This window comes from Sebastes fasciatus, chromosome 12 (assembly GCF_043250625.1).
Source record: "Sebastes fasciatus isolate fSebFas1 chromosome 12, fSebFas1.pri, whole genome shotgun sequence".
Classification (NCBI taxonomy): Eukaryota; Metazoa; Chordata; class Actinopteri; order Perciformes; family Sebastidae; genus Sebastes; species Sebastes fasciatus.
In genome coordinates, this window is record NC_133806.1 from 31,899,329 (window position 1) to 31,960,596 (window position 61,268).

A 61,268-nucleotide genomic window follows, 5' to 3' on the forward strand; every position below is an offset into this window, starting at 1 on the left:
CTTTAAAAAATGCATGACATAAACTTAGACTACTGAAACATATATGCATGTCTATTGCATTAAAATCATGTCTCATCCATTAAATATCAAGATCTGATTTGTAGTGTCTTGCGTATATGACTCCATATAATCACTTTTGAAATTGTTGCGACCTTCACCGTTCTCTATAATTGTATCACTCTGTCCTTCACTTCTTCTTGGCTTAAATCGCTGCTTTTCTTGGATTACCAGAAAGATTAAAGACAAGCTTCAGAGGTGATTATTATTTTTCCTCCCACACTGTGGTGTTCAAATACCTCAATATCTCACGTAACCATGAAGGAGTGAATGTCGAGATAAAGGCAGTTATTGCAACATGTGGTGCATCAATATCTGAAGATAGCATCCTTTCACTATCCCGCTGACAATTGGATTGATAACATTTTGATTGACAGATGAGATTTGACGTTATTATTGGCTCCTGGCCTTTTTCCACAAAAAAATCAAAGCCCTTTTTCCAGTCATACTCAGAGTATTGAGCTAGTAGTGATGTTGAAGTGGTAAAAGCCCAGACTATCATCTGAATCAGAGGCAGATCTGGACGGGGGGGCTCCTTCACTCTTGCTCTCGAAGTCCATTTTGGTGCATTTATGAACTGGTGGAGTGTCCTGAGAGGAAATGAACTGCGGACTTCAGCACACTTTAAACCACATCTCACATCTGATAGCTTATTGGCATTTTCAAATTGCTTATGAAGAGTTTGTGATCATGAGTAACAATTCTGCTAACTAACGATATTATATATAACTAACTACAAATATCTTACAAATGTCTGAATTTAATAAAAGGTAATCATACATCTGAAGCTTAATATTTTGGGAGGATAACAAAGCATAAATTGTTTTGCTCGATCCACGCACACCATTTATTAGCGCGCTCTTGCACCCTTGTGGTTTGATGTATGTAGAGGTCCGGACCTGGCTATTCTGAGGCAACCTAACTTCCCTGCAGTAGTATCAGCATGCATTACTGTCTGTTGGATGACTGTTTTGCCACTGGGAGGCACCACATTTGAAAATGTTATAGTGGCTTTAAGATAAAGATAAAATCAATGGATCTCATGCAAGAACATTTTCCTATTCGTATCCTAAACTTCCACCCTTTTTTTCTTTGAGTCTTTCTTGTACACGTGTTCAAGTTGGATTCACCAAACTCTCTGGGCTGCACAAACTTGTCGTAAGTAGCTTCAGCCTGATGAATGCCACCTGTTCATGACGAGGTGTGCGTTCGTGAGATTTGATCATTAGCATAACATAACGTAGCGTTACGTAAGGCTACCTGTTCCGCTCTGTGTGTGGAAGTTTCATTCAGAAAAATGTTACCAAAGAATATAAAGAATTACTCGCTGCAGGGCTTCAAGTCCTGCTGTTGGAAATCAGCAGACATAAAGATTAGTTTAGCAGTATCAGCCATGTATTAGAGGACCCGTGAACTGTCACATCTGTTTGACGAGTGGTTTTTGCAAGAGGCCCAATGTTTCCACTGATTGTGCCGTATGTAAATACGTATGTGAAAAGCTCATTTACTGAGACATTGGCTCATGCCTAAAATACACTTTTGCTTTATTAGTTTGTCATTATGCTTTACATTTAGGGTCATGCTGAGAGCTGTTGGTCCTGGTGTTTTCAAAGCACTAGTTGATATAGTGTGAAGCTTACTAGCCGAACTAAGTATTAGTATTGTGGTGTCTACTACAGTATCCTATTCCATGGGAGGGATAGATACAGCATTTGTCATTTCTCACGACACCACTTCGTAGTTAATGTTTTGTCAATCAGATCTATATTTGTTTAATTGAAATGTTCAAATTAAATCTGAGCCACAATCTTGCAAAGCCTGCTCTTTAGACAGGAAACATTACAGGTTCGTAGTTTCATGTCTGACAGCAGAATAAAGTGAGTCAGTATTTGAGTGCTGTTCTCCAGCAGTGGAGAATGATATTTTGATAACAGCAGGAATTAACTTCATTAATTTGCACATTTGGGAGTCAGGTAGACACTTGCTGATTAGTTAAAGAGAAATCATTGATATTTCATCATAGAGCATTGATTAAAATGAGGGCATGTGTGGAGCAGCGACCTTTTGAGCGTGCGGTGTAGATGTGTATTTGTGCTGTATTTGCTATATGACCTCATACTGCACAGTATTGGAGGCGATGAGTGCAATGGTTAGAAAAATAAGAGCTTATCCTGTAGTTGTGGTAATTTACTATCTGCTATATAATAAATCAATGAGATTATTTGTTTTCACTATGATATAATATAAAGGCGGAGATGTGTTGGCCATGGTACCACAGTAGAGGAATGATATGAATCATATCAATCTTTGTGCAGGTAATTGGCTGAGCTGGATAATGTGAGGATTTCAGCTAACTTACTTGTGAAGCAGTGTTAAATTGACTTTTTGAACTTAGTCTATTTCTCTGCCTGTACTCAAAGAGACAAAAGGCACTAAAAACAAATGAACAGAAAGCTCAGTAGAAGGTGTCAAGTCAAGGAGTCCTCCCGCAGAAAAGTGGTGGTTTTAAAAGCAACATAATGACATGTTAATGTTAACGCGGAGCCACTCTTGTATTCCACACTGTCACATAGTTGTATGAGTTTCCCCCTGCTAAATCTGGATGCAAGGTGCTTCTCAACAATTATTCTGGTGAGTACAATGTTATCATAACTGATAGCAACAATGGTGATTAAGAACCAAGTTGGTGATCAGTGGAATAGTGTGAAACTGGCATCTGAATGTGCATAATATAAGCTAAATGAGATATTAAGTTTGGGTCCTCGCCTAAGTAAATTTGAAGGTTTTTGACTTAAAACTATGCAATTTTACATCATTTTGGACCAATATTATTACTTAATAAATTATTATTTCTATTATTTATCACAGCCTCCGACTGAACATTCTTCTAGAAATGTTCTCCCTGTAAAATAATATTCTATAGCCTAAATCAACAGAGCAGATTCAGAAACTTTTATATGTTTCATTAATTATATTTGTTGGCAAATAAAAAAAGTGATGAAGAACAGTTCATGTGAATTTATAAATTACAGCAAATTAAACCCTCGTTCTACCCCGTGCCGTGCGTCGGCTCGTCGAGATTCTCTCCACATTATGTTCATACAGCTTTTGAGGTGCGGCGCAAATATGCTGGTGCTGTGCTGTTATGAGTCACAAATATGAATCTCCCAGAGAACCTGATATGGAGAGGGCAGAGAAGAGCTTGGGAGAAGTTCCGGTACGCAAGAAAAAGTCACGGTACGCCAAGGAGTCAAATGAAGAAGTGCCGGTACTGTACTACCGGTAAGTACCTGCCCACTTCGAGCACTGCTCACCAGAGCTCCTTCTTTTTATTTGATTTCTCTCTGCTTTCCGCATCGCTTTTTAATCCATTCAGTGCCAATTTCTAAATGGAAATACCATAAAGAAAATATACACAACATCAAGTAACCTCTTTAGAACACATTACATATAAAACAGGGGGTTGTGTTTGGCCACTTGGGGGCAGTGGAAGCAAGTTGTGAACATAACATTGACATAGTGTATCATCACCCTTTGAGTCATCTTTTGATATATGCTAAACTTTGTTAGCAAACAGCTGTTTATTTACAGATCCATACATTAGTATTAATTTGAGTCGTGTTTGTGGAAACCTGATGAATGCAAGTCCAATATTCACTCTCTTTCAGCTCTGTTTTTGGTGTTCTTTTTGGTTCTTCAGCTGATAAATGCTTCACTATGTTCACCGGCTAGTCGCTAACTGTGTCTGTGTCTGGTGCTGAGGATATAGTGTACATGTTTTTTTTTGCATGGTGTGGCTGAAAACGACACTATGAGAGCGATGAGAGTGAACCAAAACAGTAAAGTTGTGGGCCGGACAGGTAAACGAGCTGAAACTCACTATAAAGCTCCGTGAATATGAGGGGAGCTGCAGATTCAGGTGATAATTCTCTGTAGTTTCATCACAACAACCCCTTACACATTGCCGCATTGTTTTCACATATAAGAATGCATTATTTATAAAATGTCTCTATGACATATGTGTAGTTATTTTATCGCTATGCCAAAATTCCTATGACATTTTTGTCCCTACAGTACAGGTGATCTTCCTTTGGTGCATTTTGTATTTGATCTGGACATCTTTTGAGCTGCCAACTTTGCAGTCAGCTTTTGCCATTGCACCGGCTGTCTTTATGTGTACTGCTTGTTTAAACAGTCTGCCTAAAAAAAAGCCAAAGCCTTCTTGCGATCACAACATAGCAGGAGATCAAATCAGATCAGTATTTTCTTTAAATCTGTTCTTTGAAATGAAGTCTCTGATCGATCTGTAGAATTTCAAATAGACTGATAACAATGTCGTGACCTTGCAGTTTAACATCACACAAAGCACACAGAGCAGCAGCTGTTTTTCATTATGGGTTCATGTCAGATAGTTCTCTCGCTGCCCTCGTACCATGCCTCCTCCTACATGGTTCATGTCATCTCTCCCCACAGGAGCACTCAAGACAAGTACATGCTGTGCCACAAAGGTACAACTCTGTTTTTCCTGATTTCTCTGCAGTATGGCCTCCCTCGAGTCCCACTGTCAATCAAGCTGACAATCACATTGGAAAGTAACAAGTCTGAGAGTAAGGATGTCTCTCGCTGAACAGGAACATTATATGTTTACCTGCAAAACACAAGGCTGGACATCTTGCAAGCAGTGCACCTTTTGCTTTTTTTTTTGCAAAGTTGGCAAAATCCTGAATGTTTGTTTGGACTATAAGTTTTATCACATCAGAGGTTGCCATAGACTAGGATGCACAAACCCGAATAGGCAGCCAACAATTGAGAAAATTGTGATTTGACCCAAGAGGGAAAATAGTGTTCAGCAACAGTTTTGTACCAATGTTAACATTCGTACAATTCAAGGAATAGTTCGACTATTTGGGAAATTTGCTTGTTCAATTTCTTGCAGAGAGTTAGATGAGAAGATGGATACCACACTGCATGTCTGTAAGGTGAGTATGAAGCTTGAGCTAGTAGCCAGTTAGTTTAGCTTAGCACAAAGACTTGAAACAGGGGGAAACAGCTAGCCTGGCTCTATCCAAGGTAATAAAATGCAACCAGAACATCTGTCTTGTTTGTTTAATCCGTACAATGACCGAAGTGTAAAAATGGACGGTCTTACAAGCTTTTCTTGGCTGTGCGCGGTAACTTCCTGTAGTCTTGACGTCACCATGATGTTGCCTGACAAGAAATAGTCTGGCACATAATCCCCTGTGAAACCATGATGGATTTTGTTACCTTTGGACAGAGCTAGGTCTCTTTCCCTGTTTACAGTCTTTGATCTAAGCCAAGCTAACCGGCTGCTAACGGTAGCTTCCATATTTACCATACAAACATGACACTGGTATTGATCTTCTCATCCAGCTCTCAACGAAAAATCCAATAAGCATAGGCTACTTTCCAAAATGTCAAACAGTTTGCATACTTTTCAACATTGGGATTTGAAAATAAGGGGAATTTTACAGCGCCCGCCCCGTACCGTCCCGCCACCCCTGTCCGATGTCCACAATCTTGGGCACACTTATGCTTGGCAGATTTGTCATGCCGGCTCGCGTCGCTTTTCCCTCCACGTGACACACTGAAATCTGTGTGGCACGAGTTACAAAAAGCATGACTTAGGGTTGACAGATATGAGTTTTGTGGGGCTGACATTACAATTCAAGGGCTCATATAATGCCCCCACACATTGTTCTGGGTTTGTATTGACCAGTAGAGTTTGTTGTCGTAGTTATTTGTGCCATAATCCAATGTGTGCATTCATAGCCACCCTCAGATGTCAAGAGAATGATATGCTAACCTGCTAGCGGTGGTACTGGAGGACATACAATATGCCATTATCAATCCAAAAAATACCCCCATCTAACAGGCAGCACCAGCCACCTATAGCAGCCTCTCATTAACTCGGTATATCTAACAATGACCTGCCGTTATCAAGACTGTTCAGAGGGTGAAAAGAAGGAGCCTCCGTACCTCCTCACCTCTGCCCTTTAATGAGGCATGACAACAGGATGCACAGGTGGTGAATGTGATCAGCATCGGCTGCCTCTGATAATCAGGCTGGTGGTGACTCACCTTCAACAAGTCCCCAGTAACGTTCAAGCAACACAATGGAGCTGTCTCTGCTCTCACTTTTGCTTTTCTGATCATTGTGTTACTGCATCTAGATGTGTGGCAGTCACTGGTTGTCTTGATTTGCTTCCACCACACCAACCTCTTATTTCCATGCCTGGTGAGGCCATCTCTTGGCTTTTGCATTATCCATACCTCTTCAATATGTGTCGGGTGGAGCTGTGCAGCCCTTGTGGGATGTAAAGTTCTCCCTGCTTAATCTCTCATCTCCACTTGGATTAAATAGGGAGCGCCCCCAAAGAACAGGGCCCTCTCTGCAAAATAAGTGTATAATAATTTTCTGCAAAAAAAAAACCCCCTCTGACACGTTTCTGATTGAGCTATTTCATCTTTTTTTCTCTCCAAACCGTCACAGGTTTTCAGTTTATTGGAACGTTGACTGTTTGCTGCAATTGTTTACAGCTCTGACTTGAAGCGAAACCTTTGGATCAATACCAGTACGATGACAAATAGCCTGCACTGTGAATGCCAACCCAAGTAAAACTGCAGTGTCTGACTGACATTAAAGACTTATAGTCTGTTGATCAGTGTCAAAAAAGCCACATTAAATTAACTGTGATTCAATGTTGTAAGACAATAAAACTTCCAAGGGGTGTGAATGTATTTTATATCAAGCTTTTGGTGTTGTTATAAAGATGCATTTGTAACCAAGTCTAAATATGCCTCTAACAATAACTAAAAAAATCTCAAGGTCTGGGATTACCAAAGTAAATCTTAAAGTGATATCCTGGTTCGAGGATAAAGACAATGTATTTACACTGAATATCTAATTGGTCTTTGGCTGTAGATAATGATTGACTTCACTCAGAGAAATAATACACAGACACACAATAATTATTTTTCCGTACCAATATTATTGAAAATTTCAACAATCAACCCCCACATTAACTCAGAATGAAAAATAATAACAAATGAATAAAAAAATTGAAATAAAAAATCTGGCTAGAAAATGTTTAAGTTTTGCTGCAGCTTCAGTCTCTTCATTTAGTTGTGCACAACTACAGTCCTTATTTTAGTTTAGTCCAAAAGTCATTTTAGAGGAGGTCTTCCCAATCCCAAATGATGGAAAGATCTTACTGGTGTAATAGTAGGAATGAAAGCCAAGTCCTGCTCAGGCCTGGAGTCCAGAATCCAGATCTGCAATCCACCAGCCACGGTCGCTCCTGGCTTTAGGAATCTATGTAGAGTGGAACGGCTCCTCTCCTCCTTCACACCACCTCTCTCAATGTCCGGGCTATTTCAACAGAATAACGTTTTCAGACTCCACGTTGTAATATCCCCAGGTCTGGATCTTATTTTCCTTTTCTTACAGAGAGCTAACTTATCGTCTTCTCCCTCTACAGCAAGCAGCGAAAAGAAAACACACTACGCAGCTCTTAGCTACAAACAGGCTAGACTCAAACACATTACACCTTCATACATGTTAGCTAAAAGTCAAAGTTAACCACGATAAAATCATTAAACACTGGCCACAGAACTATAAAATCTTAACTAATAGTATGCTGCAACAGTTAGCATAAATGTCATACATTGAAAGACAACACACACACACACACTATCTCCAAGACCAGCGGTGCGGCTAATCTGAACGTTTGTATTCACTACAATTGTACGGTAACATTTAGTTTTAAACTCCAAAAATGACAGTTAAACAAAATATATGAGCTTACCTATTTCAACAGAATAAAGTTTTCAGACACCACGTTGTAATATCCCCAGGTCTGGATCTTATTTTCCTTTTCTTAGGAGAGCTAACTTAGCGTCTTCTCCCTCTACAACAGGGGTTCTCAACCTTTTGCAACACTTGTGATTGTCAAAACATTTCCGAGGACCACCTTCCCAAATAAATGAGTAAAAAACCTAACATGTTTATACAACAAATAATAAACTGGGCTGTAGATATGTGTTATGCCACTGTCAGCTGTAATGACCAAAATACATATTCTGCTTACCCTCAGTGAGACACTTGGGCTTGCCTCTGGGAAATAATGAGATCAAGTCGTGGTGGGATGGGTGAGAGGCTGACACGCAGAGTAGCATTCAAAGTTGCTTTCAGTTTGTTCCTTGCCTTTGATTTTGTGACAGTCACAATGGAAAACCCTGACTCACATAAATAGGTGGTGGTGAAAGGCAACAGAAATTTGATTGCCCGTTTTGACAGAGAGGGATATTGACTGGCAGCCAGTATCCAGAATGAAGCAAGGTCTACTTGTGTGAGCTGAAGCTTCAGGCTGCTGTCTGCTGATAGTTCCATCAGTTCATTTTCCAACACAGTGGAGAGAGCTATGTCTTCTGAAGCAGGATCCACAGAGAAAGGGTCCAAAATCCAAAGGTTTCCATCTCGTGCATCTTCTGGGAAGTAGCCTGCAAACTTTCCCGACAACTGAGTCAAATGCTGGGTTATAACACTGGATATGTTGACATGAGGAGTGGCTTCCAAAGTTTCACTTAGGAGTGAAAACACGTCAAATCGTCCCTCCTTGACTCTTCTGTTCCACAGAATAAGTTTTTTCTTGAAGCCCTCAATTTTGTCTGAAACCAAAAACACTGTGCTGTTTCTGCCTTGCATTGATATATTGAGCTGATTTAACTGGTCAAATATATCTGATAAGTAGGCCAGTTTTGCACAAAAGTTACCATCAGTGTAATGCTCAGCAAGAGGGGAGTGCTGCTCTTCCAGAAATGTGTGCACTTCTCATATTTCCTCACCACACGCTTCGGAGCTTTTACTGGCGCAGGGTTGTCTCCCACATCACTTTTTCGCTTTAAAAACCGATCCATTTTGTCTCACTGCATCCGAGAACGTTAGCTAGCTAACAGTGGCAAACACGTTTGTCTCTACCTGATGATGTTTGGTGTTTTTACACAAGGCCTATTGAAGGAGGTTGGGTCACACTTAATCAACGCGCCTTCGGGGTACCGCACATGCGCAGTAATATCTGCTCTGCACTCGCCGAAATTGAGCCGATCGCAACGCACGACCGCAGCTCCAGTTACACTGCGCATGTGTTATACCCAATACAAGACCCGTGTCCGCCCGTGTCTTAGCCTCCTTCAATAGGCTTTGGTTTTACAGCAGCTGGCATTTTACCTCCTTTAGGTTTTACCTGTTCACTTTGCTAAATAATAATAAAAAAAATAATCTAGTACCACTGCCTCCGCGGCACACTAGATGGCGCTCTACAACATGCATCGAAAAGAAAACACACCGCGCTGCGCAGCTGCCACCTAGTGGTCATTACCACCAAGCGTTTGCCAACTGCTGCAAAATGTTGAAAACAAATGACTCAAGCAAACCAAAGTGGCTTAGCCTGGTCTATCTGTGTCTGATTAAGCAGTGAAATAGAAAACTCAGAAATCAATTGAACACCTTTTTTTCCAAACTTAAATTCAAGTGAGCTTGTAAAATTAAACTACATGTCACATTATGATAATTATGATTATGATGATAATGTTGATGAAGATTTTGGGTGGGTTTTACATACATTTAGCACAATTCAATTGTGCATTTGAGGTGTTGGCAGAAATATGATAAGCATCATATATCGCAATCCGGTCTTGGCTCGCATAAATTATGATCCGATGATGTGTGAGTTATTGGTCATGAAAATTGTCCTTCTATTCTTGCTCTGGCACCCAATTTCTTCTTTTCTTCTGCTGCTTTGATCCTCCGTCTTGTTAGCGAAGCCTTCAGTAGCTGTACTCTCGTCCTCTCCTCGTTATCGCCGTGACCTTTCACTTAAAAAGTCAAGGATGAGATGAGATGTGAGGCAACGGAAAGGAAAGAGACATATTTTATCAAATGAAATGCAACGAGACTGTCCCTGGGTGTATCAAAGCGGGTACCTTTTTATCAGAGATGTTTCATTTAGTTAGGCTCATGTCACCTCCAAATGGCTCGACAGTTGATGTTGGGCATCCAAAACATTGCTAAAGTCTTTATACCAGCAGCACCCTGGATCTCCGGCTTACGTAGTTCCAAATGTATTCCCGATGACTGAGCCAGCGAGGGCAGCTACAGACACGGCTTTTAATATCCCTGACATCCCGTTGTTGACCTTTAGCTGTTAAGTGTTCCCAGACTTCTGTGTTTATTTTACTCATGCATATTTCAGCCTTGGCTTGACTGGGCTGCAATCAAGCAACGCCTACGCCTGCCTTTAATACGGAACAGGAATACAGAGAATAGTTTATATTACAATAAAGGTAATAGCATAGTTTAAATCAGTGGTTCCCAACTTTTTTCCTAAAGGGACCCCTCTTTCTATCATTGAATAAACTGACGACCCCTGACTAAGTGACATATTTTATGGATAGTTCATATTATATTCAATGCATAACAATAACATTATAGAACAGCTGATAAACTGTACAATCAACCCAAATAGTGAACGCAATAACTGCAGGAAGTTTGTGTAAAATAAGTGATTTGGATTCATTTTGAGCAGATTATTTGAATACTGCATCAGAGATGAGTTCTCCTATTATTTTTAGGAAATTTTAACACAATTCTGTCTGTATTGTGTATTTCTTTGAATTTTTGACAATTATACATACTTAATAGGCTTCTTTTTTGACGAGTTCAGTGTTTGGCCATTGTTCTGTTAGCTCTTTGTTTTGTTTTTAACTGTATGCTTTTCTAATGCAGGACGAGGCTGTTTAGCAGAAAGGGAATGATCTGTTAATAATAACTTGAGTTCAGGTCTTCACTGTGCCCTTATCCTGTTTATATCTTAAATAATAATCAAATTTTTGAAAATAATTAGTTTTCTTTACAGAAATGAACAAAATGCTGAGATAAAGGCCAACTGTATATTGTAAAAAAAACATTGTCTTACACCCCCTAAAATCAAGAAAGCCTCGTGACCCCCCCATGAATCTTTGGCGACCCCTAATGTGGGTCGGGACCCGCGGTTTGAATTATATGGGCTGAATTATTATGGACTCATTGCAATTCCGAAGGAGTCAGAGGTATTTCTCATGAATTTTAATAGAGCGCTGTCACTGTCAGAGTTCATTTCAAGGTGCCAGCCCATCAGCTCTGTCTCGGTCAATCTGAGATGTGAGTGTTAACGCAGCTCTGCCTCGACCCTGCTGATCAGGTGTCTGTCTCTGCCCCAGTGCTGCAGCACACATAAAGGGGAGAAAAGGGAACTCCTATTGTTGCAGGTTAGATAAAAGCAGTGTGCCTCTTTGTCGCTATAGGCATCAACACACTGTTGAGGTGTTCTGGTATCACAGCAAATATATTAGAGGGACATAAAAAACATCTAATGGCATATCTGCAGCTCTGATGGATTAGTTCTGAATCACTGCAGAGCCATAGCATTGTAGAAATTCAACTTGGGAAAGGTGACAGTCTTGCACATTGTAGGTTGTGTTTGGATGGGCTTTGAAAGGTCATGGGCATCCACTTTAAAGTGGCCTCATTATAGGCTCTCCACCTGCCTACACGCTCTCCCTCTTATCCATGCAGAATATCCCTTCCACAGTGGTGTTTAAAGATGTTTACTGAGTTATCTGTAAAAACTGTAAAAACTCACAACCTCACTGGTGCTACAGGTGTTTCTTGTTTTATTTAAATTTAAATGTTATAAAAGCAGGTTTAACCTGTGTAAGCATCCTCTGTGCAACTTCTGTATGAAATGCTTCAATTATAAACCACACCGTTCCCACTGATTTGGAAAAGGTCATCTCTGCAATTATTTTCTTTTTATTTAGTTGAAAGTAATTCCTTTAAGACCTTCCTGTCACACCTGCAGTCTATCCAGAAAGCTGTATAATGGGTTCTGAAAAAAAAAGAAGATAATTTCACTCACTTGTCATTTGAGTATATTTTAAGACCTTATTACATTTCAAGCACTGCTGTTGATAGGCTGCCTCAACCTCAGATCCCTCCACACTAATAGGCCTAAAGTTCATGCCACCTATAACACTTAGAATTTTCTATAAAGGTTAACACACTTTGAGACTTATTGTGACTTGAATCTATAACGGTTGAACTTTGTAAATGGCTCAGTTGCACAGATTTCTAACTTCCAACTTTCAATTCAAAATGAAGCAGGATTGAATGTCCAAAGTCTGGCTCACGGACAAAGGGCAAATCTAGCAAAATGTACACACAAAGTGTCACTTATCCTATAAAAATAGTACCTGAGCTACTAATTAATGTTTGTATATTATTTTTTGTCAGGTCAACATATATTAAAATAAAAATATATATTTTTGTTTTTTGTGAAAGTGCTTTTCAAATATCATTTTGTGCATGGTTATGTGCTCCTTGTGTAAACAGGTTTTTTTAAAAATAAATACAAAAATAAAAAAACTTCTCAAAATATTAAGTATTATCATAGTAGTAATAGTAGTAGTAGTAATAGTAGTAGTAGTAGTAGTAGTAGTAGTAGTAGTAGTAGTAGTTGAATGTTGATGTGTATTGTCCTACACTTACAGGGTCGCATCTAGGATGGAACCAACAAATTGCTAAATCTGAAAAAACTCTCGCGAGACCGCTGTTCGACGACACATCCTAACTATTCGAGATCGAGATCAATGCCTAACCATCTCGCGAGAGTTTCCCCAGCTTGCGGGCTCCCTTCTAGACACTACCCTCCTACAGCTCCATTCAACATGCCGCATTCCTCGTGGTCACGTGACCAGCGCGCTGTCTAATCACGTCGTTTAAATGATGTGACGCACCAGATTCAAAGTTGGCAGCAACGTTTCTGTTGAACTACTCCTGCAGCTACATGTTTTCATGTTTCCACCCGCAGATCAAGCTGCTTCTGAAAAGCTTATAAAAGTGATATAGCGAGTATCTCCATGTTTTCATACGAGTGAAGTGGGTTTAAACTCTCAGGATGGACGGTAGAGTCATCGGACCGGGTCCGTACCGGGCGACCAAACTGGTGAGTCTGTTGGTGAACGTTAACAAGGCACAGACTAATGTGACGTTGAGAAGCTTTAGCTAGCTCTGTGTTAACGTTATAATGTAGCTAAGCTAAATGTGTTAAGTTGGTTTCATGTTAAGAACCTTAAAGTTAATAATTTATACATATAACGTTACATTAAGCAGGCGAAAGCGATAAAGTACTTCCAAACTCAGCTTAGTGGTAAGTTTAATTAAGTTAATTAAGTTAATGAACGTTAACTGCTAACACTTGTTTTACTTAACGTTACTCAAGTAACTTTAAGGAGTTCAAGCAATGTAAATAGTGTCCTCACAAGGCTGGCAAAACAGCATTAAACGTGTGTTAAAGAGTCAACAAAGGCGACTTCTATGGAGAACTGGGACTCTGCCCTCAAGTGGGTAACTTTAGACCATAATATCCTAAATACCTGTAACCTACAGGTTTAATTTAGTCGTGACTGTTTCAGAACTATGCAGTAGTGCTATTTAGCATTTATAATCACCTCATTTACGAGGATATTCCATGGTATTTACATGTAACGTTAGATGAGTTGCTAAACACCTGCATCTACCAGGTTCAAAATGTGTGTTTCCTGTGTTAATGCATCATGTGTCATTGGCTCCTGTTCATGTAAAAGCATCATAACAACATCCCATGCTATTACTCTCAGCTGTTTCTACATGTAGGACCAGCTCACTGGCTGTGGCTTGGACTCTTTAATCCCAACTACAATAAATGACTGTGTGCATTAGTGCAAAATCCCATACTGAATCTATATTCATGTCTTAACATGCAATATCATAAAACATCACATGTACATCAGGCTGAAACTTTATTTTTTAAAGGCAAATTTGAATACTAGATAGTGAAATAGCTTGATCGGTGACAATGGGACCGATCTATTCAGTTCTATGTCTATATACATTCTATACTGGAATTTCAATTCCTGTTTATGTTTTGACCAATTTGTTGGTGCACTAAAAAGATTTACACCTAAAGTGTAGCTCCCGTTCATTTTGAAGATTTTTTTACCAAGTTGCTGGTGCACAAGATTATTATTTTAATAATAAATAAGAGTTCAGTAAATGTATATCTATGTATTTATTTGTTACATTTTGTTTTGCGAAGTTAGGAAAGCAATGTTAAGGTCAAGCCTGATGTTGCCTTACACATAAAATAATGATCCCAGTCACTTGCATACAGTGAGGCATACAGCTGACTAATTAAACACTGGTATCGGATCGGTACTCGGTATCGGGCGATACCCAAAACCCAGGTATCGCTATCGGTATCGCTATCGGGACTGAAAAAGCTGGATCGGTGAATCCCTAGTTAATTCACCTATCCCATGTTATTTAAATGTTTCCTTTAAGCCTTTTTTCATAGCAGACATTTTGACCTGTCATATTAAGAAAGGTACAGATGTTATGGGTGCGTTCTTCTCAAATGTCCCATTGGCACAATAGCAGGACCCTGAAACCAAAGCAGTAAATGGACTTCAGCCATCATCCATTTTGTTATTTGCCCATGTGTCTTTCTTACTGTGACATGTGAAATTGTGGGGGAAAAAAGGCCAATACTCAGTGCCAAGAGAATCTCTACTGAAATCAGAAAAGATGAGATACAGAGTGCACTTGAAAAACAAGAATGACAATGGCCGTACTATTTATATTTTTTCCCTGATTGGTTTCTGCCTAGTATATTCAGCTACAGCATACTATAGCTATTGTGTATTGCATTTGTACCATCTGGTATATCAAACACACTGCAGGACAGAACCTTTTTTTGCATCTTGTTGTAATGAAGGACCATTCCTGTCCTTTTTCCCAATGGGCTCAAGGTCAGCCTCTTGTCTTGAGTTTTTAATCTTTTCAAGATTCAGACCAGCCAGAGTGGGCAGTATTTGCTTCAAGTTTGATACTCTTATAATGACCTTGTGTATCTCTCTCTATCTCTGTCTGTTTTTATCTACTTCTATCATTTTTCTCCTGCCCATCTGAATACTTTGTGAGATAACGGCTGCACCATCCAAAACACTACAAGAAGGAGATAATGCTCTAGGCTATCTGTTTGGATATCTGCCTACTTTTTTCCAATGTGTGATTTTAATCATTATTAAGAGAGACAGTGGTAACTGTTACGTGCACAGCTTTGGTGCTGCAATATAAATCTAGTCTATGAAATGTAGAACATGAACAGTATTCTTTATTCCATAGGGCTGTATATTTGTGTCTATTTTCACTCACATTATGTTTTTTCCATCCCTTTATGACAGCAACCAGAAAATGTTCCAAACAGCCTTCACAACATTGAAGCAGGAACTTGTTGAATGCATAAAATGCCGTTACCGTTATCAGAATAGCAGCTTCAGTAAAATATTGCCATATATAACAGTACATTACACTATATTGCAAAGGAGCACTCGCCAAATTTGCTATCCGTGACAAAAGTTGTACAGCATTTGTCACACCACATTGTCACTTATGTCTCCTTATTCTGCAGTGGAATGAAACCATTAAACTCTTCCGTGGAGGCATGTCGCTGAAAAGGCACTGGGCACACTTCCGCTACTATGATTGCAGTTTCACAGGATCCGAGGCTGTTGATTATCTGCACGAGCTGCTGAGACGCAACTACAACTTTGGGCCCGAGGTGACTCGCTACCAGACGCTGCAGCTGCTCAGGAAGTTCCTCAAGGCCCATGTCATTGAAGACATCAAAGGACGCCATGGGACAGAGGACTTTGAAGACAATGGCCATCTGTACAGGTACTACTTTGTCATCCTGTACTGTTATTCGTGTTAGTTGATACACCAATTGGCATTGTTGCTGCATCTTCACAGTTTGCTCTGTACACCCTTCTGAGCCCTGGGCTGTTGTCTTTCTCTCCAGGTTCCCCACTACATCCCCCCTGAAGTCTTTTCCAACCAGGCCTCTGTTGAGAGACAGCAGTGACCTTCCCAGACTCATTCGCTGGGATGACTACGAAGAATTGCCTCAGCGGGAAAACATTCCACCCCTAAAGGCTGCTGCCATGGTGAGAAAGAGACAGAGATGTTTTATCTCCTCCACTGCTTGCTTAAAGTCATGCTGTGCTTGAAGTATATAAGCTAGGGAGGAAGAGACAAGATAAGATCATTTTAAGTGTCCACCCTGTTTCAATTACTACTGTGATGGTAATGCAATGCAATACAGTACAAGAAACAACAGAAAATACTCCTTTACTTTCAGTTTTTGTTCAGGCTACTCATGTATATATTATATTATATTGAAGGGTGTTTCTAATATTTTTTCCTCCACATTTACATACTGTATATGGAGGAACAAAAACTGCAGAAACCCCAGATATTACAGTGTAAAACATTACCAAACAAAGTACATTCTGAACCATATTACCATTAGGGCTGTACCGAATAGTTCGAAGCTTCGTTCATAATGTTGACGTTTGAATTCTAAATCAAGATTGTAATGCTGCACAGCTTTTGTTTTGCATGTCTATTCATTCTGTCTAAACCCTGTATTTCTGCACAGTTGCAGATAAATATTACTGTAGGCTACACTAATCAGTGTTTCCCATATAAAGAGGGGGCAGCGCTAATTCATTTTGCAACGGTGGTGAGCCGCTAAAATTTCACACAATGTAATATCCTCTGCTCTTGAGTGCAGGGCTTAGCCTCTCCACACATACAGAGCGGAGCAGAGGACAGACGGGTGAAGTGTAGATAACGTTGTCGGTAACGGTTACAAACAGGCTCGGTAGTGAATAGTATTTTACCACAGTATGTGTAGAATTAGATTCCAGTGGTGGCTGCGTATGATTTTTTTCTGACTCGTGTGATCAAACATTTCCAATAAATCCTGAGCATTGTTAGAAAGTACAAATTTATTGGGGGAAAAAATGGATGAGTTAAATGAAAGATAGATTAATTAAAAAAATTCACAACATGTTTTTATCTAACAAAATATTCTGCTACAATCCATATTTGTTGGGGTTTAGCCCTTCAAAAACAACATTTTCACGGCGGTCAAAAAAAGTTTGCTCTCCAGCTTGCTGCACACAAAGGGCGGACGAGTTATATTCATTAAAGAAAGTTGATTTAATAAAAAAAAAGAGTAACTCATTGAATCCGATGAATCACTTTATTCAAATTGAGGATTTTGTTCAAGGATTTAAAAGAAAAAAATGTAGCATGATGATGACGTCATAAAATATACCGACAGACTTTCAAAGCTTTAAATCAAAAAAAAAAAAAAAAGACATTTGGTACAGCCCTGATTACCATAAAGTCAATATCAACACAGATGTCAACATTTCAATTCTTCCTTTCTTTTTACAAAGTTTAACAATGGTGGGATTTCTGACATAAACGTTTCATTTGATTGTATTACAAGACTGTCGTATAGACCTTTTTCGCGGCAGACATTTTGACTTGTCCTAGTAGGAAAAGCACAGCTATGATTAATAACATTAATGATAGCCTTATTCCACTTCGGGGATGCTTTGGTGTTGCGCATACTGCCTCACTGGAATAACTTACTGTGACACTTAATGGAACTGAACCATAAATTGTTGATGTCATCAATTTCACCTGTGCTTCTCCTACTATGGTAAGTCAAAATGTATGCTGGGAAAAAGGTCCATTGGATTATTATTACATAGGACTTTCTAGGTTTCTGCTCACTCAGTGCGAGTCCAAATTAACCTTTTCATTCATGTCACCTTTCCTTCTTGAACAGACCTCCGATTTGTGGAATAAAAGGCACAGTGTAGCTATTGGGGATGTGAATGAATGCAAGCTCATACGTCGGAAGGAGATAACTCCAAAGCAGGTGGACCACATCTGGAAATCGATGACAGTAGCTCAGTATGTAACCCTTTTACATACCTTATTAAACACTTCCACTGTTCAAGTTGTTTGTATCTTTTGCCCCCTAATCAGTGGTTCCCACGCTAGGGTGACACAGCACCCAGCTTGGGAACAACTGCTCCAGATACTTGATGCCAACTCTGTTGTTTTAGTTTGCAGAGAGTGTTGGGCCTGCAGTCATTGGATGGAGTTTTAAACCCAAAGCACGTGATCGGCAAGCACATTGTTCACAATGTGTTCAGCGTTAATAAGACGGGCATAGTCGTATTGGAGAACAAAGCCGGTATGGTTCATTTGATTCACAATCAGAAGAACAATTGTTGTGTTGCAACTTATTTATTAAGACTCACCTATCTCTCTCTCTCTCTCATCTCTAGAGGACATGCCATATTGGGTGGTATCAGCAATGAAATGCCTCGCCAATTGTAAGTATACATTTTATGCACACTCTAAAAATTACTGTTAAAGAAAAAAAAATCTCCATCTGCTTTGGGACTGGGACTGCAGTGGTTCCAAGTACCTCAAGGACATAAGTAAAATCTCTAAAACGATCGAAGCCTCCAGTCTGTAATGATCATTTTGAAAGAGTAGGTGCCATATTTTCCATATGGTTGATATCTCACTCTGGGTTTAACTGTTTATACAGTGTGTGAATGTGTGTGCGTGATTGTGCGCATGCATATACCATAAAATCTTCAGTACCATTTTGCGTGTTTATGTGCATGTATTCAGCATTAACTGTATTGTTTCTCTGTGTAGCACTAACAGCTGCATCCGTCTTCTTTCTCAGGGCCCAATGGCAATGAGAGCAAACAGCCAGTGTACCTGGGTTTCGAGAGGGATGTTCTGAGAACAGTAGCAGATTACTTTCAGAGACTCAAAGAACCCCTGCTGACTTTTCATCTATATGAAGTCTTTGTCAACATTCTCAGTGAGTGCTTCATACTTGTACACAGCTACAGATAAACCGTCGCCGGTTCATTTTGTGTCCAGCCTGTATGTTTTCCCTCAGGATCAAGATTCCTCTCTCCTCATATCTCTGCAGGTCTGCTGCAGGAGCAGGAGGTAGCCACCGAGGCTCTTCAACTCAGCTGTGTCTTACTGCCGCCGCCCAACCGAAGACGCCTCCAGCTTTTACTGCGCCTCATGGCCCGGGTCTGCCAGAACCCCCACCTGCCTCCACTCAATGACACCATTGCTACCCGCACACTGGTACACATACCTAACAGTTATATGCTACATATATATGTACTACTTAAAATAAGACCCAGTATAATGACCAAACAATATAATACAAATATATAATAGTCCTGTAATTAATACTACCTTTATAAAGCTTCACAAGCTTATTGGATTTTGCAAGGTGAACACCTCAAACACAGTCTCCTAGGGAGACTGAAAAAACATGCAGGCCTACGGGCAGAAAGAAGCTGTGGGGAACATGTGTCCAGAACCCTTGCTACCTATTCAAAGTCAATGGGAGGTGGACAACATTCTCTTCCTAAAAATGTGGATTGAATACAGAGTGGTCTGAATCTGTACGTGCGGTAGACATAGCAATACATTTCCTAGGATTTGACTTTCATCGACCCGGTTATATTTGGAAACCACCCCTGCAGTGTGTATACACTAATTGTATAACGATTGCTAACACCTACTTCTATTCAATATTAGATATACACATATAGAATATTAATGAAAACCCAAGTTAAAGGTGCTAAATTTGAAATTCAGAGCATTAATATAGCAGCAAACAACTATTTGCGATGTAAAGATATAGTGAAGTAATGGCGTCCTGAGCAGAGAATGAAGGCCTGCTGTATGTGATGTAATCCAGGCTTCTCCGTGCTTTATTTGCGTAGCCGGTCTAGTTGCGTGTGCGTCCCAGTGTGTGTGCCCCACTGGCTTGCTAATCGCCGCCACGCTGCCCTGCGCTTATACGGCGGTTACAACTGAGATAAGACTGTCACGACTGTTCCGAATACCATTTTTTGGGCTTCGAAGCTCCAGTGAGAAATATTCAAAACTTTGTGGTGGAGCGTGCACAGCAGAATGACACTGGTTCTTCTGTCTGTCTGTCGCCATCTCCACCATTTCAGTGCTGCTAACGCACTACTGTACACACACGCGTAACAAATAGCAATATCCGTCTGAGAATAACTAATAAAAAAAAGATACGTGAAAAAAACCCCACTTAAATAGTGATTTGGAGGTCGAATACCATGGCAACGGTCAAAGCTTCGAAGCATTCGGGTCAGCCCTAGTCACGAACCTCAATATCGTCACAGAGGCGTAACGGCCACCCTCCGGTCCCCACTCAGGTTAACACTGTTAGCTCTGTCAGCACTGTTGGCGTTGTTAGCACTGTTAGCACCGTTAGCTGCTAGCCGCCGGCTCAGCCATCGCCATGTTGAGAGCCGTGTTGAGGCAATCCTTCAGTCATAGATATGCTCTGAATTTGGAATTTAGCACCTTTAACAATTGCCAGTGCCATCATCTTTGAAGAACTGAGGTACTATAGCGCTAATCGTGAGGCCTGTCTCAACACATTAGGTATACGACAGATAAAGGGAGAATTTGTTCATGAAAATTGTATATGGCGTATTCACGGAGGGATGCACCTCACGGTACCTGCAAACTTTTCAGCCACATCAGCTCCAGACATGCACTCATCTCTCCACAGAATCATTACACAATGCAAAACACTATCTAGGGAATTCTATAGGGCACACTCCTCTAGGGGAACTAAGAGACTTTATAAAACACTCCGTTCACAACATAAACAGAAGATGCTTTAAGTAAAGTCACTGAAAATGTAAAGAACAAAACGTAAACCTGCAGACACCTTCAGGAATAGCTACAGTTAGTAAGTGAACCTTGTGTTTAGAATTTTTTTATCACTAAATATTATACTCTTAAGCTTTACAAAAATAGTTTGTTGCAGCTCCATTGTAATTTTTATAGGTCTTATATGATGCTATGTATACCCCAGAAATATAAAATCATGAGGTGTGAACTTAGTGTTCTTTTACAGCCTTTAGAACATAATCTTGATGTTTTATTAGCAACTCAGACTATATTAAGAATACATTTTACTATGCTGTCTAGATGCTGTAATACTTACTGGCTCCGAACAAGTGCAGTTTGTAACCCTCCATGCATACAAAATTCAACTATTAAACGCTTCACAAACGTGGTGTTTGGTCCGGGGCTATATACAGATGTTCATCATATTGTGTATACCACCAATATTTGTGTAATGTAATTAGTATAGTTAATGTATAGTGTAGCTGGTTTTCTAATCCTATTGTGGTCTCTGTCCAGATGGTGCAGATGTTCTCCCACTGCGTTCTGGGCTCAGTGGAGGAGATGGACCTGGATGAGCTGCTTGCCACCAAACTGGTGACGTTCATGATGGAGCACCACAACACCATCTTCCAAGTTCCTTCCAAGCTGCGTTGCCAGGTCGAGGAGCACCTGTCCCACCTCAAAAGAGTTCAAGTCAGTACACTTTCTACAGTCGCAATTTATTTATGAATGAGTCCATGTCCACCAAGCCATATCTTTGCATCATTTGTAGATATGCACCGATTGCAATTTTCTTGGCCGATTCCAATTTTTTTGAAAAGTGTTTCCTGCCCATTCCGGTTTTCTTTCTTTCTAAGAACTATAATTAACAGCATACACAAGGGGCTATCGATTAATCTGTCAACTGTTTTATAGATTAATCAACTAATCTAAACGATTAATTTTCCTCCAAAAAATCCAATCGATCATTTCATTTTAGTTAATTTTATTGTCATTGTATAATGCAGCACAAGACAAAATGTAAACAAGGGTTTACATGTTAAAGTGCAAGACTGAAGGATGTGTGCCGTCGAGATGTGTGCTACTTGCTGTTCTGCACATGCAACAAACAAGCTCCCCATATTCTTACAGTATAGAAGTGGTGTAATATACTGTAAAATGATTCTGTCATGGGAGCATTATTTGATATGGGATATTGGTCTATTGAAATACACTGTGCCGGTGTGTTGGCCTCAACAGTTTGCCAGATTGGTTCCATCATCTTGCCGAGCACCAAGTGTGGAAAAGTGGTACAGTCACTGGTAAGTTTAGATAATACTTAAAGCCACATCAAATTGGGATATTGCATACATTTCTATGTTAATGTGAGTGTTGCAGTAGCTTGAGGCAACGACTGTGTGTTTAGTTGTTGGTTTAGTGTCCCATCTGGCAGAGATTATTTCTTCGAGTTTGCTTCTGTAGCAAACTGAGATCTGTGATAGAGAGCCGCAACAGGAGTGGAAGTGGGAGCAGCTGGTCAGCAGCAATATTGGGATGAAATTAAATTCACTACTGTATATGAAAATATGAGAGGTTCTAGTCACGGTGGCATTTACATAAATGTAATTTAAACATCCAATAATTAAACGAAAGCAGAATTGCTAATCCAAATCTGATATGTAATATCACTGCTGCACTGAAGCCTGCTGTTCCTGTATGTGGTTCATATCTGTTGCCAAGGGAAACATCATACAGTATCAGAAATGATACCACAGTCCATAGGGTTTTTATTGACTTTTAGTCCCCACTGCTTCAAGGTAAACCTGTTGTTTTTTTCTCAAAGTAACCCTATAGTCATTGTAGTAGTATTTCTTTGAATAAATAAACATATGACTTATTTTCCATACAGCATATGTTTTACAGATTTTCAGTAGAAAATGTTGTGGACTGGAGTGATCAGAATCTCTACAGGAGCAGGCAGGAGTGGGAGGGGGGTGGTACAGTTGGAAATCCCGTAGGAACGGTTGGGTGCTGGATGGAAAAACAGTCTCATGCTAATCTGCGAACAACAAGAGTCACTTATGTGACGTAGCACCATCAGAACTAAAACAAACCGAGTGACACTTTTTGTGCCTGCAACTGAGAGGGGGTGCTTCTTCTTCTTTTATTCCTCTGTGCACAGTTGGTTCATATTGATGTGTGCATGTGTTTTCTTTTGGCAGGCACATCAGAGAATGTTAAACACAGACTGTATTGACAGTCTGTGCTCAACATTGTTTGGCCTACAAATGATTGATTTCAGTCTTTTAGTCCAACAGTGGCTGCATTAGCTTTACACATCCCACGCTGTGAGAATAGGACTGAAAACATGATTTCATCTTTACTGAATGCTGAAAATGAGATTTTAAAACTGTATTACCTCTTCCTAACATACAGCGAGCAAGCGAACGCCTGAATGGTGAACGGTGAATGGAGCATGAAAAAATGTCCAGATATACTATGAGCGATGAGATTGATGTTGATTAACTGACAGTTACTGTCAGCATCGATTTTGATAAATGAAAATAAGTTGGATGTACGTGAAACTTTGCTAAAATAGAGCTAGGGCAAGTGTTTGTTTGTTTTTTCAAGCTTTGCCTGTTCGCTGACACACGCAGCAGGTTAGGACATCTTCATTGGGAATAACTGAAACTATCTGATGTTTGCTCGTTCGCATCACGTCCAGTTAGAAAGAAGTGTAACCCTGTACACTTAATACTTAAAACGTATTCCTATTTACAAGTCATATTAATTATCCACATTAAACTGTCCTGGGAAGCATGTAGGCATAACCAGCCTCCCACTATGTTGTGTTACTGTACAGTTACTGAGAGGGCAGATCCTAAACTATCAAAATTAATCCTCAAAAATGTACAATAGTTGACAACTTCCAGTTAATGTCATTGACAGATATACTGTTGTTCCAACATTTAGCTAGGTGAGTCAGGTTACTGGCTGTATTGTTGAGCAGTTTCTGTGCATATTGTGTATAAGAACTTTTGACTTTGAGTTGTATTGTGGGTTCATGACATTAATTATTGATGATGATGCAGTAAATATTTCAGAATAGCATAGTTTAATATTTAGTTTATTAATCCAACATTTCCTTTGTGTCTTACATCAGATCAAATACGCGGGTTCAGATACAGACTTCAGCGCATCTCCAGCTTTTTGTAAACAGATCAGCAGGGTGGAGTCTGAGGAGCCGAAGGTGATAGGAACCCAGACCCCCCTGCAGGCGCTGCTGGAAGGCCTGATTGCAGACAAAGAACTCCCTGCTAAGGACAAGAGGAAAAGGCTCAAACAGGTATGGCTCTACTAATTTGAACTGTTAAAAGAGAAATGTAGATCTTGGAGGAGGTGTCTCTTCTGCTCTCGAGCAATATGCTCTAAAATTGACATGAGTCATTTATGCTTAAGAATGCGCTTGTATGTATTTTAGTGTGTTAGGTGAGTAAAGAGGTGAAGATGTGATTCCCATACAAACGGTGTTTGGTGTGCATGTACTGGACAGTAATGATGCATGTCCTCACCTTTTCAGTTCCAGAGGTCGTACCCAGAAGTCTACCACAATCGATTTCCCACCGAGGAAAGCAAAGCTGCTGTAGTGCCCGAGAAAACGCCACGACTCAAACCTCATCTCATGTTCTTCAACCTCAAGAAACCCTTCCAGCCCTTTCAGAGGAGCTGGAGTTTTAGAGCGTGATCTGCCACCACTGACACATCTACACTTCAGGTCTGTACGCACAACTCAACCTCAGCGTCATGAGACACGGAGCAATGTGGCTGTAATGGTGCTCCGGCCGTACAATCAATGTTTAAAATTATAATTACTTGGACTTTGTAGCACTGTTAAACTAAGTCAGTTCACAAAAATACACTCAACAATAATAATAATAATAATGATAGTACATTCCCACTAACTCCTAGTGGTATCCAGCTTGGTTTAGTTGCAAAACATTGGCAACTATTTTCAAACTGCAAACAATAAATGTGGATGGCTGAGCTGAGCTTTTGAACAAAAACATTTTACTGTGTTTCTAGAAAACTTGAACAAAGTATAGAAAGCAATGATGCACTAACACTAAAAGAACCACTGATGTCTCTTAAAATGAACAGAATAGTTGTTCCAAAATTGTGTATTGGTACATTTTTCTACTAAGATACTGTATGTTAGAAAGATCTAATAAGCAGGGGTGACATTGTCCTCCCCGTAATTAAATTGAATGGAATGCATTTCAAAAGTATTAATAGGTTATTAGGTGTTAACATTATAGGTTATGAAAAGTGAATGAACATAGCGCTTCATACTCTTAAAACATTTCTATTGATACATAGTTTTTTACTGTAACAGAAATATTCAGATGCATTTCCTGGTATTAATTGGCCTTCAAACTGATTATGTAATTTCATGAGATTGACTCTTGCAATGCAAAGATGCATTCAATTTTTATACTGTTTATGTGGAATGATCATGATGTTGAATCTAGGCAACTCGGAGCCTAATCTTTGTCAGTTAAACAGTTATTTAATTTTAATGAACATATCAAGGGTTGGCTGAGAAAGGGAGTGTATGTGACGTGTTCCATAACTGAGGAGCTGTAGTTGAGCTTCAGATGATAATTTCATTTGTAACTACAAAATTTTTTTTTAACAAATGAGGGTAAATCTACAAGGCCTGGGTGGAAATTGTAGATTAAATCTGCTGTAAAAATTGTACAACTACATTAAGTAATTTTTTAAAATCTTGATGCTGAATCCTAATCTCAGAAAAAGAGAAAAACTGAGGCGAAAGTGTCCTTACCCTCTAAGCCCTCCTTTAACCATTACTTGACAGGTCCTGCTGTATTATGCACTCTTAAAACGACTCATTTCATGTTTTTACTTGTTGGTTTTATTCTGTATATAAGAACTCTTCTTGACTGGTACATATTTCAATGTCTCAAATACTCCTCTCTCACTGTTTTCAATGTTTTTCACCTGCTGTTCTGTCATGTCAATCAGTTTGTTTTTCACTTAATTTGAGAATTGTTTTTATTTTTATAATGATTAAGTGCTGATATTCCTATACGGATTTTCATAGATGTTCTTTGAACAACTGTAATAATGCTGGAACAACTGTTACACTTGAATTGCTGCTTTGTGCTGGAAACTCTTCAACAGGATAATAAAAATGAATTCATGTTGATGCTGATATGAGGGATGATTTGATATTTTACACAGGAGAACATTGTTTTGATGTAACCCAAACATAACATAAATGAAATGCATCGTCCAGCGTGGGATTGGTGTAATTTCCTGTGCTTCATCACCTCTGGTAGAGAACATTAACTGCGAAAACATAACAAGCACAGGCAGAGTTTATTGTTGGTAATTGAAGTTAGATTTCTGTGTTTATAAACGGAAATATAATAATCAATTATAATCCCATCATGGTATTAATACTTTTAGTACTTTATCCTGAATTGAATGGGAGTTTGAATGGTTTAATAGAACATGTACAGCATATGTTATCATAATGAATAAAAAGCAACACAGCAGCATAATAAAGCAGGGCCCTAAATATTGGTTTTATACAACTTTTAATGGATTTTTTCTTTTTACTTAATAGTACACCTCCCCATTATTTAGAAATATTAATTTGCATTTTTCCCAGACAAGTACTGCAGAGTGAAATCAATTTAAGTTGTCTGCCCTATTCCTTCTTCTCTCTCGTTGCTGTCGCATGAAAAGCTTTTAAGTGATGGTAATTTTTTTGTGTGATGGCTAAAAGAGAGCTGCAAGTCAGCGGCTGACACCTGCGTGATTTCAGAAATAAACATCCCACACTGTAAACACTTTGGCTCGTACGCAGACGTGGAAAGAAAACTTCATCACCACCAATAGGTGATGATTCATTGAGTTTTTTTATGCGGTCATAGAGTCTTTGAAGTTATTCTGGTGGCACAAGTTTACAGACGTGGACAAAATTGTTGGTACCCTTCCATTAAAGAAAGAAAAACCCACAATGGTCATTGAAATAACTTGAAACTGACAAAAGTAATAATAAATAAAAATTGACTGAAAATGAACTAATGAAAATCAGACATTGTTTTTGAATTGTGGTTTAACAGAATCATTTTAAAAAACAAACTAATGAAACTGGCCTGGACAAAAATGATGGTACCCCTAGAAAAGATTGAAAATAATTTGACCATAGGGACATATTAAACTAAGGTGTGTCCTGTAAATAGCATCACAGGTGTCTTCAAACTTGTAATCAGTCAGTCTGCCTATTTAAAGGGTGAAAAGTAGTCACTGTGTTGTTTGGTATCATGGTGAGTACCACACTGAACATGGACCACAGAAAGCTAAGGAGAGAGTTGTCTCAGGAGATTAGAAAGAAAATTATAGACCTTCATGTTAAAGGTAAAGGCTATAAGACCATCTCCAAGCAGCTTGACGTTCCTGTGACTACAGCTGCACATATTATTCAGAAGTTTAAGGTCCATGGGACTGTAGCCAACCTCCCTGGACGTGGACGCAAGAGGAAAATTGATGACAAACTGAAGAGATGGATAATACGAATGGTAACCAAAGAGCCCAGAACAACTTCCAAAGAGATTAGAGGTGAACTCCAAGGTCAAGGTACATCAGTGTCAGATCGCACCATCCGTCACTGTTTGAGCCAAAGTGGACTTAATGGAAGACGACCCAGGAGGACACCAAATCATAAAAAAACAAGACTGGAATTTGCCAAAATGCATATTGACAAGCCACAAAGCTTCTGGGAGAATGTCCTTTGGACAGATGAGACAAAACTGGAGCTTTTTGGCAAGTCACATCAGCTCTATGTTCACAGACGAAGAGATGAAGCATCCAAAGAAAAGAACACTGTACCTAATGTGAAACATGGAGGAGGCTCGGTTATGTTATGGGGCTGCTTTGCTGCATATGGCACAGGGTGTCTTGAATCTGTGCAGGGTACAATGAAATCTGATGACTATCAAGGCATTCTGGAGCGAAATGTGCTGCCCAGTGTCAGAAAGCTTGGTCTCAGTCGCAGGTCATGGGTCCTCAAACAGGATAATGACCCAAACCATACAGCTAAAAACACCCAAGAATGGCTAAGAACAAAATACTGGACTATTCTGAAGTGGCCTTCTACGAGCCTTGATGTAAATCCTATTGAACATCTGTGGAAGGAGCTGAAACATGCATTCGGAGAAGGCACCCTTCAAACCTGAGACAGCTGGAGCAGTTTGCTCAAGAGGAGTGGGCCAAAATACCTGTGGACAGGTGCAGAAGTCTCATTGAGAGTTACAGAAATCGCTTGATTGCAGTGATTGCCTCAAAAGGTTGTGCAACAAAATATTAAGTTAAGGGTACCATCATTTTTGTCCAGGCCAGTTTCATTAGTTTGTTTTTTTAAATGATTCTGCTGAACCACAATTTCAAAAGCAATATCTGATTTTCATTAGTTAATTTTCAGTACATTTTTATTTATTATTACTTTTGTCAGTTTCAAGTTATTTTAGTGACCATTGTGGGTTTTTCTTTCTTTAACGGAAGGGTACCAACAATTTTGTCCACGTCTGTATGTGTTTGGAAAAATGAGACAATAATAGTGAAAACTGGAGTAGAGTGTTATTGACCTCAATGTCCATGGGCATACATTGTTGATTGTCTTCTTGGTACTACTGTTACACTGGGAGGTGTCAAAGTTGGAAACTGTGAGTGTCAAACAGCTTGTAGATACAGGAGGCGTTTCAACTGTTTCTATTTCAATCAATACTGCTAGTGATTGATTAATTGTGATTTTGTATTGAGCTCTGAGCGCTGTTAAAATGCAAGTGACTTAAACACACTACTGTGCCTGAACACAATTCATTGTGTAAGAGTCCACAGCCTACAGGCTGCACATGGGCACAGTGGTGCTTTGAGCTAAATGCTAACGGCAGCATGCTCTCAATTACAATGTTAACATGCTGATGTTTAGCATGTAATGTTTACCATGTGCACCAGCTTACTTTACTATGTATGCATGCTAACATTTGCTAATTAGCGCTAAACACGAAGTGCAGCTAAGGCTGATGGGAATGTAATAGTTTTGCAGGTCCAAGTATCGGACAAATTCAAATTTTGACCTAATGACGCTAGATGGAAGGTGGAGGAATCACCAAAGTTGTTAAAATTAATCCTGAGATGGACATGAATGTGTATACAAAGTTCCATCTCAGGATTTGTCGAGATATTTTACTAAAAAACAAAACTATCAACCTCATGGTGGCGTTAGGGGATCATCAGAGGCAGTTGGTTTAACCTGCAGCAGCCATGAATGTCTGTACAATGTTTCGTGGTTATGCATCCCCTTATGAAAAAGTAGTACACTTCAGGTTTATCTTAGTATGTATACTTAAGTGAAGTTGAAGTATATTTCCCCGAAGTATACTTTATGTAGTAAATTATATCAATATACTAGTAGTATACTTGTAAGTGTATTAATTCAATACTTCTTGGGACTAAATTGGCCCACTTATTAGTTTATGAAAGTACACTTTAAAGTACTCTCAGTTTAATAGTTTTTATACTGCAAGTATACTTGTATATACTTGTAGCTCACTTTTTAGTTTATGACAGTACACTTTGTATACTTAAATTTATAGTACTTAGCCAATGATTTATGTATTACATAAAGAGACTTGCTCCTTTTGCAATTTGACTTGATGTTTTGTGATGATAAAAAAATGTATACAATTTTCTCACATGCCTCCACGGTGAACGGAGAATCGAAAAACGTAGAAAAAGTCTTAATGAATTGCAGTAAATTCATATCAAAACATTTGTTTACAAACTCTCACATACTTTAGGCTACTATATCAAAAAGTAAGTACAACTACAAGCCAAGTATACCTTTATGCCGGCCTATAAGGCAAGAATACTTAATTATACTTTTCTTAAGTATATCTCGATCAAAAGATGAAGTACAAGTATAAGCCAAGTAGACTTTTTTGTATTCTTGTCTGTATAAGCTAAGTATACTTAAGTATATCTCTGATAGGTACATAAAAAGTAAACTGAAAGTATACTCTTATTTTAAGTTTAAAATAAGTACACTAATGGCTGAATAAACTTCTATTTGGTAAGAGTCTGCTACAGCTGGATTGTGCAATGTGCATGTGATATTGATTTGAAACATCATTTTGATGAAGAAGATGCACCAGATGCAGACTAATGAACGTGCGCCTCTCGTGTTGCTTACCTTAAGAAATCCATCTCCCCTCTGCTGTAGATTAGACTATAACTGAATTATAATATAATCTAGTTTGTGTCCAAAGCAATGCAGACAGATGCAGGCAATGGAGATACGAGTGAGTCTGAGCATCTGAAGGGCATCACGGGTGAGGAGACCACTCAGTGACCCTCTGACCGAACTCAAAAGTGTAATTTGGTGCTGTTATAGAACCGTACATTTTAAAAAGCTACTGAACTCCAACACCTATAATGTAGCATCACCTAATGATTGCAGATCTCAGATAGTTAGTTGCAGGCTAATGACTCTCTAGGGGTTGTCATCTGTCGCTAATGATGTGGTAATATGAAAAACCTGTGTGAAATGATCACAGGACTCTAATGAATGGTGTCGTGGAGAGGTCTGCGTTATGCTTCAGGTATTATCGGTGCATTAATATTCCAGCCTGCAGATGGTACAGTAGGTGTTCCATTCAGGGTGACTGGGAATAGCTGATGTCTCAGCAGTGGAGCGAAGGAGAGGGAATTAACTCCATCACCAGGGACGTCTTCACTTCAGCCTCCATTTAGCCATGAGGGCAAAACCTGACCTGAATACAAAGCAGGCAATTTGTTATTATTCATTAAGATTGTATAGCTGGCATAATGTACAGCTTTGAACTCTGTTCAGGCTCATTCGACAGATCTGATCTATAAAGGTTCTCTATACGATATCCAGATCATCAAACAAGTATTTGCAATGTAGAGATATATTGGAGTAACGGCGTCCTGAGCAGAGAATCAAGTTGCTCTCCCTTTGTATGTGTTGTAATACGAGCTTCTCTGTGCTTTGCTTCCATCGCCACGGGTACGCGTGCATTAGTGCATGTGAGCGTGCCCCACTGGCTAGGTCACGGCCGCTACACTGCGCTCACACGGCGGTTACAGACAATAACGGCATTGTCGCGGAAGCGTAGCCCCCAGGTTAACACAGTTAGCGCTGTTGCACCATTAGCTGTGAGCCAACGGCTCAGCCGTCACCATGTTGAGTGCCACGTGGAGGAAATAGAAAATGCTTTGCATTTCGAATTTAACTCCTTTTAAAGAGGACCAATTATGCTTATTTTCGGGTTCATACTTATTAAATTATGTATTTTGGGTTCCTACTAGAACATTTTTACATGCTTTAAAGTTCAAAAAACGCTTTACTTTTCTCATACCCGCTGTGCTGCAGCACCTCTTTTCACCCTTTGTCTGAAACACTACCAAACCTAACTTTTCGGAATCCGCTTCACCTCTGCTCTAACTAGCTTTGTTTGAGCTGCTAGACAAAATGTGTTACTTGGTGACATCACCACGTTACTGAAGAAAAAGGCTGGACTTCAATCAAGGTGTTTAAGGCAGTTCAGGAGCAGTGTTTCTGTGAGGGAGAGTAACTCCCTTTGGTGTGGACTTTAGGCTTTGTAACTTTGCGGACAAAAAAACTCATTAAAGGAAAGGGAAAAAGCAGAATAGGTCCTCTTTAAGTGTTGCTGACACAGTCTATTATGCAAATTGAGAGCCAAAGGGGAGGAAAAAAGAAAAATCTAAATGGTTTCAATTAAAAAAAATCCAATTTTCCAAATTACTGTTATTAGCACTTATTGACTAATTCTGCTTGTTTTTGTTTTTGTCTGTGTTTTTGTGCTTTGGCTCGACTGTGTGAGGAGAGGGAATTAAGCTGAACACTTAGGTTTCACATTGGTATTCTGCAGTTCTGAGGCTGTCACAAGTTGCATGTGCCCATATAACATTTTTTGGGGGGTATTATGTGTTAGTGAGTGAGCCCATGCTCTCCAGTTGAGAAAGCCCATGCTGTTTCCCTGATGTGTTTCTGGGAATAGACATGTAGCTGTGGTAATTGGTTTTTCACTCTGGAAGGACCTGAAAGCAATGCAACACAGGGAGAAAGCAAATCCTGCTGTACTGTATGTGTAATATTGTCGCCCTATCAAGTACAGAAATATGTATAAGAAAAATGAAAATATCGGTTGCCACCTCGTGCTGCCCACACTAATTTGTTGGATTAACTTTACTGCTGCTGCTTGATTGTAGTTTGTTTTTGCCAGCGGCAGACACATGATGTTTTATGTGAAATTCACTTATCCTAAAATCTTAATTGATTCAGATTTTTACATGCTGTGCACTAACCGTGTCTCCACTAATCATGCATCAGTCATAATTACAAGAGCACAAATATTCACAGCATGATGTCCACCTTCTCTGCAGAGAGGCAGTGAAACAGATTTTTTGCTACTGACTACTGAATGCAACATATGTTCCTGTTAGCACAGAATAATACAAACTCAAGGGTGTAGAAAAGGAAGTTAAAATGCAATGCACATAATTTCCTGTAAAGTTAGGAAGAGAATAAGTCTATTTTTGAATAATGCTTGTGGTCAACACAGCTTCCCTTTCGTTTAACAGAAGCAGAAGCTAATATGTTGATGTTTGTAGTATGATGTTATATACATGCATGCATCTTCTCAGAGCCTATGCATGCTGGATACTGTCTACCATGGAGACCGGGAAACCCGGGAGATTTATTACACATTTGAAAGCCCTTACGCACCACTGCTCTTTGTATGCTCGGGTAGGATGGTCTGCCTTGTCCACCTGTAGACTGAACCACTGGCGTGTTCTTATTTATAAGGCTATTCTTGGTCTGCTTCCATCTTACCTACGGACCTACATCCTTCAAAAAAGTACAGGAAGTTACCGTCTTCGCTCCCAGGACTTAATCCTACTAACTGTCCCCAAAGTCTGTACTGAACTGGGAAAAAGGGCATTCCAGTATGCTGCTCCGTCTTCTTGGAATCAGTTACAAAATGACCTGAAACTTGGAGAGCTGGTCTCACTGAATGTCTTTAAAGTGCTTCTAAAAGATTTGGAAACAAGCACATCTGGCTGCAGATGCTTTGAATGCTGATGAATGTTTTTTGATACCTTATGATTCTATAATTTGCTCTTAGACTTCGTTTTCAGTTCTTTTTATGTCTGCAACCGTGTAACTGTGCTGCTGCCTATCTTGGCCAGGACACTCTTGGAAAAGAGATTTTTAATCTCAATGAGTTTTTACTCCTGGTTAAAGGGACTATTTGTAACTTTCAGAAATGCTTGTTAACAGCGACACCTGTGGCCGTTAAGTCAACGAAAGTCAGCGTCGGGCTCGCGCTTGCTCACTCTAAATAGACATGAACGAGCATCGCTCAACACAGTGAGGAGACACACGTCAGCTAAAAACACAATATCACTCTATATTTCAGCTGCTTGGCAGTAATGTTAGCTGACCAGACGAAGGTCTCTCCATGAATCACTGCTGATCCTAGTGTTGGTTTTCCTGCTTCAGCAAAAGCGGGTCGGTGCTGGTGTTGAAGCAGGAAGAGAAATGTTATCGCCTCCCGACTGCGCCAGCAGGGAGACACCGGCACCCAGTCGGAGGCGATAACGTAACTCGCTGCGGAGCCCCGTCACTTCACAAGACACGGTGTCTCTGACTCTGTTGGTCTGGAGGAGCTGCAGCAGTTATTTCTGCACAGACGTCCACTGTACATTCACTAGATATTCTCAGAGCTAAACTAACTCTTCTGCAGTGTGGAGTGTGCGCGCATGCTCGTCTAGAGGTGGAGCGAGACAGCGAGAACGTGCGCTGTGTGAGTGAAGGCAAGCAGGCAGAGGTACAGTGACTCCGGCCACACGCGAGCGTGCATATGCGAGCATGCGAGCGCGCATATGAGAGCGCGCATGGGATCCCGACCCGCTACATTTATACGCTTAAAAAGTTACAAACAGTCCCTTTAAATAAAGGTTAAATCAAAAAAAATTATTATATGAGACTGGAAAAAAAAAGTTAAAATCAGGGAAATTAGGAATGTTGAAGTTTCAGGGAATTAATGGCATCTTATATGCATTATAATGAATAATATCAAAGGTTAAATGCTGCAACACACACACTTGATAATGGGTGACCTTTTCAATCCAGCTCTCTGTTTTGATATTTTATCTCCAGTCTGCGCCGCTGCTCGATGAAGCCGAACTTGGACCCATTCTCGCTCCATCAACGTCAATTAGATAACAGCAAATTTAGAGGAAATGAGGCTGCGCAGTCTGTACGTGGGTAGAGTGAGCACCAGGTTTATGAATGAGTAAGTGTATGAGGTATCTTTTAGTCTACGTGATGATCACTGCTTCAGCCGAGTTTTTCGTCTTTGTGCAGCGAGAGCGCTTTTTGTCTCTCATCCTTTTGTGGAGTAAAAAACTCAGCGTGAGCAGCACTAAGCTTTTGTGCTGATCTCAGAGTCTGATTGTAAGATTAGCAATAATACGTTGTATGTCAAATAAAGAAGCATTATGTAGAAGATGGCTAAAAAAAAACATGAGATGAAATGAGTATTCTTCCCGATTGTATTTCTTTAATGAAAGCAGAATCAGTTTATTAATTTTTAATGAAAGGACAGTTATGAATCATAATCTTTTTATTCAGTTTGTGTGAAATCTGAACCATTTAGATCACTTTTACATCGACAAGAGCCATAGTTCTTCCATTGATCCGGCTACCAGTGTGATATAACAGACAAACTTGAATGGCAAAGAAGAAATTGTGGAAATAAAAATACTATAAATGGCACTGACATCTGCTTGATTAATTCAGGCTCACGTAGGAAGGACCTTGGACGCTAAACCTACTGGTCAGTGTCAGCTTACAGTGGCTCTTTGGTTATTACATAAAGAACTATCATAGAATAACCGATAGTATTTACAGAAAGAGCTTCTATGCGAGTAATTCAACATCACACACTGTGCGGCTCAAGCCAAGCTCGAGGAGAGGAAGTAATGACACAAATCAAAATGTATTCTGGAACTAGATAAATCTATTTAAAGCAAGTTATTTTTTCCCCATGGCACAATATCAGTATCCATACCCAGGTGAGTGTCAGCCAGCCTGGCTACCCAAAACAGCCCTGGTGAATAATAATGAATTGGAGAGACAGAAACAATGTGCCCATGTATATCACCTAGATTTGGCGAGCAGAGTTGATCCTTTCATAAAGTGTATTGAATTTGTCCAGTGCCAACAGAACAGCGCTCACTCTCACAGCTTGATCACCTATCACAGTGTGTTTGCTGCCTCAATGTTTCATGTATGCCGGCAAAGTTTTGCTTGGTGAATGTTTGAAACGATTGAGCAACGCTATCGAAGCGAGAGTTTTGCATAAATTTATTTGAGTTGTATTCTTTTTCCAAGTGCACACAACTGGACCTCATTTGGATGGAAGGAAGCAAGTGTGTGTGTTCTATCAAATGGATCCTACTGCAGGTTTGATGCCTCATCCACACTGGGAGCGTGTGGCAGCTGCGTGAGTCACTCGTCGGGTGACTCACGCAGCTGCGTGTCTGCTGCCAGCTCTTTCTTTCTACATATAGTTTGTCTTTCATAAGGGCCATTTCATTTCATTATAAATATAATTTATATTTATTTCAGACAGAGAAAGGTTAAGAAACGTGTGATAATTTGTAAATAATAGTAAAAATCCACAATTAAAACTCTTACTATATTCATTCATGGAGCTCTCCAAGTCACTGCATGTTCTAGAACACTGTCCGGCACATATTTCAGAATAAAAGCCTCGTGTTAACAAATGAAGAAATTCGTCCACAGAAAAAACACGAGGGCTTTTATTTCGAAATGAAAGCAGGAAGTGTTGATTAAAACCCCTTACTTTATTAATCAATGGGACCGTGCAAGTCACTGCATGTTCCACAGCACTTTCCTGCACATATTCCAGAATAAAAGCCTTGTGTTAACAAATTAAGGAATTCTATCCACAGAAAAAAACGCTTGAAGGCTTTTGTTTTGAAATGAAAGCAGGAAGTGTTGATTTAAAAATAAATCATTACTTTTTTCATCTCTGTAACATATTCTATAGATAGACATGGAAACTGTAGTAATGTAGCTGATATGATGTCAATATATTGTCAATAGATCACCTTCATTGTCTGTTGCTGCTGTGAACCGCGCGGCACGCGTCAAAAATAGGCGAGACCTCTCACGCGGGCAGTGTGGCTGCTCTAACCTGTTAACACGGATGCCTAAATAAAGAACAACAGGTAACGCAGCCGCCACGCGCTGCTGACGTTCCTCGTGTGGACGAGGCTTAACTCAACCATTATATTTGCTTTAGGTACAGCTCGCCCTCTGTGACATTTTTTAATTAAAATTCTTACTTCTCTACCTTCAAAAACGTGTTTACTCTGTGTTAGTAGTGCAAACTGAGCTCAGCAGTAATCTTAAAAAGGCAGGCGCTTACAGTATGTCTTCTGCCTTAGAAGAAGTTCTTGTAGGCTATAGCTGTTGAGCAGGCCATAGCTTATTGAGTCTGTGTCCAGCAAGCCAGCTCACGGACCAATCAGCGTCCTCTGAGGAGCGACTGGCAGCTACGGGCGTGGCTCAGGTGTGTGTGAGACCGTAGTGTGAGACGAGTCGGAGTGGCGACTGTTTGTTCTAAACAACAATGGCGGCTACTTAAGAGGTTGCTTAGATGCGATGGATGAGTATTTCTTCAGTGAAAGAAGAGCAAAGAATGACGCTCGCTCACTTCGCTCTTCTCTCGAATGAATTCGGTAAGAGTTTCATTGACAGATGGTTCATCCAATCACAAGTGCCATGCCCTTTTTCCAAACAGTTTTCAATTACGGCTTCTCAGATGGTTCTGTGTAACAAACCATCTGGTGGGTCAGGTTACTGACACAGTAACCGACCCCGTAAAAAAAAGTCTGATTCCATGTGGTTTCATCCACTTCTGGTCAAATGTTAATGGTAAAAACAGTCATGTCCCTTATTTCCTCTGGACCTGATTTTCATACCAATAACTAAATGCCCCCTTGTGTAATTTCATTTCAAATGAGCACCTGTGGATACAACTGCTGCTTCTAGTTACAGAGTCATCAGCTGTGTCTGATATGCCTTGAGAGCCATGTACAAAATCTAATCTAATCTATTTCATGCTTTCTTTGCTAATAGAGTTACCCTGAAAAAGACCCCTTGTTGCTTGATATTTACAGTACAAGGCATCATGGGAAGACAGACCGTTTCCTCAGACCTCTTAGGGATCATTAGGTTTAGCTGATGCCAGGAAATGTCCTCCTCTAGAGTGTTATCAACAAAACCAAAACTCTGAGGGGAACCCAACTGGTGGGAACTCTCTGCTGTTTTTCCCATTGTGGCAGTGAGGGAGGTGAGGGTTGTTGTTTTGTGTCAGTGAGGCAGAAGAAAAGCTGCTTTCATAGAAGTGAAAGTCCCAATGAGACACGAGAGAGATTTTCATTTGTGAGAAAACAAGAATTTGAAAAAATGCAAATTGGAATAAAAAGATTTCTTCAAGGAAATGCCACAAAGTTTAATATAATTGTATAATATAAGTAGCACTGCATAAACACACAATCAAAAGCCCGGATATGTTTCAAAATACCATCCAGATATTGAGTATTTCAAAGAAGCTTAACTGTTTCTCACATGTTGCATTTTCAAGCACAGAAAGATTAAACAGACAAGAAAATCATCTTTTTTTTTTCCTACTCTGGTAAAATGATTTGATTTTAAACGGCACGACAAGGTTGAAAAGACACACCAGGACAACCTCAGTAGAACACGTAAAGCACTGAAGAGCTGTACAAACCGTATCAGTGAACGAATGAATGAATAAAAACTGAAGAAATGTGAATCCCTCGATAATCCTCCATTAAGAAAGAGCACCTCTATTGCATGTCCTCACTCAGTGTGTTTGCTTCCACATGCTCTTCTTAATGTCACGTTAAAATAGAAATCTTTTTGCTTTTTTAGTACTTAGATAGAAATGATGTCTTGAAAGTTATATTTGCAGAATTTGATGGTAACGCTTAAGAATATAACCCACATATTACAGTGTAAATATCTTTTCTTTTCATATCTTTTCATTTGTTGGGGTGATTATGAATAAGTAATTCTGCATATTACAACGCTCAAACCCAATAATTACTGTAATTGTAATTGACTTGATAAAGTGGTTACAAGAAAGTGCTTTATTTTGCAGCCTGCATAGCCAGGATTTACAGTGTGAGTAAAGGAGCTTTCACACACATTTTCAGTGCTTTTAGTGTCCTGTTACCATAAAGTAATGGTTTCTTAGTTAATGTTACTTTTCAGCAGGAATTTGTCATGCCTGCATTTTTTTGAAACTTGAAACTGAAGGAATTATTATTAAACTTTGCATCACACGCATCAGACATGGTGGAACATTTTCAGATTTTAGGGGTCTCCAGCTTGGGTGTGGCAAAATGGCTCAATAGCGTCCCCTTAGAAACAATTTAGCCCCGCCCTCTTTCATAACTCGTGAACCGTTTGGCACAAGCCCCGTGGAAGTGCGCCGGTTGTCGATTCAGACTTTCGTAGTGGTCAAACGGCGGTACTGCAACTTCCAAATCAGTCAAGTGATGCCATTGGGCCCAAAAAACTTTTCCCATAGACTTACATTGGGAGAGAGACATCTGTAACTCAGAGGATCATTTTTATTAATCAACTCCCCAGTATAAAAATGAAGTTTTTAAAGTTGTAAAACGCACTAATAGCTGAATCCAGAGTTATTTCTCTTCCTCCATTCATGTGAATGAGACCCAGACCGAGACTGGAGCGCAAGCCATGACGACGGCGTGACGTTAGGACCCCGTGACCAAGTCATGTGACCGTACGGACGCTACTGCGCATGTTCCATGTGCCCAAGATCCGGGTACTTTTCCAAACGGAAGTCGAGCCATTAAGGCTTCATGCGCCACTGATCAACTTTCACAGGAATGAACGAGGCCCCGCCTCCAACGTTGTATCCAGTTCTCTTAATACATCCATGGTAGACTCTCGTGGGAGGCATCATTAAACTCAGCAGAGAGTTCTTGTTTCATTGGTTATGAGATATCGCCCCGCCCCCCTACACGTTAGCCCCATCCCATTTCACAACCATTTGTCATAAGCCCCTTTTACACAGAGATTCCGCAATGCTGCCGTAGAGAAGAATCCGTCGTTATGCCGGCTTTACTTTTTCACACTAAACAAAACAAGGACGGCGTAATGCTGCCTCGGTGTGTGATTTTAAATAGCACGCCGGCATCACGGGAGCAAAAAAGGTGTGACGTTTAACACAACAGCGTCGGCGTCTAGTGTGTGTGCGTGGGCGGTTAGTCCCGCCATGCCGGCTGTCCCTTTCACACAGACGTCGGCTCGGCTCTGTGACAACCTCCGCTGCCGGCGCAGAGACAGAACAACTCTGTCCCCTCCCATTCCGCCTCGGTACCTTTCATACAGAACAGCGAGGAGGAATAACGGCACAACAATCCCACCTTGAACATTCTGTGTGAAAGGGGCTCTAGATAGAAGAGGGAGGCATCTTTGCACTCAGGATAGAGTTCCTGTTTCATTGGTGTTGGTTATCCCCGCCCCCCCTACACTTTAACCCTGCCCGCTTTCACAACTCGTGAACCGTTTGTCGCAAACTCTCGTGGGAGGCATCATTACAGTCAGTAGAGTTCCTGTTTCATTGTGCCTGGCCGCGTCGACCAGTGTCCCGCCAGTACCCCCAACAGTATAGGTATGCATTAAGTATTATACTGATACCTCGTGTATACTAAATAATTAAACTGTAACCTGTGGGCCATAATTTGAAGTGTTATATGCTTTTGTTCATGTGCTCTTTATATGGGTTCTATTTGTGTTCCACATCTGTATCATCTGCCACAGAAATTCCATTAATTCACATTGCCATAATGTGTAATCTCACCAACAATTAGCCATGTCCACTCACACCATCTGGATTGCATTTCCATGCACATGTCCCATTTAAAAAGAAAAAAAAATGTCCTCAGTCCTGTGAAGGAATAGATGAGCATCATCATCTGTATCAGCTGTGTGGAGAGGCTTGGCACATCACATACGTATAGCATACAACATCGGGATTCTTCATTGTTTTTGTGGTTAGAAAGATGTCTACCGGAAAGCGTGCAAAACAAGCATCAGGCTTCATATATGTCCAACTCAGTTGTACAGCACGATACAATGTGAAAACTGTTAACATAGCATAACAGCCAAATATAGTGAGGCATACGTGAATATCAGCTTCAGTGTCCATAATATTTACAGCCAAATTTAAAGGGGACGTATCATGACTATTTTCAGGTTCGTACTTGTATTTTGGGTTTCTACTAAAACATGTTTTAATATTAAAAAAACATATTATTTTCCTCCTACTGTCTGTCTGAATATACCTGTGTTCACCCTCTTGTCTGAAACGCTCCGTTTTAGCGCCTTTAGACCCCTTCCTGTAAAAGCTCAGTCTGCTCTGATTGGCTTACTAGAAAAACACGGTGCACCTTTGCAAAGGCTTTTCTCAAGCCCACACAAAACTGACTGGGTTGTCTTGTTTCACAATTTGTGGGTTGGTAGGCACTCCAGATACCCAAATGTATGAACACAAGTTAAAAAAAAAAGGTGCGTTTTTCATGATACATCCCCTTTAAAAAACAGGCTTTAATCATACTGAGTGCAATGACAATGGGAGGTTTTTATTCTTATCTACAGTGGCGACCTTTTCTTAGCAGTGTTGGGCAAGTTACCTGAAAAATGCTCAAATGAAATACTCTTTACATTACTTTTGTTACTTAGAATAGTTCCGATGCAACTTTTAACAACACTAAAACTTCACACACACACACACACGTTGCATCTTCTGTAATTAATATGAAGAGATAGGAAAGCGAGTTGTTGTAGTTTAAGAAGGGGGTCAACCCACAGTATGGAGGTATGTGACTGGATGCTGCACTCCAGGGTCCGGTTTCACAAAGATATTGTCTGTAGTGTTAAGCCAGCCTTAATTTTGCTCTTAGATTAGTTTAAGTTTCACAAAAAATAAAGACCGACTTATTTTAAACCTAAAAAGTGAGAACTAAAGAAAAGAAATAAAGACGTATTCACACTTCGGAACACTTGGTGCTAAACATATATATATATATATATATATATATTTCATCTGATCTCGATAAGGCTGATTTGTTATCGTAGTTGTGCAAATTTCAGAAACTTACAATAATTGAGGAGGCGTTTTTTCTGCGATAATGTGAATACACCTTAAGAGACATGTTTCCATGGTGACAAATACGTTTGTAATAATCAGTGGCACCAACTGACCAGTGATACCCAAAGACAAAAAAAGGAAAACATGGCTCATGATTTGAGGTCTGTTGATAATATTGTGGAGTGAGCAATGAGAAGGGGACAGAGTTTTCAGAGACCACAGCAAGCTGTTGGAAATATACCGCAGCGAGGACACTGTCCGTCCTTTTTCTTTGCCCGAGGAAACTATCAAAAGCCTGACAGATGAGTTAGCAGGAGTACTGAGCCTTTGCCTTGCCACCAAGCTATGCTACAGGTCTGCAGTGCATTGAGATTTCATGCTACTGGAAAGGTTTTTTTGGTACACTCTTGAGAATTTTCACAGTAAAACGTCCTTGTAACAGTTGAATTTCGCTTTAGGGCTTTTATTGTGAACGGTAAGACGGAAGGAGTGGCTCTGGTCTGTGCTGCCTTTGTCAAGTTTGAAAGGAGTAATAAAGTTTGCCGTCTTGCTTTGTAATTTTTTCGGTGCATAATAAGTTAATATATTGTAATTTTAGCCGTATATTGTTTTTCTTCGTAATTTCCTAACAGGTCTGAAGAAACTGTTGATATTCCCAAAGACTTCTTCTTTCTCCTCCGTTATTATACCTTTGTATTTCCTGCATAATGTTACCCACTTGCTAGCTTGCTAAATTGTTAGAATCCGTGGCTTCTAGACACTAGCAGTAACATTAATATTGCCGTTGCTTAGCAGCGGTGTTCTTCATGACTTAACCACTTGAACACCACGCATATCGTGTACACGACTTCCCGTGTTGTAAACACGAGCTCACGAGTTTCATTTGAAGGCACCAATAGATGCAACTCAACCCGTTCTGCACAACGTGATTAGTTGATGCCTTTATTCGAGGTGCGAAAGCTAAGAAAATCGGAAAAAAATAAAAATAAAATGACGTTACTTTTCGCCATGTAATATTCACATTCTGTGTGAAAGTACTCATGACAAAAACAACATTTTGAAAAAAAGATATTGACGTGCGAACTGATTGCACAAAAAAAACGCTACGGTGTGTAACAGCCTTAAGGGTCAACATGTTCTGCTGAAGTGAGGGAGGCTGAGCAGTTTGACGTGGTTTCTCTGTCAGTCATGTTTTTTAGTTTGACAAACACGAACCAGAATTCATGGCAAATTAGTTTTCTTTTAAATAGTCAATTACTAGACAACTTTGTGCAATGGATGCGTTTAGACATCCACAGTAACTGAGGTCTGACAACTAGTTACTGTAGCTCTATAGTCAAAGTCTATCTTTGTAAAACCGGCCAATGTAGTCCGTCCACCGTTCACGCCTCCTCCGACTCCGGAGTTAGAAAAGACCCACATTTCTTCTCTTTTCATAGTGGCTATAGCTTCCTCCAGCTCCTGCCTCTAGTTGACCAAGCTAAAATGTCCCGGTGCTGTGTCTCTACTGAATGCACATCCCACCATCTAACTCCTGGTGAAACAGCAAACAAGCCGAACCCTCTGAGCCTCAAAGCAATAGAACGTTACTGGGATTGTTCAATTTAAATTATAACCCCTCACTCGTTCCTGAATAACCACAATTCTGTAAAACGTTACAAAGCGATGCCCAACACTGCTCTTCAGACAGAAAAGACACCTTCAAAAAACAGTTTTACTTCAGCAGATGATTATCCTGTGACTCAATATGATGCAATAATAATCTTGAAATGATGATTTTTAATACTTTTGAAGTCTGAAAGTACAACGACCTCATATTTTTTATGTATTGGCTTGAAATATACCGTGATGTGACATATGTAAATAGTGTCTACAATCAAAATGAGTTTCACTTCAGAGAGAGGATCATTTTCCTGAGTTTCAGACTAACACAGGATTTTATTATGAAAGAAGAAAACAGAGACTGATCAAAGAGGGAGTAACGATGCCCTGCAGCCACAGTGGCTTTATCTCCTCTCCTCTGGTCCAGGTCTAATGAACAGCGCTCATGTGGAACAGTACAGCTGTAGTGATATCCGAGCAACCGTACTTACCTACAAGAAAAACCCCACACAACCCACACATGTCTGATGGCTCTGTCACTATGACTTTACGTTAAGTTTCAGTGAGACAGTCGCCGTAATTCATTTTCAGCCTCCACAGTCAGACGTTGGTGCAGTTAGTCGAGGGTGGCGTGTCCACTTTGCTGCGGATCTCCTTGATGTCGTTGAGCGGGGAGTCACTGCTACCGATCTGGCACTTGAACACCTGCTTGTAAGCCTTCCTGAAGTTCTCTGACAGGAAGGCGTAGATGACCGGGTTGACGGACGAGTTGCTGTACGCCAGGCAGTGGGCGGCCACCCGTAGCACGAAGGAGGCCTGGTTCAGCGGGAAGGTCCCGAACTCCACCCACAGGTGTACGACGTGATGAGGGAGCCAGGAGAGGCAGAACACCACCACCACCACCAGGACCGTCTGAGCCGTCTGAGAGCCACAGAGGACAGAGAGAGGAGTAGGAGAGAGAGTTAGTCAGTGCCGTCAGGGACAACATTAAAGCTGTACTCAGGTTTAAGTCTTATTCAGGATAAAGGAATAAAGTACGTTTTTCTACTGTTATTATTATTCTGCTGCTCTATTAAGGCTGGCACGAACTAAAAGATCTTTCAAATCTCTAAGATTTTGAAAATGTGAAAGACCCCACCCATAATGACATGTTGTGTTAAATTTAACAGTATTGTTCCTATAGTGTGTGGTGAGCAAAGATTTGGCCAAAACAGCACAAAACACACTAACAGATTCCACTCATGAACAACAAGAGTCCTGACCAAAACAAAAACGGAAATCTCGCAAAATCTCCTGCGATCAATCGTAAACAAACATGCCAAGACGGGCAAGAAGAATTAGCAATGTTAGTTTTTGCACTGAAAATTCACGAAGAAAAAAAGAAAAATAATGGATGAAGTCATGGAGACACGTTAAAGTGGCAGTAGGCAGTATATTTTTGGCATCATTGGGCAAAAATTCCATAATAACCTTTCAGCATATTGTGATTCAAGTGTTCTGAGAGATAACTAGAGTTCTGCTCCTCCTCATGGCTCTGATTTCAGGCTTTAAAATATCTAGCCCGTGACGGGAGACTTTGACCAATCACAGGTCATTTCAGAGAGAGAGCGTTCCTATTGGCTGTGCTCTGGTCATGTCACCGGAACTTGGCATTCCTTCACCAGATTTCACAATGGCGGCCGCGTCACAAACTTTCTCATTTTACAGCTAAACTGTGCACTACAAGATGATTCTGAAAACATCTGAGGAGAGAAATAGGCATTACAGTAACAGAATATTGATTCATATTTGATCAGCGCTGCCTAGTTTGACCGTTTGGTTGGAGTTTGCGATTGATTAACAGCCTGCTCTCATAGACGGCAGATGGACGGCAGACCTCAGATCAGCTCTTACTGCTTGGTTTCCTCCGGTCTGTGAAATCTGATTTTTTTCAGGTTACCTGTTTCATGTACTACTGTCACGATATAGCGACCGTTTTTTAAAAATATATATTTTTTAATCACATTTGCTCCAATCTCGCCTACTTCAGCTTTAAATTACACTAGTGTTGTTGCCACAAATCATCAAGTTGGTCCTCCATTTCTGAGGTCCATCTTATTACTTTATGCTTCGTGTTTTGTGTAAACCACAGCCGCCATGATGGCGGTTGTTGTCCTTGCACTTCAGTCACCTTGGTTCTCAATTGGTTATCGTTCTTTCTCATGTGACTGCATCATCAGCTGCCCAGGTGTATCCAGGATGGACTTCCAAGCCCATCGGGGGATGTAAAAAAAACACTCTTAACATATCTCACTACACAGGCATATCTGGAAAGATAATCTTTAAAGCCATCACGAAATCGTGGCTTTGCTGACGATTATCAGGAGGGGTTGGGGGGGGGGAATCGGGCCCAGAATCGTCTTGATTATCGTGTAGTGTGTGCGCCGCGTTAGTCTTTATTCTCATTCCATCTTGTGCTGCGATACAACAAAAAATTTGCTGTATGTCATCTGTGGACTATAACATTTTCTTTGCTCCAACTGTAGTTAATGATTTCATTACTTTCACTGAATAATTCTGTTATTAACATGTTTTAATACAGAGTGAAGTACCTGGGCAAAGTGACACTGTAAGGTTTGAACTCACTTGGCAGCAGATATATACTTAATTGTTTACGTAAAAATACTGAAATGAACCTGCGTACAGTACATCAACTATACTGAGTTACCGGTATGTATTAGTGTTATTATGAAGCTGTATGCAGATGTATTAGTGTTGTTATGAAGCTTAGTGTATGCAGATGTGTTAGCATGGTGCTAAGTCAGTTTTGTCTTTACGGAAGGGCTAAGTTGGGCAACATGCCAAAATATTTTCCTTCATTTGTTTTTTTTGGCATATTATCATTGTAGTCATGACAAACGTGTAAGCAAAAGTTGCCTTATTTAAACATCCTACAGACACAGAGCAACATTAGTGTTCGTACGGAGTCGCGTTTTTGGCAATCTGGCGAACGTAGGTCCAATATCCTCTCTGCTTTTAGCCCCGTTTACCAACTCCTGAGAAACATATCTGGCTCTTTAGGCAAGATATGATCCACTACTGTATGTTCACCAGCTAGTGACTGACCTTGCCCATCTGCCACATGGTGCTGGGAAGAAAAACCAAAACAATGAGCGAAAAGATGCGAAAATACATCATTTAGCTCACTGACATATAATATTGATTAGTGCAGATTTAAATTGATGAATATTAGCTGTACTGCAGTTCCTACTTAAACCAATAGATACAGTTGACCCATGTGCATTCAATTTCATACTCATTCAGGGCCTTATAAAACGTATGGAACCCTTAATTGTATTGCATTAAACAGACCGGCACCACATTAATCACATTATCCTTTCTGACGTTTCACTCAGCAGATCCAGCTGCAATACTGTAGATGTTTAGATCGCCCTCATATCAGAATTATTCACTTTGACAGTACTTATTATAGATGACGTGGTACACTTGTGGGTGAAAAGAAAATAATGGAACATCATTCCAGTCTTGTACTTCTCTACAGAGCTACGTATCAGGATTACAAAGATCCTGTAGGTCTGTTTTGAAGCTTCTCATCCATAAGGCTTGTTGGGCCTCGGGTCTTTATACATTTAACACTGACAAGAATGTAAAAAAATGACCAGATATGTTTCAAAATGGTGCAACTTAATGCGCCAATTATGGCAAACCCATTTTATGGAATGTCTGAGAGGAATGTATTGGATGTTATTACTTCAGGCAAGACTATCAGTAAAGCCAAAAGCTACAGCTGGAAAGTGTCATCATAAAAAAAACTAATTACATGCTGTCTGATCCGCTGAGCCTCTCCTCTGCATTTCTAGGTGGCAAGTGGATTTATTTCAGCACCAATTAGTTCCCATTGTAGAAAAAAAAAACTGAGGAGTCATAAATTAATTAGAAAATGCTGCTCCTAATCTCTGTAGTTTTCTTCAAGGAACACAAAAAAAAACATGCTAAAACATGTCCAGTCGAGACATTTGAGCATGTATCAGAAATCACAGAGTTGATGTAAGTGACCAGGAAAAGCTACAGAGACAGAATAATAATAATAAACAGCACAAAATGAGACGTGGATAAATGCATGCAGAAATGATGAACGTACATACAGACATCTGACTGATACGGGCTTTTGTTGACCAATGTTGAATTGATGCTGCCGTATTTGAAGCTGCCATAGTAACCAGATTCGTCTGACTACATTTCCCCTTGAGTAGCACAGAAAAAAACTGTCTTTTCACAACTGTCCTTTGACAATGTTCCATATGAATTGTGGGTAACACTTTATTTGAAGGGGTGATTTGCGGAGTGATGGACGGATAGCTTTACTTGCTGCTCCCAGTGAACACGGGGCTATGAATTATTTTTCCATCTAAATTAGGCCCCATGCTCCCTCAGCCCCAAGTTCCCTGAGCATCATCCTTGGCCAATAACTTTTTGAGATATCGCGCTGACAATATTCGATAACAGACAGACAGTTTGGCAAGTACTCGCTGCTTTTATTGGTTGGGTTGGTTGGGTTTAGGCATGAGGAGTGAGATTAGTTAGGTTTAGGGTAAGCCAGTCAGAGGCAAAGTAGGGCGGGTCCATACCATAGTAGGAAAAAATAATGCTACTGGGAAGTTCTGGTGATGTCGTTCTGCATAATAATTAGCCATGTGCTTCGGTTTGTTGTATTTGAGGTTCGAGTGTAGTTGAGGGAATTATTCATGACACAATTGTAATGGTCTCATGACAGTCAATGTCAAAACCAACCAGTCCTAAACATTCATGAAGACTCTGTCATGATCATGACAGGTGTAATGTCATGTCATGGTTAAGACGGTGTCATGTCAGTCTTCTGCACATCCCTTCAAATAAAGTGAATTCTGTATCTACTTGTTCCAACACTCCGCTGAAGTGATACCACGATTCTATTGGGTGAAATATTCCAAAGATGCAATCTTTTATGGCCGCACTATTATATCAAATAGAAGTCTTGTGTGTCATTTTACACATCAGAATTACATACTGCATTCAGAATGTTACATTTCTGCAGCCTTGAACAAAACTTGTCAACACAACATGGGCTCATGATGACGGAGACGATAAAGGGTTGAAACGTTCTGTTTTTGTACCCAAAAGCACAAAAGCATGTCAGAAAAGTGTAAAAGTAGTGTCTCAGAATGATACACAAAGGTGTTTTCTGCTTTAGTTGTTGAATGTGGGAACATTTGATGTTTGAAAAGACAGGGCTATGTTAATTCCCAACCTTTAGGCTACTGTTTGGCTCCGTCTCACTGCTCTCATCAGTGAAGCAGCAGTCAGCAGCTGTTTTTCAGGGTAAAAACGCTCTGATACAGTAAATCCACTGTGCACTACCGGCTTACCACCAAATGTCAGTTCGGCAATGTGAAATTAGGGACTAGCTAGACGGTGGATATAGTGGAGCATCTAAAGAGACAGGTATTTCCCTCAGGAGTTGATGGAGAGCAAAACAGGAAAAGGAGAGTGAATATTAGACTTAAATTCACCAGGTGGCTAAAAAACCAGACTCCAAATGAATGCTAATGTTGCTCTGTGTCTGCTGGATATGTAAACAGGCGACTGTTTGCTAACATTACAAAAATGTATGTGCCTCGTCCTTACCCCAAGTGAAGGAGTTCAAGTACCTTGGGGTCTTATTCGCAAGTGAGGGATCTATGGAACGTGAGATTGGCCAGAGAATCGGAACAGCGGGGTCAATCGGGGGTCACCATTGTGACGAAAAGAGAGCTGAGCCGGAAGGCAAAGCTCTCGATCTACCGGTCAGTCTTCGTGATGACCCATGGTCATGAGGGCTGGGTCATGACCCAAAGAACTAAATCGTGGGTACAAGCGACCGAAATGGGTTTTCACTGGAGGGTGGCTGGCGTCTCCCTTAGAGATAGGGTGAGAAGCTCAGTCATTTGTGAGGGACGAAGGACATTTGCATTGAAAGGAGCCAGCTGAGGTGGTTCGGGCATCTAGTAAGGATGCCCCCCCCGCTCTCAGGCGCCTCCCTAGGGAGGTGTTCCAGGCATGACCAGCTGGGAGGAGGCCACGGGGAAGAGCAAGGACTAGGTGGAGAGATTATATCTCCACACTGGCCTGGGAACGCCTCGGGATCCCCCAGTCAGAGCTGGTTAATGTGGCCCGGGAAAGGGAAGTTTGGGGTCCCCTGCTGGAGCTGTTGCCCCCGCGACCCGACCCCGGATAAGTGGTTGGGGTTGAGAGAGAGACAAAAATGTATGCAGTAGAATGAACCAGGGCTGCACAATTATGGCCAAAATGATAATCACGATTATTTATCACGATTATTCATTAATTTTAGGGATAAAATATTTTTTATTACACTTTCACATTTAAATAAAACAGAGCTCTGCTCTCATTTCTGTATTGTGCTACATTCCTGCTAATGTACAAATCTTTGCATCAAAATAAGACTTAAAATAAGGTTCTTCTGCACCTGAATTCAGTGCATTTCCATTTTGACGGGCAGAACGAGTAATATACAGTATGTAACTCTTCACTGCAGACGCAACATTCAGGAACGTTTTTCACAGGCTGCCGCCGCTCCCCAAAAAGTGAAGTGAAAATATCGTGATCGCTCCCCAGTGGCAGGCTGTTAGTTTAGGAAGCGTTTGATTTGACGCATTTTAAACATCAATATCGCAGTCGAAAATTGTGATCGCGATTAATATTCGATTATTTTGTAGCCCTTAGAATGAACAAAGAAGAAAGTCAATATGGCAAAAAGCTCTCCAAACTTTCCAAAAAAGTAAAAGTTGTAGCAACTCTCCACTGATAAGCAGTATGACAACAATGATAGCATGTCTGTGTCTGATGAAATGCTTCATGATTATCATGTCAAAGGGAAATTCTCTCAGTTGAGTGCAACAGCATCGATCAGTTTTACAATAAACCTTATCGATCATATCAGAGATAAATGTCACTGAGTGGGCCATATTCATTTTGAAATGAAAGGTCAATATTGGCCAGAGATATCAGCCCCACCATAATACACGAGCAAGTGCGTGCACGCGCGCACACATACAGCTACATACAGTACACAAAGACACAGTAGCCAGAGAGAAGTTCCCACAGTTACATGCAGCATGTTAATATCTATGATTTGTTTGCATAGCCTCTATAACACATTCATATCTTCACCTCAACCCCCTGAGAGCCATCAGTTAGGCTAAAATAAACAGGAGCATCGCCGCAGAGGAAGACTGAACTAATAAAGCCTCTCCTCTCCACCCACACTGTCTCTCTACATGTAAGCCATGTTTTGTTCAAAGCTGTTAGCCGGTCACTGCAATGCTTCCAATAATTGGTTAAAAGCTGTCAAGATGTGTTTTTGACATCACATTTACAATGATCCATCTTCTTGTGTGTCACAGTTCAGTTTGTGATTCAAGTGATTAAAGTCAAAGCAGGATATCAGGACACAAGCATTTTCTCCTTACAGAAAAAAACACATTAAATGGTGATGTGATCTGCGATTCATGGCTCATTTGGCTGCCTGTACTACATTACATTTCTGCTGTTCCCATAATAACTGGCTACATGTAGATATAGGCCTACAGATCTTGCTGAGTTATTTTCAGTTCAGCTACAATGGAAATATGTGAAGCGTCTGTGATAATCGTCAGGTTTTTGACATCACAATCAAAGGATGTCTTAGATCCCCTTTGAGGGGGAGAAATCTATCAGTCGAACAAGGTGCCAATTTTCTTGGAGGGTGCTTTGTATTGAGGCTGCTTCTGACAGCAGCTTCAATAGACCAGAATGCATTGCAGCCATAAGACTGGTTGGGTTTGGAGGAGAGTCCAACTGCAGACTTCTTATCTGGGCACTACAGGTGTGCGAGTCAATATGGATGAGAGAAGGATGCCCAGAAGAGCATCACTTCCTCTTCTCTATTGTTATAAAAAAAAGTCCATCCATCCATCCATCTTCAACCGCTTATCCGGGATCGGGTCGCGGGGGCAACAGCTCCAGCAGGGGACCCCAAACTTCCCTTTCCCGGGCCACATTAACCAGCTCTGACTGGGGGATCCCGAGGCGTTCCCAGGCCAGAGTAGAGATATAATCTCTCCATCTAGTCCTGGGTCTTCCCCGTGGTCTCCTCCCAGCTGGTCGTGCCTGGAACACCTCCCAAGGGAGGCGCCCAGGAGGCATCCGTGCTAGATGCCCGAACCACCTCAACTGGCTCCTTTCGACGCAAAGGAGCAAGGACTCTACTCCGAGTCCCTCACGGATGACTGAGCTTCTTACCCTATCTCTAAGGGAGACGCCAGCCACCCTCCTGAGGAAACCCATTTCGGCCGCTTGCACCCGCGACCTCGTTCTTTCGGTCATGACCCAACCCTCATGACCATAGGTGAGAGTAGGAACGAAGATTGAACGGTAGATCGAGAGCTTTGCCTTCCGGCTCAGCTCTCTTTTCGTCACAACGGTGCGGTAAAGCGAATGCAATACCGCCCCTGCTGCTCCGATTCTCCGACCAATCTCACGTTCCATCGTCCCCTCACTCGCGAACAAGACCCCGAGATACTTAAACTCCTTCACTTCCAGAACCGAGGCTGTGCGTAGAGGTAAGCCCTACCAGATCCAACTGGTAGCGCTCCACCTCCCGCACAAGCTCCGGCTCCTTCCCCCACAGAGAGGTGACGTTCCACGTCCCCAGAGCCAGCCTCTGCCGCCCGGGTCCAGTCCGTCGAGGTCCCTGGCCTTCACTGCCACCCGTGTGGCAGCGCACCCGACCCAAGCGGTTCTTCCCGCAGGTGGTGAGCCCACAGGATGGAGAGGAGGGGGGTGCCACGTTCCTTTTTCGGGGTATCCCCGGCCGGGCTCCGTGGCAAGCCCGGCCACCAGACGCTCGTTGACGGGCCCTCCGTCTGGGCCTGGCTCCAGACGTGGGCCCCGGGCTTCCTCCGGGCCGGGTAACTCCTCCTCTGCCTCGTGTCGTCATTGGGTTTTTTGTGAACCATTCTTAGTCCGGCCCCTCACCTAAGACCAATTTGCCAAAAAAGTACTAAATAAAATCCAATCTGTGAGACGTACTGGAAAAATCGACCTTTATCTTCAGCCCTCTATAAAGATGTTTGTAACAAAGGTTAGTATTTTAACATTAGCGGAGTGTGAAAACAAAGTACAAAGTAAAAACTAACTGCCAACTTAATGCTAGTCAATGAGCCATTCAAAAGGAGCTTGTGGTAAACTGTTGTATTGTCTTTGTCACTGAAGTTAAGGGTACCGTTACCTTCTCAACCGGAGCAGGACGGAGTTAAAACATACTTAATCTATATTTTTGTATTTTATGTAAGACGTCATGCGTAGCAGCGTTACGTGTACAGTATATATACATTCTTCTAGTCAGTGTATTCATGTTACATATAGTAACTTAGATGGCGGTCGGCACGCTCCCAGTTTGGAGAAGCAGACAGGAGTACCATCACGGAAACTAAGCGATGTACTGCTTTGTGGACACCACGTTAATTCGGTTCCAAATGTCACACAATGACACAAGCAAACTAACCGATCGATGCAGCGGTAGACCAGCAAACTCCCGTGTTCTGCGAGGTAAAATGACTACTTTTGTGAATGGAGTCTGGTCTGTTGGCTTTGAAGAGAGCAATATAACGACTTCAGTTCCCCCCATCGGAAAAGGTTGTCTGATGGCGAGGTAAAGCACTGAAAATATTCTAAATATAGCGTACTGGTGGCTTAAATAATTGTTTTCGTTTTTTCCATCTGACAGCCCTTTACAACGGGGAACTGAAGCCATTATATCACAATATTCATAACCTTATTGATTAGCTTCGATTAGCTTAATTTGGTTACCTACGTCATGACTGAGTGGGCGCTTCCATTTGAAAAAACAGTACAGGATGCAGATGGACCCGCCCTTTAAACTAAAAATATACCTAAATAAATACAGTTCTTTTGAAGCCGCTGGGAAATGATAGTGTGATGTTGAGTGACGCTGTTAATTCATTCAGTTAGCATTGTAAGTCTCAGTTTGGTCTCTGAAGCTGTTTGGTCATTAGCTGTCCATGTATCAGTTTACAGATGCTGTTAAACAATTTCAACCACGACTTGGCCAAATATTAATTTTCCTTATTATCCATAACCATCTGTGTGCTCCGTCTGGATGTCTGACTGACTCATAGCATTGAGAGAAAACTCCTAAACCTATACTGAGTTTTTAACCTCTGGTTCTACACTGAGAATTCATTAAAAACATAATTGTTTGCCAAATAAAATGAACTCCAACACTCTGGTATTCCCAAGAACGTTAACCAGAAGCCATAAATCAGATATCAACAACATTTCAGCTTTTTCTTAATCTGAACACGACATAAAACCAGAGGGGGAAAGAGATTTATCTAAACCGGATTTGTCACATCTATGCACAAAGGACCTCCAGAAAGATTAAGGACGATTACTAATGTATTTTCTTTTTGGGGAGCTTTGTCTCGTTTGACTTTTGGAGGCTGACTCCTGCTGAGGGTGATAAGAAGTCTGTCTGGATGTATTTCACAACAGCAGTGGGAGTAACCTTGCTCTTCCCAGCTGTCACTTTCCCAGGCCTGGTGTTGAGCTGCAGAGGCCTCACCACACAAACTATTGATTAAACACTTATTTGAACAAATTCTCTCCTCTCCGCCAAGGACACCATGTGGCCCGCTGCAATTTATGTATTTGTCTCATTTGATCTTTTTTGAAAAACACCCCTTGCTTGTATATCCGCTAATGCTTTACGACAGCACATAAAAGGAGCTGGCAAACATGACACCAAACTCATAATTCTTTGATAACACTACTCTGATTCACAACAACCACAATTAGTTTAGGCTCCAATGAATAGTTTGACATTTTGGGAGATATGCTTGTTCGCTTTCTTGCCGAGAGTTAGACGAAAGATCGATATCAAACTCATTAATTACAGCTGCAACCAACAATTATTTTCATTTCCGATTAATCTGTTGATTATTTTCTCAAAGAATCGATGAGTTGTTTGGTCTATGACAAAATGTCAATCAGTGTTTCCCAAAGCCCAAAATGACTTGTTTTGTCCACAACTCAAAGATATTCAGTTTATTGTCATAGAGGAGTGAAGAAACCAGAACATATTCACATTTAAGAAGCTGGAATCAGAGAATGTTAACTTCTTTTTCATAAAAAATTACTCAAACCGATTAATCGATTATCAAAATAGTTTGTGATTAACTTAATAGTTGACCACTAATCGATTAAATCGTTGCAGCTCTACAGTAAATATGAAGCTGCATCCAGAAGATTGTTAGCATAGCTTAGCATAAAGACTAGAAGAAAAAGTTGGCAAGGAGAGGGAGGGCATGCTCTTTGCATCTGCATTTTTGATGTTTTTTCAACTTCCTGTCGCAGCTTGCCGCGTGACCATGGAAACCACAGAAACCACATGGAGAGAAATGATACAGGAGACGATCACTGTCTGAAAGCACCTTAAAGCTCACTAATTAACACGTTATAGCTTGTTTGTTTCATCTGTACAAAACCTGAAGTGGAGCAGTGACTTCCTGAAGTCTTGTCATTAACATGAGATTGCTAGGCAACCATATTATCCATCCATTAGCCCCATCTGTAAACACACGTGTGGGGGCTGGAGCAGATCCCAGCGGTCACTGGGCGAGAGGCGGGGTACACCCTGAACAGCTGGCCAGATGTAACATCCAATATTATGAGCTTTAGAGCTTTATCCAAAGCCCTTTACAATTTCTCACCTATTCACACAGACACGCACCGATGGCAGCGAGCCACCATGCAATGCACTTGCCTGACCATCTGGAGCGATTAGGGTTCAGTGTCTTGCTCAAGGACACTTGTGGACAACATGTGGGCAACCCCCTTGAGCCACAGCTGTCCCATGTTGTTAGCTTTGGACAAAGCCAGGCTAGCAGTTTCCAGTCTTTATGCTAAGCTAAGCTAACCAGCTGCTGGCTGTAGCTTCATATTTACAGTACAGACATGATAGTATTGATCTCTTCATCTAACTATGGGACACTAGAGTTATCGCCTCGTGGTTGTATGCCTCCGCCAACCAGTCAAGTTGCAGTTTACATCCACGTTTGCCTAAAATGTTATCACTTCATCATTTTGTCCTTTTAGACATGTGGGTGAAATTGTCATAGTCACTGTGACCTCTGACCTTTGACCACCAAAATCTAATCAGCTCATCCTTGAGTCCAGGAGGCTATTTGTGCCAAGTGTAATACAATTCCCGCCAGGCGTTCATGAGATATCGCTTTCACGATAATGGAACAGACGTAAGGTCACAGTGACCTTGACCTTTGACCCACCAAAATCAAATCAGTTCATCCTTGAGTCCAAGTGGATGTTTGTGCTAAATTTGAAGAAATTTTCTCAAGGCATTCCCAAGACATCACGAGAATGAGACAAAGGTGAGGTCCTAGTGACCCTGAACTTTGACCTTTGAGCATCAAAATCTAACCAGTTCATCCTTGAGAGGAAATTCCGTCAATGTGCTCCTGAGATATCACGTTTACAAGAATGGTCCGGACGGACAGACGGACAACCTGAAAACATAATGCCTCTGGCCACAAACAGTTCCCAAAATGTTGGACTATTCCTTTAAATGTAAACATAAAGCAGTGAAAGATGGATTATGAGCACTATCATTATATTTTTGACATTGGTGACAGCTAGTAGACACTGTAGCATCATTAGGTAACACTGACCAGCAATGAGATAAGATATGTTACATGTTATGCTTAGTTCAACACAAGATTCCCAACAGAACAGCCAGGTTAACTTTTTACAGCGTCTCAGTTCAGAGTGAAAGAGAAAGCAGCCGGGGAGTCAAAATGGGACGTCTGACGGGACAGGTGTCATGTCAAGATTTGTTTCCTTTTGAAAGTGTTGTTTTGCTCGGCAGCACCTTTACCTTGATTTCACACCATGGAAGGACGTGAGAACAGCTCTGAGGGATTGCTTTCATATTGCAGTTTATTTCTAATCCTTTTCAAAGCACTCTTTTGGTCTATAAGGTGCTTGTATACCGACTATGTTTCCTGTTTATTATTCTTCGCTATTTTTCAGTGTGACTCTAGACAGGTTGTTGCTGTAAAAGAGTAGCCTACGCATAGACCTACCCAACTAAACCAGTGGCATAAATAAAGATTTAATAATACACAAAAATAACAATAAATTAGCTGATCTATTTGACTCCTGATGCACAATGTATTATTAATGTCTAGCTAATCCAAAAATGGGCAAAGAGGTGGATCGTTGGTGGAGCTGAGGCAGGCCAGGTGACGCAGCAGAACATGCGGCCTGGTACGGCACCCACCTGTCACTCAAAGCAGCCACGCCCTCATTATGCCTGACTTTAAGCCTTAATATTATTTACACGATTGGGTTATATGAAATCTACCCCCATACAGTTGTCATGAATGGAGAAACTAGCTATAGAGACCAAAAATGTTTTTTGTACCATTCTGTAAACATGTTTATTTCTGCTGTAAAGATGGACATTTTAACATGAAGGTCTATAAACCTGCTGATTAAAGCTATGCTGCGTTCCAGACAACTCGGAACTCAAAAAATGTCCGACCTCCTACCAGAAAAAAGTGCAATGGAACGCCACTCAAAGTGGGAGTTGGAAGCAAATCCATCTACCCCGACTTCATGAAGAAGCACTCACACAACAATGGAAGTGTCAGCCATGGTTTTTGTTTACATTTGACGTTGTGCGCCTGGAACGCCTCGAGGTTGGAAGTTGGAAAAATTCCGACCTCCGAGTTGTCTGCAACGCAGCATTAGCCCCGAAGTTAGCGCCAACTGCAGCTCAGGCTCGCTTAAGGTGGGCTGACCTTTAAGGTGGACCAGCTATTCTTATTTCAGTGACAAGCCGCTCCTCTGAGTTTTGCTCAGCAGCCCCCACCCCCACCCCACCCCCACAAAAAATAGACACTTGGCCACCGAGCCTAACAACTTTTCTGGCGGTGACCCTTTTCTATTGAAGTTGTTGATACCTTACTCAGATTTAATATGTGTGTGCAAACAGTCCGTTCTGACATTGGTTCTAGTTGAACAGTAGCCATCCTACCGAGGTAATTTATGTATTTCAGTCCGGCTTTAATGCACTGTGTGTCACAAAGCTGTCAGTGTAACATCCCCTCTGTGTATTCTCCATCAGCGCTCTGCACAGTGAGCCCTCTAAATCATGAGAATATATGAAATTCCAGTTTTATGCCTCATGCAGTAAAGCATGCGTGTGGAGAAGGTGCACATCAAAGCACGCTCTCATCAATTCCTCCCCCTCCCAGCAGCAGACCAGCAGTCTGCACTCCTGGGCTCATAGCACAAGGCTGTTATCAGATGGTGCTGCTAAACTGACCAGCTGTGAAGGACAATGACAGACAGACAGATAAACAGATAGACAGACAGACGGATAGACAGACGCATAGACAGATAGACAGACGGATAGACAGTCAAGCCGGCGACAGCAGATAACTGGCTCTCAAGAAAGCTAAATGGGGAATAATGAAGGCTTGATGGCAGCTTGATTGCGTGTCGCCTTTTGGCCACACTTTGCTCGAGTGTGCCAGTTAACAGTAAGCATTATAACATTAATATTCATCATTCTGGCTCTAAGGAACAACACAGACAATGGAAATAGTTCCCTCCGACCGCCTGTTGAATTTGGAGGAAATGGTAGCCTGGAGCATATGGTGCAGACAGATCAGCCCCTCGCTGAATAATGTGAGCAGGACTGTGGGTCAGCGTAGCTGTGATATATATCTTCCTAAAGGCCAAGAACGCTGACCCCTGCTTTGAATCGAACCATATGTCGACAGAAGAAAAGGCTGCTGCTTAGTGAATAGGATCCAGATAGATGAAGGGTATTTCAGTAATGGTACAACTTGTGAGCCTTTTCTTAAACAAAATATGTAAAGAGTGAAAGTGACATCTTTCACCATCAAAATCATCATCTTGGCAACATTATCATCATCATGGCAGCAGATAATTGTGTAATACTGAACTCAAGTGTTCACACTTATGAGTAAAAAATTAGTATTTTCAGTAATTCAAGTATAATTTTTGACTCAGACGGATTTAAAATGTTGATATTTCACAGTCACATTGTTTGCTATTTCAACTTCTGCAAATTGATTTAGTTCTTAGTGAGTCAACAGGTTATAAATCAGCCCATCTGTCCATCTGTTATCCAGTGTTTATTCAGTGTTTGTTTCTGATTACAGTCACAGGCAGGTTTGCTAACATATGGCTGTAATCCATGACACTCCCAACCCTCCAAAAGACAGCTTCATACATACCTTCTTCTTTGACGCCTCTGACTTTTTGGACATATTTCTTAGTTTTTTGTGCAAGTGATTTAAAACCTGTAAGCAAGGAAATATAGGTAAGATATATTTCTGATTAAAAATGAAAAATGTCCATAATCAATCAATCAATGTAGCTTTCCTTACCTTTGCGTAACAGAAGGAAATCAGCAGCAGAGGCAACACATAGCCAAAAACAAAGGTGCAAACCACATAGACCTTCTTCTGGTTCTGATCTGGCCACACTTCCCAGCAGAATGTGTGATTCTCTCCTCTGTGGAAGATGTTCTGGTAATACATGACCGGAGCAGCCATGGCCAGGGAGAGGATCCAGATCACCAGCACACCGATCAGAGCATGCCTCGCCACCCGGATAGAGGAGGACTTTCTGGAGTGCACGATGGCAATGTACCGGTCCACGGACATGGCAGACAGGGTGAAGATGCTCACCAGCATGGACACGGTGAAGAAATAGTGGATGAATTTGCAGATGAATGCGCCCAGGACCCAGGTCGGCATCATGTAGATGGTGGACTGGAAGGGGATGCAGAAGAGCAGGTAGGACAGGTCCGCTATGCTCAGGTTGAGGATGAAGATATTGGTGGTGCTCCTCGGTTTGCCCGGTTTGCTCCGGGCCAGCACGGTGATCACCATGGAGTTACCCAGCACACCGAGCGTGAAGATGAGCCCGAACACCAGCAGCGTGATGAAGTTATCCGTTCCGATCCCGAACAAAAGTTTCTGGTCCTCTTCCTCCGCACTGCTGAGGTTCCACGGCTCCTCCGAGAGCCAAACTGACTCCGACAAGTTCATCATTTATCTGTTTTTCACCTTTAGACGAACTTGAAACGTTTGCAAAAAAGAAACGACCTACGGTAGGTCTGTGCGCGATGGTTTAAGAGCGCGGGTTTGTGGTCCGGTGCGTCTCCATGAGCGCTCCTGGAGATTTTGCTTTCTTGTACCTTTATCTCAAGTTTTCGCTGAATCCCCCACTTTATTCTTACACCTCACAGTAGTAATACGTTTAAAAATAAAAAGCTATGTAGTTCTGTGTAGAGCGTGCAGCAGAGTTGCCGCTGCGCGTCTTGGAGACTCTGTCCTGGAGCGCACCGCCAGCGCTCATCCACTCTCTGTGCCGATTTCTTTGAGTGTGGACTTTTTCCTGTCACATTATAGCGGGGGGGGGGGGGGCTGGGCTGTGTCGTTCACGTCAGCAGCCCGTATAGCCTACCACCACCTCCCAAGAAATGCTGAGGGGGGAAAAGAGGAATATGTATGTGGATAGGTTTTGTTTCTGAAATCATTCCATCCTGTACAATTTGGATGCCAGAGGCCAATGCAATTTTCTTAGTCAGACTCAATTAGTTCTGACACAGTATGGCTCGGGTGCAAATGTTACTGCGATTATCTGCCTGGGTTGTCGAAATTGCTATGTAGCACACAACAATCTGGCTGTGATTGCCTTATTTGAGTTTCATTCTCTTTTGTCATGGAGGTGGAATAAGCTTTCTAAAACGTGGAAAAAAGAGTTCCACAATATTCCACATTTTATGATCAGCAAAGGAGTCTGACATGTCAGAAAGTCTCTTTAAAAGGAAAATATGCACTCTATTGTAATATATTGTAATATATTTGTATTGATTGTTAATAGTTTATTGTATTTAAGCAGATTGTGATGTGCTTTTCCCAAACTGCTTCATGGTTCCATAAGGATCTATACAGTCAAGTTAGACACCAAATATGGAATAAAACATGATGATTCTGAACTTAACTGAAATAACACATGTCTTGTAGAGATGACAAAAACAATATTTAATCCGTAGGAATCATGAGATTCAAAAGTGATGGAAAATTCCTCTTTTTTTTGGGGCCAAAGGTCACGCTGCGCTCCCTCAGGATGAGCAGATTCCCCAGAAGACTGAGGGCTTGTTTTGAAGTCCAGGTTGAAGAGTGTTGATGACATTTTCATGTGTGAACTATATATTGACTTATTGTTCTCTGTGTTGGAAAAACCATCTGTGCCACGGATGTCTGATAACACATTATTGAAATACCATAGCAATAATATTTATCTCCAGAATTGCAAAGAGCTGTTTCTGACGCTGCTGCTGCTGCCTGCGCTTAATCAGTTAACAAACTGGCCTCATGCAGTTATCTGATGTGATCAATGCTGGTGGGCAATTATTTTTTACTATTGATTATTCTGCCATTCATTTTTTTAGATTTATCTATAAATGGTTTAAAAATGCCCATCACAGTCTCTCAGATCTGAAGTTGACGTCTTGAGATAAATTATTTTCTCAGAACTTGTTAGCAAACATTATCCAGCTCTTATGGAGAAACATAGTCATTCATCTGAAGTTGTGTTTTGGACCAGCTGGTAAATGTAAGTCCAGTATTCACTCTCTTTAAGCTCTGTTTGGTCTCTTCCAACTCCTGAGGGAAATATCTGGTTGTTTAGCTGTTCTATAGTCACTAACTAACCTTTTGGTGCAGAGCAGGGCCAGCCCGTTCTCATTTTTTAGGGCGTCACATACCGAGGCTTTGTCATGGCCTTCGGCGTGTGATAGCAACCCACAAGTCACTCTTTAGCGGGGGTATGAAACGCACCAGGTTTCAATTAACTATAACTTAAACCCCTCCGCTGCAATATTAAACACTCAAAGAAAGTTTGCTGGGAGTGTGATATAGTGTGACATAGTTTAAAGAGCCAAAGAGACACAAGTTTCACTTTCACATTACAATCAGCTGTTCGTTCATGTCCCGTGTTCACAACGTTAAGTTTCATTTTTCACTTTACAAATGTAGTACTTTTAAGCTCAGCTGCAAGCCCATGTTGTTTTTTCCTAAACCTAACTAAGTGGTTTTGTTGCCTAAACCTAAGCAAATGTTTTTGTTTAATTCACAACGTTAAGCAAGTGTTTGCTGCGACCGTAAAGTGCCGATCAAGCGTCAGAATATATGAGGAGTTGGGATGAGAACATGTTGGCAGTGCACAGTGGGTCTTTAGAGCTGCCTGCTGCAGCTTGAAATGATGCTACGAGAGCGGTGACAGTATATCAAACAGTAAAGTTGAGGTGCCGAACAGCTAAACAATGAACAGAAATTCATAAAGCTCCA

General features: G+C 40.9%; 2 protein-coding genes across 2 annotated transcripts; one reads left to right on the plus strand and one right to left on the minus strand.

Annotated features, from left to right (window-relative positions):
- Positions 1-12,907: 12,907 nt before the first annotated feature.
- LOC141779738 (DEP domain-containing protein 1B-like) lies at positions 12,908-26,000 on the plus strand. Its single transcript, XM_074654733.1, has 11 exons — positions 12,908-13,118; positions 15,624-15,889; positions 16,014-16,158; positions 17,859-17,986; positions 18,142-18,272; positions 18,367-18,414; positions 18,780-18,920; positions 19,035-19,201; positions 21,314-21,490; positions 23,940-24,122; positions 24,357-26,000. Exons 1-11 carry the CDS (start codon positions 13,071-13,073, stop codon positions 24,519-24,521), a joined length of 1,599 nt encoding a protein of 532 aa, XP_074510834.1. The 5' UTR covers positions 12,908-13,070; the 3' UTR covers positions 24,522-26,000.
- An 8,408-nt stretch (positions 26,001-34,408) lies between these two features.
- LOC141779739 (galanin receptor type 1-like) lies at positions 34,409-59,254 on the minus strand. Its single transcript, XM_074654734.1, has 4 exons — positions 58,296-59,254; positions 58,143-58,208; positions 41,598-43,680; positions 34,409-41,452 (listed from the first exon to the last, which is right to left on the minus strand). The coding sequence occupies exons 1-3, from the start codon at positions 58,962-58,964 to the stop codon at positions 43,360-43,362; spliced, it is 1,056 nt and encodes a 351-aa protein (XP_074510835.1). The 5' UTR covers positions 58,965-59,254; the 3' UTR covers positions 34,409-41,452; positions 41,598-43,359.
- Between the last annotated feature and the right edge of the window lie 2,014 nt (positions 59,255-61,268).

Coding starts and splice junctions, on each gene's coding strand:
- LOC141779739 (XM_074654734.1), bottom strand. CDS start 58,964: ATGATGAACTTGTCGGAGTCAGTTTGGCTCTCGGAGGAGCCGTGGAAC. Junction 58,209..58,295: donor TTTCCTTCTGTTACGCAAAG/GTAAGGAAAGCT, acceptor CCTTGCTTACAG/GTTTTAAATCACTTGCACAA. Junction 43,681..58,142: donor CAGAGGCGTCAAAGAAGAAG/GTATGTATGAAG, acceptor TGTGGCTCTCAG/ACGGCTCAGACGGTCCTGGT.
- LOC141779738 (XM_074654733.1), top strand. CDS start 13,071: ATGGACGGTAGAGTCATCGGACCGGGTCCGTACCGGGCGACCAAACTG. Junction 17,987..18,141: donor AAATCGATGACAGTAGCTCA/GTATGTAACCCT, acceptor CTGTTGTTTTAG/TTTGCAGAGAGTGTTGGGCC. Junction 18,415..18,779: donor AATGAAATGCCTCGCCAATT/GTAAGTATACAT, acceptor CTTCTTTCTCAG/GGCCCAATGGCAATGAGAGC.